The 69,203-nt window shown below is 37.3% G+C and overlaps 8 protein-coding genes across 25 annotated transcripts in view; 4 read left to right on the top strand and 4 right to left on the bottom strand.

Annotated features, from left to right (window-relative positions):
- The window catches only part of clip1b (CAP-GLY domain containing linker protein 1b), a 19,079-nt gene extending 1,178 nt beyond the window's left edge, over positions 1 to 17,901 (bottom strand). The window contains exons 1-22 of one of the 2 annotated variants that reach the window (XM_046861476.1): positions 17,771 to 17,901; positions 15,590 to 15,734; positions 15,008 to 15,501; positions 14,000 to 14,124; positions 13,719 to 13,914; positions 13,405 to 13,602; positions 12,285 to 12,388; positions 12,125 to 12,185; positions 11,284 to 11,388; positions 10,840 to 10,965; positions 10,465 to 10,581; positions 9,930 to 9,987; positions 9,235 to 9,473; positions 8,262 to 8,324; positions 5,236 to 5,342; positions 3,435 to 3,534; positions 3,280 to 3,329; positions 2,306 to 2,366; positions 2,042 to 2,198; positions 1,906 to 1,958; positions 200 to 312; positions 1 to 98 (exon numbers count right to left, since the gene is read on the bottom strand). The exon at positions 1 to 98 is cut by the window's left edge and continues 1,178 nt beyond it. In XM_046861476.1, the coding sequence (XP_046717432.1) occupies positions 1 to 98; positions 200 to 312; positions 1,906 to 1,958; positions 2,042 to 2,198; positions 2,306 to 2,366; positions 3,280 to 3,329; positions 3,435 to 3,534; positions 5,236 to 5,342; positions 8,262 to 8,324; positions 9,235 to 9,473; positions 9,930 to 9,987; positions 10,465 to 10,581; positions 10,840 to 10,965; positions 11,284 to 11,388; positions 12,125 to 12,185; positions 12,285 to 12,388; positions 13,405 to 13,602; positions 13,719 to 13,914; positions 14,000 to 14,124; positions 15,008 to 15,501; positions 15,590 to 15,677 (2,713 nt within the window). In that variant the 5' untranslated portion in view covers positions 15,678 to 15,734; positions 17,771 to 17,901. The remainder of the gene's footprint in view (positions 99 to 199; positions 313 to 1,905; positions 1,959 to 2,041; positions 2,199 to 2,305; positions 2,367 to 3,279; positions 3,330 to 3,434; positions 3,535 to 5,235; positions 5,343 to 8,261; positions 8,325 to 9,234; positions 9,474 to 9,929; positions 9,988 to 10,464; positions 10,582 to 10,839; positions 10,966 to 11,283; positions 11,389 to 12,124; positions 12,186 to 12,284; positions 12,389 to 13,404; positions 13,603 to 13,718; positions 13,915 to 13,999; positions 14,125 to 15,007; positions 15,502 to 15,589; positions 15,735 to 17,770) is intronic. The other variant, XM_046861477.1, reaches the window with a different exon arrangement.
- Positions 17,902 to 17,947: 46 nt separating this feature from the next.
- LOC124393569 (dual specificity protein phosphatase 26) lies at positions 17,948 to 24,093 on the top strand. Of its 4 annotated transcripts, XM_046861482.1 has the most exons (7): positions 17,948 to 18,034; positions 18,146 to 18,297; positions 19,247 to 19,334; positions 19,437 to 19,515; positions 20,785 to 20,963; positions 21,133 to 21,344; positions 21,517 to 24,093. In XM_046861482.1, exons 2-7 carry the CDS (start codon positions 18,174 to 18,176, stop codon positions 21,717 to 21,719), a joined length of 885 nt encoding a protein of 294 aa, XP_046717438.1. In that variant the 5' UTR covers positions 17,948 to 18,034; positions 18,146 to 18,173; the 3' UTR covers positions 21,720 to 24,093. The 4 variants fall into 4 exon arrangements, with proteins under 4 accessions (XP_046717438.1, XP_046717439.1, XP_046717441.1 ...); XM_046861483.1 differs by lacking the exons at positions 17,948 to 18,034; positions 19,247 to 19,334 and having other exon boundaries at positions 18,174 to 18,297; positions 20,802 to 20,963; XM_046861485.1 differs by lacking the exons at positions 17,948 to 18,034; positions 19,247 to 19,334 and having other exon boundaries at positions 18,174 to 18,297.
- Positions 24,094 to 27,416: 3,323 nt separating this feature from the next.
- On the bottom strand, positions 27,417 to 28,678 carry ved (ventrally expressed dharma/bozozok antagonist). Its single transcript, XM_046861438.1, has 3 exons — positions 28,501 to 28,678; positions 27,872 to 28,128; positions 27,417 to 27,758 (listed from the first exon to the last, which is right to left on the bottom strand). Exons 1-3 carry the CDS (start codon positions 28,676 to 28,678, stop codon positions 27,417 to 27,419), a joined length of 777 nt encoding a protein of 258 aa, XP_046717394.1.
- Positions 28,679 to 35,304: 6,626 nt separating this feature from the next.
- Positions 35,305 to 42,213, bottom strand: polm (polymerase (DNA directed), mu). Its single transcript, XM_046861479.1, has 11 exons — positions 41,788 to 42,213; positions 41,504 to 41,693; positions 41,333 to 41,431; positions 40,872 to 41,042; positions 40,728 to 40,799; positions 40,512 to 40,632; positions 40,235 to 40,367; positions 40,012 to 40,114; positions 38,797 to 39,039; positions 38,470 to 38,553; positions 35,305 to 37,349 (listed from the first exon to the last, which is right to left on the bottom strand). The coding sequence occupies exons 1-11, from the start codon at positions 41,964 to 41,966 to the stop codon at positions 37,263 to 37,265; spliced, it is 1,482 nt and encodes a 493-aa protein (XP_046717435.1). The 5' UTR covers positions 41,967 to 42,213; the 3' UTR covers positions 35,305 to 37,262.
- Positions 42,214 to 43,802: 1,589 nt separating this feature from the next.
- gnsb (glucosamine (N-acetyl)-6-sulfatase (Sanfilippo disease IIID), b) lies at positions 43,803 to 51,763 on the top strand. Its single transcript, XM_046861478.1, has 14 exons — positions 43,803 to 43,881; positions 44,252 to 44,619; positions 44,727 to 44,786; positions 46,064 to 46,267; positions 46,376 to 46,441; positions 46,567 to 46,665; positions 47,715 to 47,882; positions 47,995 to 48,077; positions 48,163 to 48,281; positions 48,359 to 48,462; positions 48,564 to 48,665; positions 50,089 to 50,199; positions 50,289 to 50,396; positions 51,035 to 51,763. Exons 2-14 carry the CDS (start codon positions 44,440 to 44,442, stop codon positions 51,224 to 51,226), a joined length of 1,596 nt encoding a protein of 531 aa, XP_046717434.1. The 5' UTR covers positions 43,803 to 43,881; positions 44,252 to 44,439; the 3' UTR covers positions 51,227 to 51,763.
- A 1,514-nt stretch (positions 51,764 to 53,277) lies between these two features.
- On the bottom strand, positions 53,278 to 56,489 carry mrps24 (mitochondrial ribosomal protein S24). The gene is made up of 4 exons (XM_046861487.1): positions 56,344 to 56,489; positions 55,908 to 55,988; positions 55,174 to 55,285; positions 53,278 to 53,669 (listed from the first exon to the last, which is right to left on the bottom strand). Exons 1-4 carry the CDS (start codon positions 56,380 to 56,382, stop codon positions 53,386 to 53,388), a joined length of 516 nt encoding a protein of 171 aa, XP_046717443.1. The 5' UTR covers positions 56,383 to 56,489; the 3' UTR covers positions 53,278 to 53,385.
- A 526-nt stretch (positions 56,490 to 57,015) lies between these two features.
- Positions 57,016 to 65,553, top strand: nudcd3 (NudC domain containing 3). Of its 2 annotated transcripts, none has more exons than XM_046861480.1 (6): positions 57,016 to 57,409; positions 58,031 to 58,407; positions 60,290 to 60,425; positions 61,093 to 61,236; positions 64,560 to 64,748; positions 64,894 to 65,553. In XM_046861480.1, exons 1-6 carry the CDS (start codon positions 57,212 to 57,214, stop codon positions 65,002 to 65,004), a joined length of 1,155 nt encoding a protein of 384 aa, XP_046717436.1. In that variant the 5' UTR covers positions 57,016 to 57,211; the 3' UTR covers positions 65,005 to 65,553. The 2 variants fall into 2 exon arrangements, with proteins under 2 accessions (XP_046717436.1, XP_046717437.1); XM_046861481.1 differs by having other exon boundaries at positions 57,017 to 57,409; positions 60,293 to 60,425.
- A 1,889-nt stretch (positions 65,554 to 67,442) lies between these two features.
- The window catches only part of LOC124393628 (calcium/calmodulin-dependent protein kinase type II subunit beta), a 65,164-nt gene continuing 63,403 nt past the window's right edge, over positions 67,443 to 69,203 (top strand). For 10 of the 13 annotated variants that reach the window (XM_046861575.1, XM_046861576.1, XM_046861573.1 and 7 more), the window contains exon 1: positions 67,444 to 67,788. In XM_046861575.1, the coding sequence (XP_046717531.1) occupies positions 67,727 to 67,788 (62 nt within the window). In that variant the 5' untranslated portion in view covers positions 67,444 to 67,726. Of the gene's footprint in view, positions 67,789 to 69,203 lie in introns of all 13 variants that reach the window. The other 3 variants (XM_046861571.1, XM_046861574.1, XM_046861565.1) reach the window with 2 other exon arrangements.

Here is a 69,203-nt window from a genome sequence, read left to right as displayed (position 1 = left end):
GGGTGGGACAGTCTTCTGTGTCGTGCTGGTCAAAACAGTCACAGATGTCACAGAAGACACGTGGCAGGATTTTCTTCTTCTTCTTGACCTCCCCAGATCTAAAAAAAAAAAAAAAAGACGAATGTAACAGAGACTACTGTAAAAGCCTATAGTTTATATCTCATATCCTGGATGTGAACCAGTAAGGAAGTAGACCCACCCATTGTTCTCGTCATTCCCAGTGAACTCAGCCAAGGCTATTTTCTTCAGCTTCACCTTCAGCTCCTCATTCTTCCTCTGAAGATCTACTATGACTGAGTTCAGGAAATTGATCTGTTAAACAAAAACAAACAGCTGAGTATGCACACACGAAAAAAGGTAAAGTTATGAACAGCTCATACATCGCTTTTAGTGGAAATTCTCCACAAGGGGGAGTTCATTGTTAGTTTTAGTAGGTACAGAGCCTACAGAAAATCATCATACCACTTTCAACATGTTACTTTATTTGTCACACAGCCTGAAAACAAAGCCCATTCCAAACAAAACTTTTCCAGCTTTACTAATTTTCATCATCATCAAACTAATGAAAAGAAAAAAAAACAGAATAAAAAATAAAATACTATAATAACAGGGTCAGAAAAGTCATCAGTCCCACACAGTTAGTGTACTAACTTTGTACATCTAGACTGGGGAATATTTGTCCATTCTTCCTTGCAGAATTGCTCAAGTTCAGTCAAATTCTACATATTTTCTATCGGGTTTAAGTCAAGGCTCTGATTCTGTTTCGTTCACTTTTCTTATCCTTATGTCATTGCATTGTTTTTTAGCGATGTTTTTAGGATAATTGTGATGTTGGAAGGTGAATCAACTGCCCATCTTCTGCTGTCTAGCACGGGGATGCAGCTTTTCCCTCAAGCATTCATTTTCTCTTCCATCCTTACCAATCAGTCCCTGCTAAAAAGAAACATCCCTACGACATACTGACACCACTATGCTTTAAAGTAGGTATTGTGTGTTTTAGGTGGTGTGCTGTGTTGGATGTTCCCCGAATGTATTGCTCGGTGTTCAGTCCAAAAAAGGTCAATTTTGGTCTCATCAGACAATAGCACATTCTGTCAGATGGCATCAGAGAGTTCCAGGTGTACTTTTTGCATAGTGTAAACGACACTGTGTTGGACTTTTCAGGAAGGGCTTCTGTCTTGCCACCACGCCATACAAACATCAGGGTTTTTTTTTTATTGTCACATGCACAGACCAATAGCAGCCATAAAACCACCTTTGGCCTCTTGGTAGCTTCTCTGATCAATGCCCTCCTGGCTCGGTCATTCAGTTTGGACAGATGCAGGCATGGTGTTGGTGGTACAATACACTTTCTACTTCTTAATGGTGTTCTGATCAGAACTCAGAGGGATAGCTAAAGCCTTTGAAAACTTTTTGTAGACTTTCAACATTATCCCAGAGGCCCTTTACATGCACTTTCCCCAACCATGGTGAATTAATTTTCATTACTAACAGTGGAATCTTCATTTATTTTCCAGGGTGTAATGTGACAAAATGTAAAGATTTTCACAGGGTATGATGATTTTCTATATGCTCTTTTATCATTATTAAAAGCTATACATTGGGAATTAAGCTACATCTGATACCATTGCAGTTTACTCATCCATAGCAGCCTGAGGTATGTTGGATCTAAATCTCTTTTTAATACTATGCACATTTTGTCATCAAAATGACACCAACGCTTTACTGTGCTCATTAACCAAAATGCCTACAGCATAAAAATCAGTGACACAGAGCCATCAGAACCCTCAAAACAGAAACTTATTTTCCAAATTTGCTAATAAAAGCAGGACAACATTCACATCTGAACAAAGATGTATGAAAATAATGAATGGATGCTTTACATGAATAAAACTTTTTGTTTACCTGTCCCTCAGCAAACTCTTTTTCTTCTCTTAGCTGGCTTACAATTGCATCACCTATGCACAGACATAATATACAATTATAATCCAAACTACAGTGGTCATAAAGTTACTGATGAAGCTTTTGTATGCTGACTCACCAGAGGAATTCTCCTCCTGGTCATTATTCTGCTTGCCCTCCAGCTTCATTTCGAGACTGTGCACTCTGCTCTGTAGCGTCACCTTGTCCCGCTCCAGAGACTCCACAGCTGTCTGCAGTGTTTTAGCCATTGCATTCTCTCCACGCAACACTGCAATCTGACGTATCAGTGTTCTTAGCTCAAATCTCAACAAAAAATATAACAGCTGTGTACAGGTGCAAATATTGGCTTTGTGGAATTTGAATCAGCACTCAAAGCTCTTACCTCATTCCTTAATGCTTCTAATTCTTTGTCCTTTTCGGATATTAAAGTGTTGGAGTTTTCCCTATAGGTTCACACAATGGAAGCAAATGTACAAATGTAAATACTAGTAATCTTTACTGGGAGACAAACAAAGGCACGCGGAGAGAAACTTTTCGATGACCTGCATGTTCTCCAGAAAATACTGTGAATCCTTATATAGCACAGAGCTTATTTTAGGTGATCGCCCCAAGGAATCCAGTACTGTTTTTAGCTTCTGCTTCACTGGCCCTCATTTCCCAACAGGCCTTTAAATAAGCTGCACTTCACTCTGCACTTGGCATTTTTAACCACTTCTGACGGAGCATGTGCATCACTGTACCTTCCAGAATGACACAGTATGCAGTGTCAATATGGGATGTGATAAATTATATTAAGGAGATAATATTATGCCTTAAGTGCCGTTTCAATGTGGTGCAATGCTATGCGGTACAATATGTAAAAAAAAACGTGATGCAATGTTATGCAAACGGTCTTATTTTTACTGAAAATCCTTCAGTTTGCTTGTGCGAGAACACGTCCGCTTTACTAGGAGTACGCAGTATGGAGAAACGTGGATTTGTGGAGCGAAAAAAAGAGACAAGAGCAGAATTGATAACAGTTCTAATTTACAAGAAATGCACTATATGGTATAGCAATTCATGTATGCTGCTATAATTTGGTGTAGCTTTTTGTAAACATGGAGAAAAATCTGCTGACCTGAGTCAGTAACTTTACATTTCTCCTGGTGGCCGACTAAAAGAAAAGTGTTTGACATTAAGTTTCTAGATAAAATACATTATTTAACTCCTTTTAAAAACCCCAGTACAAGTCCTTATTATGGCTTCCAATGTAACACTGAAGGCACTTATAAAATGCCAGTCTCAGGAAATAACAGTAATTTGAAGGCAGTGTAATTACAGCTGGGTGGAGTGAAACTGCATCAGAGCGACCCTTACCTCTCCCTAATCTCTGACTGGTCGTCTGGTATCAGACGCTCTCCAGTAAGCTGCAAAATGAAAATAAAGCCTGTTTATAAATCTCTTCCGATGACTTCTTGCTGTACAAAAATACACTATTTAAATCTCCTGATCAGTAAAACTTAATAGCTCACCTGCTGGCTGCTGTCCAGCTTCTGAGAAAACTTTCCTTTTTCCTCCTGCAGTGCCACAAGCCTCAATGACTTCTGATCAGCTGCCAGCTTCAGCTCCTCGCTGCCAGGTGAAAAACAGAACTCTCATAAACACAATGGCTGCTTTCGTGCTGTAGATTTGGGACACAAATGAGGGTTTTTGTTAACAGGTGGATCGCAAGCTCGTTATGTGAATTAAATATGTATACTTTTTATTGCCAGGGTACAGTCATCCACATCTCTTCGCTCTCTAAAAAGGCCTGGTATTAAAGCCATTTTTTTAAACTTTAGAATAAAAGAATAGCTTTTATTTTTTATATATACATTAAAGCACAGTAAAATTCGTTCTTCGCATATCCCAGCTTGTCTGGAAGCTGGGGTCAGAGCACAGGGTCAGCCATGGTACGGTGCCCCCTGGAGCAGAGAGGGCTAAGTGCCTTGCTCAAAGGCTCAAAGGTGGCAGCTTGGCAGTGCTGGGGCTTGAACCCCTGACCTTAGGATCAGTAACCCAGAGTCTTAACCACTGGAATTTCCTACAGACAAATTAAAAGAATATCTGTTGTCTAGTCTGAGGGAAAACTCACTGCAAATCCATACTTATCCAAATCCATATGAAGAGTCCTTCAGAATGAGCACCTTTTTCCTGGCGGGAGTTAAAATCATGTAAATCATATACGTGGCCTTCAGTTAGCAGTTGAACACATATGCTAGATTTTGGAGCAAAGTTTTAGACATTACCATAATGTGTCTCTTCACCTCCATAATCAAAACGCCAACTGAAAGAAAGTATTGTGGAAGATTGATGTTTATTGCTCATGTACAGCTCTAGAGCTGACTCATTCTTTGTTGTTCATTGGTACTTATCATCAATCTGGGCTTATTCAATATGTCGGCGTGCACATATCGCAATAATACCTGTAAAATCCATTTGACATTTATTTAAAATAATATAGGTGAACAATTTACTATTCTAAACAGTCATATTCATATTGCCATTGTGTTTTTGTCCACTCTCCTGACTGCTTTTGTTTAAACGCCTGAACCTGACTGTGATGAGAAATCTGATCTGAGGCATGATGAGAAATTATTTTTAAAAATAAACAAGCAAACAAATCAGTTTTTAAGACAACAATCCCTGTATAGTCATTACTGCCCGCAGCATATGCATCAAACATGCTAGGTTTTTTTTTTTTACTGTTTGCTCGGACTGATCCTGAGCGCTATTAATTCAGATTTATCACACTCAAAATTATTACGTTCAAATGCAAAAAGAAAAACATTTTGAAGAATTCTTAATTAATTGACAACAAATGAGAACAAGCATGTTTCTTGTACGTGATACAGAGATAGATTAACTATATCTCCCTGTGTAAAAAAAAAGTTCTCCTCTAGAAAGGTCATGGACAGATTTGCTGAAGCAAAGTCTCTGGAGAAAAACGAGGCAGGCAATTATGTAAAGCATCTTGGGAAAAGCTTATGAAAGGTAACTGTTCCTTTTAAAGATGCATTATATTTCATGTATTAACTTTTGGCTGAAAATGACTTTTGGGTAAATTCCCGATAAACAAGACTTTAAAAAAAAACCTATGGGATTAAGACTATTTGGTTCTGTGTGGTATTTTAACTGAAAGATGCTGTAGCCACATGCTTTCTTATGTCATCGTTTATACAATTTGCTTTCAATGACGCACGAAAACACTGAGTCAAATGTAAGGACCCATAAAGACTGGCATGAGTGGGTCTCGATTGTGCACCATGGGGTAACTAGAAAACGACTACTCACATTTCTTTGCACAGGCTTCCAATGCGCTGGTTCTCAGAACCGAGCTGATCCTTGCACACACTAAGTTCCTCCTGATACTTTGAGTTCTGCTGCTTCAGAGTTTCAAGCTGGACGAAGGGAGATAAAAACAGATTACATGCATCAACCTTGCTCGAACGATGCTCAGAATGCTCTTTGAAAAGTGAGATTTTTTAAATATATATTATATCAAACAAACCTACTTTCTATCAATAACCAGCTTTTGACAACAAACATTCATACAAACAAAACCAATGCGAAAAATATAAAAAAAGGTTTTATAGACTTACATTTTAGTCAGTAAAAAAGAGAGAACTTTTTTTTATATATATTTGTACAACAATCCCCCACAAGTTGAACAGATAGTCACAATCATTATCATTTACCGTACTAGCAATGCATGACCTGTATATTTAGCACCAAGTAACAACATGCCCCCCATTTGCACTGAATAAAAGGTTTACTCTACACTAAGAGTACAGTACCTGGAAGTGAGAAGTATACATGCTTCCTGAGTAGGTCTGCTGAAATGCTGCTACATCCATGTCTGTGTAGCCTTGAAACCCCTTTATGCAGAAAACCAGCAAGATCAATAATGCATTGCCATCGACCCCCTGCTGAGTGACAACTAAAGAGCATGCGAGAGCAGCTCACACAGCATAGCGCGTTCTGTAGCTGCCGCCGTCCCGAGCACTCACATTCACACCCTCTCCGACATGTTTCACATGACAGCTTCAATACGTAAGCACCTCTTTGCTCCTCCCTCTCCCTCACTCTTTGTGTCTTTCTGTCTCTCTCTTCCAGCACTACCCCCTCCATATTCTATTTTTCCCCGATTTCCATCCCACGTCCTCCACCAATCTGGTCCATTCATCCGTTCACTGCCCTGTCGCTGGGTCGCACCTGTTCACTCTGAGTCCATGTTTTTCTCCACACTGCCAATTGTTTGAGTGAAGATACTGATTCACAAAATCTGTCACATTACGCACATCTAGCATCACAATGATTCCTCATCCCTCATCCTAACAGAATGGAAAATAATTTACAATGTGTCATGCAAAAAGTCCAATTTGGGGTTTATCATTTCCTGCTGAATTTAAACATGTTCAAAATCAAGGGCAAAAATACCATGTTTGCTAAATAACACTGCCCTGGACTGTAGCTTTTAGCTACTAATGTTTTGCCAAGTCAAGCGGAACACGTCAGCCAGCAACCAGACTCACATGTGCATCATTACATCATATATGGAACGTGCTGGAACAGACTGACAAGGTAAGAAAGTAAGACAGAAAGTGCTAGATCGCAAAGCTCAGCTTTAGCCATGTATGTGTCAAATTAAAAACCTCTGGTGCACTGCTGTTCAAAAATAGATTGGTCTGAAAGCATGCAAGTACAAGCTGAGTCTTCGCGATAACATTCAAAAGTAAAGATTTTGCCATTAAAATATTTTAAAAGTGTTGCTGGGTTTTTTAGGACGATTATTATTTGCTTATTCCATGCTTATTACAGACACAAGAAGTAACCTTGTGACCACATTAGAATTCAATAGAAACTGCTGACAGCGCCACCTACCAAGAACATAAATCACTCGAGTTCTAAAACTTTTCTTCAAACTCGGATTTTGTTTTGAGAACTGTATCGAATACTGTACTATGTTCGAATTGTATTGAATACTGTACTTCTTTCATGATAATCATTTAAAAACCATACAGCACTTGGTGTGTGCAAGTAAAACTCTGGAATTTACACTTACACATATGCTGTAAATATGTGCTGTACATCAACTGTAAAAACAGACAATTGTAGCAATTGCACTTAATGAAAGAAGAGACCTCCTGTGCTGCATTCAAGGATGGCCTGTGTTGTCATTTCATTTACTCAATGAGCTGATCTGCCTTTAGACAGATCTGTCTCCCCGAAGCACAAAAACAGCTGGCAGCCAGCTGGCTAACAGCTGCCATCTTGTTTTTCATCTTCTTTACTCACTTCCACGGGAAGACTAAGCCATATTGGAGAGTCATTTTGTAAAAGTCACACATTTTTATCGTCTTCAATAAAAAACTATCCCTGGTTTGACCAGTGGCAATACAACAATTTAGCCCCAGTAAATAAAAACATACGTTTTCTACATTTACAGGTAAAACTCCGTAATGCAAAGAATGTTTATGACGTATGGGCAGCTGTAGCGAGGTCTTCTGAGCTCTATTAGTGGTCCACTAGTGTAGCAAGTAGTCTCACAGCGCTACCTAAAGTTAAGAATTATTTTATGTCTATTAAATTAACAGTAAATGATTTATAACCACACAGAAACATCATAAATAAATCTGAAAAATAAGAACATCAAGCTTTATGTGTTTCACAGCCCTACACAGGCAGTAGAGTCCTAATTGCCCTAAATGTCCGTTCAATTACCATTTAAGAAATGACATAAGCTACACATGCTACCACATGCTGTGCATAAAGCTGTAATGCAAACCACACACAAGTTGGGTAACAACTTTATCACAATGTTTGATTATCAGTCTGTTTTATTTTTAAGGTTTTTAATTCGTTTATCTGCACTGCTTTAGCCCGGGTCCTGCAACATGCACATGCCCCCACTTCACACCTAGAGCCAACTTCAAGTCACTGGTTTACGTACCAAATGTTTTTTGTGAGAGAGACCAGATAACCTAAAAGAAAATGACATGAAAACATGCAAAACTCAACAGTAATCAGACGTTAGGAACAAACCAGAGACCCTGGGCCAACTCCACATTTCAATTAAAATAAATGACTGCACAGCTGTACGACCACTGAAATACTCTCATCTATACAAAGGCTAACCAGATGCGTAATAATATAGTTCATAAGCATGCAAGTAAAATGAAAATTAAATTGCGGAATAGAAACTAGCTAGCATGATACACCACTTGATAGCTCCACTCTCTGCAAGCATCTCTGAATATAAGGTCATGAAGATAAAAAATGTAGAAGGTCAATCACAAATTAAGCCCAAATCTCCTTACCTCCTGATGTAAATCTTGATTCCTTTGTTTTAATTGTTCCAAAACCTCTGAAGACTGGATATTCTGTGAATAAGATACATTAGGTTAAAATCACACAGCCAGGGCTTTCTGACAAGAAACAAGACATATCCCTTCATTTTGTATAGTCTTTATGGCGATTTCTCTTACTTATTGTTCACCTTGCATTTGAGTAATTTGTTGAATAATGTAAACTATCGTCTTTGTGAAGTTTGTAATAGATTTGTAAGAGTACCAGAAATGCCACATACAGTGAGGTTAATAATACTATTGGAGTCTCTAGTTTGTGCCACTTCAACACTTTAGTGCCTTGTGAATCTCACATTTCGCAAGAGTGTAAAGCTTGATGAAACACAATGGGAGTTAAATGAGTGCAAATGGTATGTCTATAATATTCGAGTCATTGTGAGAAGAACCCTAAGGACTGCTTCAAGTTTAAACCCAGTGTTCATTTTAATGATTTGTTTTTCTAGGCACAGGCGAAAACAAAAGCTCTTCTTGATGCACGTGTCTTTGCCTTGAGTAGCGGCTGAAAATGATATAAGCCAAGCAATATGATTTGCTCACGAACGCTTTTTCCCACCGATGCCTTCATGCCTGCAGAACAGAGGGATGGAGCTACAGAGCACTGTGGATTCCTTCCAAATGATGTACAACTGCCAAGTAAGAAATTCAATCAACCTAATACTGTAGTCCCAATCCCTGGGGGATGTTAATGTAGTTTACTGGAAGATATTTTCACAAGAATATTTCTTCCACACTTATCTCATAAACAGCCGAATGTGTCGAAAACAAGTAACAAACGTAATGAATCAGTGTGCATCAGTGAAACCCTTTGTGCTTGTGTGCCCTTGTACCACTTGTAAAGACAAACTCAACAAACGTATGCTACATCAACTTCAATCTTCATCCAGCTACTTACTGGCTAATCATGTTTTTAAGGTCAACACCTCACCTGGATTTTATCCTTGAACACTTGCAGCTCAGCCACCTTGTGCTCCAGCTCATCACTCCTTCCCTGCACTTTGCTTAGCTCCTGCTTCGCTTTGCCTAGTTTCTCCCACAGATCCTTCTCACGCTGCTTTTGCTCATCATCCTGCTGCTGCCTGAGGGCCACCTCCTCCTCTAGCTTCTTTTTTTCACTGAGCAGCTGCTCCAGATGTTCCTTCTCTGCCTGCGTGCTACTTTGCATCTCTAGAAGCACAAAAAATAATCACTCATAGCAACATTCACCCTTCATTCAAAAAACATTTGAAAATGCAAATACAAAAATACTTAAAATCATGCTAGTGCTATATTGTGCAGAACTAGAAAGTTCCCATTGGTATGCCAAGAGAATGGCAAGAGTGTGCAAAGCAGTAATCAAAGCAAAAGGTGGCTACTTTGAAGAACCTAGAATATGACATTTTTCAGTTGTTTCACACTTTTTTGTTATGTATATAATTCCATATATAATTCCATGTGTTAATTCATAGTTTTGATGCCTTCAGTGTGAATCTACAATTTTCATAGTCATGAAAATAAAGAAAACTCTTTGAATGAGAAGGTGTGTCCAAACTTTTGGTCTGTACTGTATATGCAGCAATACAATTGAGCAAATCAACTGCTCAACAACATCCAGATGTGCTTTTAAGTCAAGTTTATTTTTACCTTTTATGCAGAGTGCAATTTTTTTATGTTCCTCCGCTTCGGCATCAAGTTTTTTCTTCTGTAATAATGAAACAGAAATGAGTATAAACTAATGGAGCCATTTAAAGATTTGGGTGCTGCCCTGTTCTACATCCCTTCACACAGTAAAATATGTTACAAGTGTTCTTTATCTGTGCATTTCAATACAAGCACTGCTAAACATTTTCCTGGTAGACACTTTATTAAATCTAACATAAAAAAAAATAATGTTGCAATTGCTGTGGAATATGTCAAATTAAAAATGTTGTTGCATCATTTTATAGAAAAATAGCCATATCACTCCATCCATCAGCTTCATATTACAGCATGCATTGTTGTGTTTTATTCTATGGATTATACCTGACAAGAATCAATAACGGGTGAGGCCGAAATATGAAACAAGTAGCAAGATTTTAGTTATAATGAAACTGCTTTCATAGTTATATGGACGTGTAAATTAAGTAACAACATTTTACAATCTGTAGATCTATTTTCTTTTAGCTTAAATACATCATACCAAATCATCCAGCTGATGCTGGAGGGAAGTGTTTTCCTGATTTGAGGAGCTGAGTTTCTGTTGAAGGAGATGCACCTCTTTGTGTCTGGCCTCCAGCTCATTGCTCAGCTCCCTAACCTGTAACAATAAAAATATACCATCTGTTCACATTTTCAAATCACTGTAAGCCTAAATCTGAACTAAATTAACATTAAAAAAAAAAAAAAATCCTGATTCATATACAGTACTACTACTGAGTGATAATATAGTTTACCCACAGTATTCATGAAACATGAAAATCAATATCCTAAATGTACTACTTTTTAAAACAGTAATTATATATATATAATTTTTTTTTTTAAGAATCTGCATAAGTTGTGGAATAAATGCTCCGACCTTTTTGTCCTGTAATGGAGGTGAGCCTGAACCAGCTTCTGCTCGCTGAGCTCGTAAGCGTAGTTGCAACTCTGAAACTTCCTTCTCCAGCTCCATGATCCGTGACCTTTCAGACACTGTGGCCACCTATAACATGAGGCCCAGTGCCATTAGTTACTTCACAGAGTAACACACATCACAACAAAGGAATTACCTTTATTATAATGCTGAACTGTTTTTCAATCAATACTATCTGTAAGGTTTTGAATGGATAGCTAGTATTTAAAAAAATGCCGTTCTTGGTGTAACATCCTGGTAATGAAAACTCCAAACCTACCTCGTTCCTGCATGCAAAACCGGCAAAAGTGTCATAAAATGCAGCAGTGACTAAAGCCTCAAGAGATCACTTATGCAGCTTCACTCATCAAAACGCCTGCCTTATTTGATAATGTGAGACTGAATTACCCTAGTATCCTCTAACTCCCTCTGGAGTTTATCAGCTTTGGTCTTTTCAAAGAGAAGGCTCTGTTCGAGCTCCTTAATGTGGGCATGTTCCAGTTTGGTCTGCGTCTGTTAGTAAGAAAGAGGAGAGGAGAAAGAGAACAGCAGTGCTGCAGTCACATGCAAGCCTAACGCCAAGTACGAAAAGCCTCACGCAAGCCTTGACATCATCCACTGTCTATGAATGAGAACAAAGAGAGTAGTGGCACAAGAGATGTGTGTGGAGGCTGGACAGAACGAAAAAAGACTAGAAAGGCAACAAGGAGTTTGAGGAGAAAAACCAAGGATCAGAAAAACAAAACATGAGGGAACGCATAAGAAAATGAATGAGTGAATGAAACATGAACACATTTCTATAATATAAAATGAGAATCCACAACGGTGTAAAATCTTTTAGTATAAATTAGAGCATATGTAAGCAGAAATAACAAGCTGGGTAATGTCTTCTCATACAAATATTAGTATAAAAAGTTAAGATTTCTTTACGATAAACAACAAAATATAAGAAAAACAAAGTAAAAGCCAGTGTTGAGATAAATTTGCATTACATCTATAATGTTATGCAAATTAAATAATGCTTTCAAAAGGAATTAATAAGAACCTGAACAAGGCTCTAAAGTGGTGTCTGCAAAATGCGATTCAACACTGGTATGTTATTTCATTTCATATAAAATGCAATTGTCAACACATTTCTTAAAAGTTATTACTGAATTCTTGACCATAAAAACTTTTGAATGCATATTGAATATATATCATGTTTAGAAGACTTGCTTGTTCCTTGTGTTGAAATAAAGATTCGGTTTACCTCTAAGTCACCTTTGGTAATGTAAGCTTCCTCTACACGGAATTGAAGATCTTCCACCTTCCTGCATAACAGACCAAAGAACTTTCAAGCATGTAATGGTTGCTCAAAAACATATCCTTTGATCCCCTATTTGTAATTCATTTTGTATAATAAACATTACCTTTTCTCCTCTTCTAACTGATTTAACAATTCCACTTTTTCTCTGTCAGCAGTCTCGACAAGTCTGCGTAACTGGTCAAGTTTAGCCTCCATCTCAAGAACATACTTGTAACACAAAAAAACATAGGGATGTATGCAATATATATATATATATATATATATATATATATATATATATATATATATATATATATATATATATATTGCATATCATATATATTGCATATACATATTATTAGGGCTGTCAATTGATTAAAATATTTATTCGCGATTGATTGTTACTTAATCACACATATTTATCTGTTGTAAATGCACCTTAAATTAATACTTTTCAAGTTTTTAATACTCTAATCAGCATAGGCAAGGACAAATATGCATGCTTTAATTATATTTTTTATTAGATATTTATTATTAGTGAAACAAAACTCAACACACAGCATGAAGACTACATTTTTTTTAAGTCATTCTGGTGTTTTAAATTATGTAAATCATCACGACAACTGAACTTTTGCCATGTTTTCACACAGACGGTTTTAATTACCGGATGTGTGCATCATGGTCAGCTTGATTTGAGACTTGGCGGATCAGTAAAACAAATGTATTATTTTTTTTATATATCTGAGTCAAGAAAGAAAGTAGTTGAAGGTTTTCATTTCACCTTATTTATTCACAAAGTCCTTTGTTTGTAATTACATTAGTTACATTGTAATTACATTAATATCCATCTATATATAGTCAACCCCCGATCATTTGCGGCTCGGAAAATTTGCGGATTCTCATTTGGAACCTAACTAAAAGCAAGTTGCAGATTATTTTAAAATTCGTGGGAATCCACAGCCGGACCGAATATTCAGGAACGTTAGGAATAACATTTTAAACTATGTTTTCACTAACAAGTTTCATAAATTTGTTATAATAAAACACATTATTGTACTAAAGTGACAATGTCTAAATGAATCCACTAAGGTACCATAGGGGCTGCGGGGATGGATTTTCGGAATTTATATATATGTATTTTATTATATATGTAATAAATAAGTTGTTAATAATGTTCACAAAAATAAATATATTGATCATACTACAATGCAGCACCAAGGACACTCAATAAACACTCAACTCACTTGATCCTGGCCTTTCCTTAACAAGGCCAGCTCCTGCTGCACCTCTCCAGCATGACAGGTTGCTTTGGCCACTTCCGTTCTCTCTATGTCCCTCTCAGCCAGGAGTTGCTCAATGTGCTGCTGTTTCTCCTTCAGAGCCTCCAGCAAGGCTGTGGTCCCCGAGATCTTCCGTGCATAGCGGGATGAGGTCTCTGTCAACTAGGCAATCAGAAAAAAGACCATAAAAAGGCAAAATGGTGAAATTGCTTATGCATATCTCACTGTATAATCCATTTTAACCAACATTTCAGTCTTAAATAAGTGTGAGTATTTACAAGGCCTGCACGACTCGGTTTTCCTCCCACTGAAGAGGTGACTGAGCTCAGTGAGCTGACTGAGGAGGCGCTGGGGCTATGCTGCAGAGTGGACCTGCGCCTTGAGTTTTTCAATTTGGTGGTGGAAGGGAAGCCAATGCGGGTCACTTTATGTGCTGGAGCAAACAGACCATACTTTGGCAGACACTGGAAATACCTAAAAGAATTAAAAAAAACATAATTAGTCAAGAAAATATATTGAGAAGGATATACACTTAGAGTTGTTTAGTATACTGTAATACCTGGCACCAGCCACGGCTCCATCATTCTTGCCAAGCGGCTCATCAAGCTCCACGCCACACCAATGCCCTTTAGCAAATTCAGTCTCGCCCAGGAAGCGCACAACGCCTGCCTTCGTTCCCCCAATCTGTAATTAAGAATGCAACGGATTTGGTATGCACCCAAACAATGCAAGAATGATTGGTTGGAATTAGCAAGTAGAGAGCTTGTTATGCACATATTTACATGGCATTTCCCAAACGAAGGCTTAAAGCTTTTCAAAATGGCTAGCATTACTCTTTATCTACAGTGAGACACAAATGGTTCCAAACTTCCCATCCAGCCACAAATGGCAGTGATATCACTTTAAAACTAAGGACCCCATAGCGGTTTTAGCAGAGAAGTTCCTCAGGAGCTGCTTCTAATTTTTAAATCAACCACAAATATTCTAAATACAGACATAAATGGAACCAACTCTAAACAGAGTAACATTAGGACCGGTAGTCTCCAAGTCACTCTCTCATTCTACAAGAACAGGTCCTTTGTCACCCACACAAAAGCATTTTATGTTTCCTAAACTCTAAAAATGTCATGATGAATCACAACCGTGGATGTAGGCACCAGCACAAATACAGCAGTGAAGCTTACTTGCTGACACCAGCAAGTGTTTCAATTTTACAGGAAGGAAAGATGTGAAAGAAGAGAATTCTTGGAGATTTGTCATTCGAGATTCTTTTTCAACCTACAGTCGACCACATAAATCTAAACTTTGAAAACCCTGTTATTCTTGCTGTGGTGATGTAAGGCACCAAAGAATTCAGTTGTCTCTTTTAATCCAGAAAAGTCCAGAAAATTACTGAGAAACAGGATGTGTCTGTAGATGAAATATTTTGTATGAACAGCTGGCTTCATATACTGTAATGTCTGACGTCTGATTTTTCAAGAACCTTTTAGAACTGTTTCAAAAATCTCAAATAATTTATTTCTGATATAAAGTATGATCAGAACCTTATAACAATATATATTCTCACCAGCACACGATCGCCCAGCTTCAGCTCCCGTTTTCCCTTCATGGTCGAGTCTGTCTCAGACAGGTTGGATACAGAACCGCTGGCCGCCGTGGCCAGGTTTGTTGAGGTTTTAGCAGCGGTGGTAGATTGAGCTTCCTCAGAAGCTGCAGTTGGAATGTCAGCAGATGACATCTGGCTGGTGCAAGGCGGCGCACCATTGGCCTCACACTCGGGAAGAGGGGTCCGGGACAGTTTGGAAGGCCGGGTGAAAATGCCTCGCAGGTCATCGCACTGGAAGTAGCGCACTCCAGCGACTGAGCCATCATTCTTTCCTATAGGCTTGTCCAAAACAATTCCTGCCCATTGGCCTGGTGCAAACTGGGTTCCACCAACAAACTGAACATATCCTGGCTTGTTTCCATTCACCCAAACACGTTCACCAACTGTAAACTCTGCCACTGAGTCATTAACTCCTGCAGCCCCAGGACCTGGAGAAGTTGAAGTTTTTGCAGTGGCTGCAAATAAATATAGGACAGTCGTTTAAGACTGAACCTTGATGTTTGATTGCATGCGTTATCAATGCTACAAGTAAAATATTCTTACCTGAAGGTGGGGAGGTCTTGGTTGGTAAAGAGCTAGGTTTACTGATCTTAGTAGGTGGCTTAAGACCACTTGGCTTTCCTGTACTCATGTTTCCTTGCTTTGTGCATGTAAATGAGTTGACTTTTCAAATGAATCGAGGCTTTACCTAAATTAAGAGATGATAGCCATAATTAGGATAATACACAAAAGAGCAATAATTTAAAATTATTTGTATTAAATATACCTTCAGGTGCTACCATTTGAAAACATTTAACCTGCTAACAACCATCCACTTTGCATGGTATGTCTCTTATAACTTACTGATTGATTAGTTTAGGTCATAAAGTGAGTTGTAACAGCCCACTAGTGATGTTGTTATATAAACCAATAATATTTTATATCATTTATTTTTTTTATAAAGATGTAGGGAAAAAATATATTGTAAAAGCATTTCAAACAAAGTATGTTTGATTTTAAACTGAAAATGGCATTAAACTGAAAAACATTTTTTGCAAACTTTTTTTTATTGAGCGTCTCTGATATGAACTGAGTGCTGATAACTGGAGGATGCTGTGCCCATGGTTTCCAAAAAGAATTGCAGATTTCAATTTGACACAGAAGAGTTTTTCACTTTGTCTGACTACATTTCAAATGAGCTGACAATTGAGAGAAAACAATGTTTCTAGGTTATGTTCACATATGGTTTCTTCTTGCATGATAGAGCTTTAACCAGCATTTGTGTATGACACTGCATACTGTGTTCACAGACAATGACTTCTGGATGGATTTCTGGGCCCATACGGTGATTTTCATTACTGAATCATGACAGTTTTAAATGCATTGCTGCCTAAGGGCCCAAAGATCACAAGCATCCAATACTGATTTTCGAGCACAGAGGTTTCACAAGATTCTATGCAACTTTTTCTGAATTTGTTCCAGAGGTTTTTCACAGACTGGTGAACCTCTGTCCATCTTAACTTCTGTGATACTCTGCCTCTCTAAGATACTCATTTTATACCCAATCATGTTACTCACCTCTTGCCAGTTTATCTAATAAATTGCAAAATGTTCCTCCAACTGTTTTCTTTTTAGTAACACTTACATCATTTTGTTGCCCCGTTCCAATTATTTTTCAGACATCTCGTGACAATCAAATTCAAGATTACCTTATATTTCCCTTAAAATGGTACATTTTGTTAGTTTACACATCTGACATGTTTAAATGTTCTATTGTATCCAAAATATGGATTAATGAGATTTAGCAAATCATTGCATTCTGTTTTTAACACAGTATCCCAACTTTTTGTGAGATCATATCAGTGGGAATATACTTCAAATATATTTTACTTATATTAATTCATAGGGGTGAGAATTATTGTGCCACACAAATGTATATTCACCATTTTTTTTAATATAAAAGTATGTTATGTTTGCAATTGTGTCATTTCTGTATGAGCAGAATATTTATGTGATTTAAAAAAAATCAAAACTTTCAACAATAAAGAGATTTTTCACAGCCTTCTTTTCAAGGGTGCCAATATTACTGGAGGACACTGTAAGTATTTGGTTCTTTTTATTTGTTTATGTTTTTTTTAAAGTAAATCCCAATCAATCCCAAATGGAAATTGTAATTTGTTCATATTGCAGTTTGCCAGGTAGCTGGGGTCAGAGTGAAGATATGATACAGCACCCTTGGAGCAAACAGGGCTAAGGTCCTTTCTCAAGGGCCCAAAAGTGGCAGCTTGGCAGTGCTGGGGCTTGAACCCCCAACCTTATGATCAGTATCACTAAGCCCTTAAGTAACAAACAACATGATCATTATCAATGCTGAAAATTTCAGCGAAACTAGTTTTCAGTGTATATACTCAGGCCTTGAAGTTACACGACTAACAGTAAACGACACGTAAATAGAGATTTTCATCTGCACACAAACAGCTGATATTTCTGGTTTCCTGGTAGCTGCTTCTCGCTTTCTCTTGTCCATCAAGTCCATTATAGCTGCCATTATAGCTGTTGATGTTTCAAATAATAAGAACGTAACACTCCTACCCTTTAGGAACTTTGCTATCGCTGTCTTCGTAACCAGCATCACGGTTAAATTGTTGTTAAACACAACTTGGCTCGAACCGACATAAAGATTCGATATTTTAATATTTAGAAAATACAAACTAGCTAATAGAAAAAGAAGCGCGCATGTCTTACCGTCCAAATCAAACACCGCCCCACTGCAAGAAGTGAAGGAATGTTATGAGCTGCATCCCAGGGGTTTGTTGTGTTAGTTCTCTCTCTCTCTCTCTCTCTCTCTCTGTCTCGCTCACACACACACACACACACACGTAACAGAGGCACTACCTCGGACTAGCAGCCAAGCTAGCCATCAGCTCCATCCTTTCACGCCCAAACCTGACTAACCCAGCTAACTAGCATAATATGGCGCAGTAACTTTCCTTTCCTTCCAAAGACCAGGTGTCCATTTAATTGTTCATAAAACAAATAAAGACATAACGACTTTCCCATTAGGGAAAGAAAAAAACATACTGTTTGTCTACTGATTAAAATTAATATGGTCGTTTTCAGAAACCTGTATTCCAGCTAGCAGCCTAGCATGATGATGAGTAACGGGCACCCGGAATTCCCTGGGTTGCTATGGCAACTGGCGAGCAGCCTGCACGAGCCTGATACCGCGACCTACGGGGAACGTGTGATGGCCCTATCTGAGCTTCAATGCAGTAATTACAAACTGATTGCACAATATTGTACATTTCTTAAGAGGGTCAAAATCGTTCATGTGGCAATAGGGTGAAAATTGTGGTGACTGGCTGCCTCTAGTGGCTCAAGTCAGTGATTCGATTTGAACCGCGTTAGGTTTTTTTTGTACTCCGTTTTACACGGTCGGTTTATCATAATAATGATAATATCAAAATAATCGATTACTATCGTATTTCGGGGATTATGTTCGCATCTTACAACGTAATGTTCTGGGTAGTTTTCCTTGATCAGCCCACCCGTCCCCCCGGTGCATTTATCACAAGACAAGTGGATTTTAAATTCATCCCGTTCAAACCTGTCCATATTAGAATGCATTAGAATTGGTAAGAATGTAACACAGTGCACAAGACAACAATGTGAGACAGGACCAGACAGATCATGCTAGACTAGACAGGACAACACAACAGTATTGGGTGCAATAAAACCATTGCAGAGCCGATTTGCACTTGTTTGTGGATGTATTTATGGAAAACAATATAACACGTTAGATAAACGAGCCACACTTCTCTCAATTGTTGTTTCTTCACTCACCGTTTTCCAGCAACGTTCAGTGTCAGATTAATGAAAGAAATCTGGACACAACATTTCAAGGCACAATGTTTCTACTCAGTCGACAAGAATGTGTAGGTGAGAAAGTCAGACAGATGGACTAAAGACTAATAAAGCGCTGCTGCATCGCACAGTCTGGAGCTCAGCAAGGCAGATATCCAACTATCATGAGTTGTAATGGAAAATAAACTAAATCATAATTAAACTCGGGAAAAGCGTTGATTATAGGTCGATTGTAAATGTTGATGCCATGCATGGAGCATGCATTTTTCATGGAGCATCACAGTGGTCCATGCACTCGGCAAATGCTTAATTAATTTATAACTGTAAGATGAAAGGCTTTTGTAATCCATTTCATAGGTTATGAAGCAGAAGTATTGTTTTTCAGACAGCTTCAGTGCGCTGTGTCCCGTGTGGTTGCTTTAAGTCGGATGGGAATGTGCAGGAGGTGGGCGTTCCGTGCTGCTTCTCCTCTACAGGCTGCAATGACACTCATTACGCAGTCCAATATGAGTCACTAAAAGATGCCCGATTAATTTTTTTTCCACAGAGGAGCTACAGAATCGGAAAAGACGAGCGAACAAAGCGATATTTTTTGTCGTGCTTTTGGAAACGGCAGTGAATGGAAGGTAAGAGGGATTTCAGACAGTCTGTCTGTCCACCTCCTGCAATAAACAATAGGCGTTATGGTGCCTGTCCTGTGAGCCCATTATTAAATATGATTATTTCAGTGGCCAGATGTTGGATTCCAGCTGGTTATAACGGAGGGATAATTTAATATACACCTAATTATCCACCGTTTTCTGTTAATTTCTATATTAAATCATCTATTGTTCTCTATGGAAACACTGTAGCATGAGGCTGGTTATTTGCTACTGAAACATAGAATAATGTATTTGGAATAGAATAATAATTTCTCATCAAACCATGCATGCACATAAACCCATAAGAGTCCACGTTTTTTCAATACACGTTTTGCCATGTTTAATACTTGTATTGCAAACCATTGACAGAATGGAAAGAGAATGAATCGAATACAGCATGAAACAATAGAATTAGTTCTAATACGAGCTGTGTTTACATACAGGTGTATGATTAGGTGTAATGTATTCTTTCCATTTCAACGCTACTAAATGATAACGGAATGAAATCTTACAACTCATCTGGGACTACTTAAATGCTCAATGTTGATTTGATTGTTGTGAGAGATGCACTTTGCAGGCTCACTCCTCTCCAAATTATTATTTCCTGGAAGTGCATTAAATAAATAATATAAACTGCTTATGTACACAATCTTCAGGACGACTGGTGAAAATTAGTTTCTGAACAATATACCAGCTAATATATGGTTAATATTGAATTTGTTGAGCTACTGAATTTTTTGACTGGATGAATTTTAAATCTTGGTGCAATGCTAGATGATGCTAGTTTTTAGAAGAAGGAAATGTTGGATTTAAAATATTACGTGTGAAAATGATGTGTCAGCAAAACACAGAATACAGCTTGGATTTAAGACAATAAAGGCATGATAAAAGACTTTTCTACAAGACGACAATGTATAAATAGATAATCCAATAAAGAACTAAACACAGAGCAGGTGAACACAATAGGTCAACTTACCAATTGCTGGACAGAGGTGGAGACAGGCCCATAACAGAATCAGAGACTAATACAAAGATACACAAATCAACATGACATGAAAAGAGTGTTTGTGGCACGCAGAGTTTTGAATCATCTTCCAAGGCATTAATTATTGAGACTGAGATTGACTTTAAATTGCAGCATATATATATATATATATATATATATATATATATATATATATATATATATATATATATTTCTACCTTGCTATTTGTTATTTATTGTTTTCAGAACCTCACTAACAATCAGTGCAGATGGCTTTTATGTCTAGATTCTCCCGATCACGGAGCAATTCAAGGTCTCCTAGCAGAAGGGATTCAGAAAAAGGGTCTCCTATACTGAGCATTGCCGAACTCGAACGTCTCCTGTACACTGGAAAAACAGCTTGTAATCATGCCGATGAGGTTTGGCCACGACTCTACATTGGAGACCAGTGAGTAGGTTATACATATAAATTTTTTAGAAGGTAAAATGTTTGGATATGAACTGGAAGTCACATTGGACACCGTGGCTTTACTTTTGCAGGCATGGATAATGTCATAGAATGCTATGCTGTATAACGGCATTTTACTTACCCACCTGTTTTACCAAAAATCTTCCAGGGACATTGCCTCAAACCGGCAGGAACTTATAAAACTTGGGATTACGCACATCCTAAACTGTGCACAGAGCAAATGGCGAGGTGGTGCAGAGAACTATGAGGGAATGAATATCACCTACCATGGTATCGAGGCCCATGATTCTCCTTCCTTTGACATGAGTGTCAACTTCTACCCTGCTGCAGAATTCATTCACAAAGCCCTCAGCATGGGAGGTAAGGCCAAACATTGACTAACATGACAGCATGTTGGTTATGAAGACATTAGCAATAGTAGTTGGTAAATCTCTTGCAATCTCATCCACATTTCCGGCAACCCCAAGGTTGAGAACCTACAGTATGTGGTAAAGTGTTCTCCTATTTATGTAGTCTATATTTGGCTTTATAGGAACGGTGCTTGTGCACTGTGCAGTAGGGGTGAGTCGCTCAGCTACACTGGTGCTGGCTTACCTTATGATTCGACAAAACATGACCCTGGTCGAAGCCATTAAGACAGTCAAGGACCACCGAGGTGTCACCCCCAATCGAGGCTTCCTCCGGCAGCTCAGTGGTCTTGACAGCATTCTTCGTGCCAGTCGAAAGACAACCTGAAACCACCTGTAAACTCTGGATTCCCACTTCAAACCCATTGCCTTGGCTAATGCGTGTACATGTAGTACCATCTTTCACACTGTTGTTCTGTGATCAGTAGAAATGCCTTACTACATTAAGACCTCTTGAGGTGTGCATACTGCCTTATTCAGTGTTAACCCTGACATGTTGTTCAAATGACCAGATCACTGAGCTTCTTTAACCAGTTCGGTTTCACTTTTTATTAAATTGGGCTTGTATGAGTATTCACTCCCATTGTAGCTCTCCACAGTGTTACAACTTGGATCCAAAGTAAACTAAATAAGAGTTATTGTCATGATTTATACGGAATAGCCTTTATTAGTTGCAAGGGAATCAATATAATCAATAAAAGTTGTAAAGTTTATGACTGCATAAATATTAACCCCATTGCTGGGAACAGAATTGACCTGTATGTAATTAATACATCACAGGATCTCAATTCTTAGAGGACCTCAGTGTTTGCTAGAGGAAATACCAAACCAAACAACATCAAAGACCAAGCAACCTTAAAAAAAACAAGAGAAAATTCTGGATAAGCATCAGTCAGAGTTTAGTTATGTGTAGAATATTTATCGACTCAGAATCTGGGAGGGAACACTCACTCAAGTCTGTGAGCAGGTACGGAGGGAATTAGTCAGAGAAGCAACCAAATGGCCTATAAAATGTTCAGGGAATGTGAATACTTTTACAAGCCACTGTAATTCAATTTCCAAAGCAAACAAAAACAGTGAATGAATTATTGGTACATATCCAGCTTTATCCAACAATCTATGCTATGAGTAGCAGTATTTAAAAAAACAAAAAAACGTCTGATTATCTGTTTAACGGAATAAGGCTAGCAGCCTGAAAGGGTTAATTATAACTGTATTCAAAGAAATTAAACAGTAAGAGAATCCACTATGATAGAGAGAATTCTTGCAACATATCTGTTTATAAGCTGCTTATTCTAAGCTGATTTTCTCAAATGTAATTTTTTTATAATAGGGTTAGTATTTATTATATCATGACCTCAGAAGATTTTACACAATATTTATGCAGCCATCTTTTGTTTGGCAGCTCTAGCTCTTCATGTAGCAGTGATTTGGCCCCTTTTGTATGAGTTAATGCAATATAACAGATTCTACAGGAACATACAGTGTCTGACATGTCAATGAAGCATCTGTTTCTGATAACTGGGTTTTTATGGTCAGCAGAAATGAATTAAATATCAATTAATTTGACAATATCTTTCATTCTGTCCAGCCTTAATGGAGGAACCTATTAGGTATTTAATGTAATATTATGTATTAGACTATTATTATACAGTGATTGTATATGAAAGTGTTTGTCTGTGACTTAGCTTAATGAGAAACATTTTAATGTATGATTTTAGTGTGTCGTTTTTTACGTTTTTTTTTATAATCTGCTTTAAATTGGGACCACAAAAACTTCAATAAGAGGAAAAATACTGCACACCAAATTGTGTCTTACAAACAGTTTCTCTGCTCTCGTTAAGATCTTACGGAGAAACATAGATCAGTTATACTCTTTTTGTGTGTGTGTGTATACATATACAAGCATATTTCTAAATTCACAAGTGATAAATACCTCAATAGTGTCAGTATTTGTAACATGCTGCATTGGTAATCATTTGCCACCAAGCCATAACTGTGTGGTGTGAATAATCTGGGTGTAATACCAAGTTGTTAGCATTAGATATGTGTACTGTATGCTGTATTTTAGTTTAAGGTGTCTTGTGAATGGTTCTGTATTGCCCATTTAGTATTGTGCCACAGTATATACAACTTCCAAATCGAACTTTTAAAGAATGAATTGTTTAAGTGACAGGCTCGACTACATTCTAACTTGTCCTAAAATCCACAAGTTACCTTTCATGAATATCGTCCTGCAGCAGCTAAGTACTGTTATAAATGATTGCAAAAAAACCAGCAGCATCTGTCAAAATAACACTGCCCGCATTGTTGATGAAAACACCCTCTGTGTAAAACCATTCTTCTGATACATTAAAAACGAGTTGGCTGGGATTTTTACTATAACAGGATTTTTAATCTGGATGAGGAATAATCATAATACCAGAAAAAAATTTTTTTTTAATTGTGCAATTAATATTTACTTTCTTTTGTATTGCTTTTCTGCATTAAAACTGAAGAGTGAAGTATTGTAATCTGTCAGTCCACAAGAATTTCTGATTGACCAAAATTGACATTGTATTTTATGTTCTGTAATCTGTATTCAAAGCTTCCATTATAATGGACCCTGGTTATATCACTACTTGAATTCTTTTCGGCAGATTATGGTTTTTTTTAATTCCTCAGACTATGAAATAAAAATTCAGAAATAAAAAGAAGGCCAAATTGAAGTTGTTCTTTGTGTATGATTCCAAAGACATTTTTTTTAATATATTTCTTTCATTATTTAATCTTCTTCATCTTCTTCTTCTTCTTCATTTGGCTTCTCCCATTAGGGGGACCTTAGCAACATCACAGGTCTTACCACAGTCCTATAAACTTTCCCTTTCACTCTTGCAGATACCCTTCTATCACAAATCACTTCTTCCACTCTTCTCCACCCACTCCACCCTGCCTGCACTCTTTTCTTCACTTCTCTAACACCTGAACTCCTCCACCTCCTTCACCTCTTCTCCCTGCAACCGCACCACTCCACTGTCCTCCCTCTTATTCACACACATGTACTCTGTCTTACTCCTACTGACTTTCATTCCCCTTCTCTCCAGCGCATACCTCCATCTCTCCAGGTTCTTCTTAACCTGCTCCCTACTCTCACCACAAATCACAATATCATCTGCAAACATCATAGTCCAGGGAGACTCCTGTCTGACCTCGTCCGTCAGCCTGTCCATCACCACTGCAAACAGGAAATGTCTCGGGGCCGTTTCTTGATGTAGTCCAACCTCCATCTTAAACCAGTCTGTCTTTCATACTGCACACTTCACTGTTGTCAAACTGTCCTCATACATGTCCTGCACCACCCTCACATACTTCTCTGACACACCAGACTTCCTTTTACAATACCACAAATCCTCTCTCGGCACTCTGTCATACGCTTTCTCTAAATCTACAAACACACAATGCAACTTCTTCTCACCTTCTCTGTACTGCTCCATCTTCCTCGGCATAAAACCATACTGTTGCTCACAGATGGTCACCTCTTCTCTCAGCCTGGCTTCCACTTCTCTTTCCCATAACTTCATGGTGTGACTGATCAACTTTATTCCCCTGTAGTTACTGCAGGTCTGCACATCTCCCTTGTGCTTAAAGATCGGTACCAGCAAACTCCTCCATTCCTCAGGCATCCTCTCACCTTCCAAAATCTTGTTAAACAATCTTGTTAAAAACTTCAATTGCCATTTCTCCTAAACATCTCCATGCTTCTACCGGTATGTCATCTAGTCCTACTGACTTTCCACTCTTCATACTCTTAATAGCTGATCTCCCCTCCTCCTTACTAATCATATCCACTTCCTGCTTTACCATCTCCACATCATCCAACCTTTTTTTATATATCATTATTGGGTAATAATGCTAATTAATTTTCCCTATTACTTTAAACTACCAAATGGACTATTCTCTGTATCATTCTTCTAAATATTCTTATTAGGTTTTTTTTTATTTTAATGTAAGGCTGTAGTTTTTGATTTGAGACAACTGATGAAAGAGACAGAGCAATATATATATTCGTTTGAATTTTATTCACTTATGTTAGACATACAATACAGTGCAAACGTTTTAGGCAGTTGTAAAGAAATACTGTAAAGTAAGAATGTTGTAAAAAAATATATATACATTTTAAGTATTTATTATTAGCAATCTACAAAATGAAAAGTGCATGAACAGAAGAACAATCTAAGTAAAATCAAATCAATATTTGGTGTGACTTCCCTTCGGTTTTAAACCAGCGTCAATTCTTATACTTGCACGCTTCGTGTACTTGCACGAGTTTGGGATCAGCGACTTTGTGGGATCCATGTGTATAATGACCAATTATATAAAGCAGCATGTCAAGCATCCTCCCACATGGTACAAAAAGAAAAATATTTTGGCCAAAATATATTTTTTAAAAAATGTTCAGTATATGTTGTATGGTGTGATGTTGTATGGAATTAAATATATATTTTTAAAATCAAAAATACATTTCCAACCTTACAGTAGAATGAGGATGGAGATCAAAGTATCCACAAAATAAAAAATATAATAAAAAATATAATATATATATTTTAGCAAATAGATTTTTTGGTGCAATTTTTGGTATATTTTGAAAAAAACTTCAAAAGATATTTAGAAAAGATATTTTTTTTATTGTAAAAAAGTTGAAAAAGTTTAAGGTTAAGAATCATTCATTAACTGAAACAGAAACAGCTGGGCATGAGGCTTTAATCTGGGTGAGGAACAGCCAAACTCTGCTACTTTGGTGAGGTTATGGGAAACAGCTTCATGTCACAAGCCATGGCCCCCATAGAGCCCTGCAGATTCTCATGTTACAGTACAGATAGATTAAAATTGGCAAAGTCCTGAAGATTCTGCAGTAGTAAAAAAGATTTAATAAATGTACTATTACAATAGTGTTGACATTGGAGAATATTATTAGGATTGGATCATTGGCTCTTTGGCTTTCTGATTACTAGGCAAGAGGAAAGGCTGGGAAGGACAATGGCAAAGACAAGCCTTAGTCCATGTCCTGCTTTTCAGGTGTATATTTTCACTCTAATTTTATATGTGCTATGACTCTTGTAAGAGTGTGTTGTGGTGCTTGTGGTTTGTGTTTGAAGTTTCCTGTAGGTTGCACTCACAGACATTTGAAAATGTGAACTACTAGCCACAGACATATGTGCGCTATATCTGCTTTTTCATCCGTGTACATAGCTAGGTGTTGGAATTGGCCTGTAGTGCCTTAAATTTGAGGCTCAAATTTGGCCTCAAAGGACTTGAAGGTGACACTATTCACTCCCAGGCATTTACAACCTACCATTTGCACCGATGAAGAGTTGGATTCACTTATCAAAGTCACAATTGCTGGAGGTCAGTTCAACAGAATGCTAGACAGTCTTGTGTTCTTCATAATGCTACACCAAATTTCCATCTTAGTTATAACAATGCTATATATAGACTGGTTCATTAACATGCTGAGCAGTTGGTTTATATTTTATCCTTTTGTCTGGTTATTTTGTATGCAGAGAATTGACAAAAAAAACAAATACACCATATTTTGATATGGAATAGTGGATTAATTAATCCACATTAAGGGGGTTCTCAGCGAATACCTGTATGTGTCCTCTGTTTTTTACATAAAGACTTTTCTTAAATATTGTGTTTCTGTGGTGATTTCATATAAGAACCCCCTATAAGTACCTTTTTACTTATAATGAGGATATTAGGATTTGCTTTTGGTGTTGGTGGCTTTTGTCTAATAAATGAACTAATTTCCAAATAAACAGATAAACATTTATTATACAGTTCTCTGGTACATATAAACATGAACAAAATATATTTTTACAGATTTAAGCATTTACAAACGTTTAACAATATGAAAAAGCAAAAAAAAAAAAAATCATTCATTCGTGCATATATTAATGCACTCCACCTGAAATTACAAAAGTAAGAGGGGATGTTTCATTTAGACCAATTGATCTGCAGTCTATGTGGCTTAAATCAAGAGGGCTCATTGTGAACTGAAGTACTGGTGTGAGTATGGCTTGTACGGCTGCATAAGGGCCGGGTTGCTAGGGGGCACAGTGAGAGCCTGAGGACATCTGTACTGGTAGAGGGCATTGGCAGACAGGGTGGGCACAACAGAAGGGGTGTAATGGATGTTGGGGGGGCACATGTAAGGACTCGGGCTCTCTTGTGCTGGGTAATAACTTGGGTACGGTGCTGGTCTGAAGGACTGCAGCTCAGGGTAATGCATGAGGTGTGATGCCACATTGGCCTGGCAGGCATGTGCTAGGGCGTCCTGCACTGTCCTTTTTAGTTTCATTCGTCTGTTTTGGAACCAGTTCCTGATCTGTGGAGGGATTAAGTGTAAAGTGTTTTATACCACTGATACCAACATATTCAACTATATTTGTTATATTTGCTTGAATAGTAAAAATACTACATTAGTGAAGAACTGCTTACCTGTTTATCAGAGAGATTGAGCCTCTTGCACAGCTCAGCTTTGTCTTGTGCTCCAAGATAAGCGTTCCTCTTAAATGATCTCTCTAAACTTTCAATTTGTTCAGCTGTAAAAGCTGTCCTAGCTCGTCGCCCTGTGCCAGGGGAGGTTGAAGGTGCCGGTTCTTTGGAGGCCATGGGTGATAGAGACTGTCCACCTTCACTCTCATACCCAGATGTCTCCTCCTCCTCTGTTCCACTGCTAAAGCCTAACTCTGGTGCTGGAAATGAGAAAATGAGAAAGAGATTTTTAATTATACCATTTTAATGTCTGTATAGGATCAAACTGCTTGACCAAAGAAAAATATAAAAAGGGATAAAGAGTACATAAAAAAACCTTTTTCAAAAAGTCCAGCACACACATATATATAAACACACACATACACACACACACACACACACACACACACACACGTGTGTGTATATATATGTAGTACTTATAACTACAAAAATGTAAGAAGCTTTGAATCTTTTAACATAGTTAAAGCAAATATTGAACATAGATCACTTAGGGTGAAATTGTCCAAACAAAACAATATATATGTAATAAATGATATTGATTTAGCTGTGAATGTGATTAATTGCCCTCTTACCATGCTGGAGGTTTTCAGTAGTCTTTGTGACAGCTTCCATTTTTGGTGCAGTAATAAAGCTTTGTGCTGGCCCCATCAGTTCATATTGTGGGGTTTCCATGTTATCTGCTCTTCTGCTGTAGAATCCAGGGAGAGTTTCTGGAACAGTCCCAGAGGTGCTGGGCCTATCGGAGGCCATGGAGATGCAGCAGCTGGAATGGCTTGCTGCACTAGGACTCAAAAGTGTGCTAGCATTTCTCTGGCTGCTTTGGGATAGCCATTCAACGGAATAGTGTCCCTTCATCATTCCACCTGTAGTCCAGCCAAGAAAAAGGAATTATCCAAGAAATGAAAACGGGTGAAATGCTTCTTTGTGCTAAGATTCCTCGTGGTCCTTGGTCTGTATCTGTAAGCAGTAGAGTTGTCTAGAAGATGGAGTGCTGAGAGTGACTGAATGAGGTAGAGTTTTGTTTGTCTTCTGGATAGGTGATAACCACCTCCAGTGCAGGTCTTGGGGTATTTATAGGGCTAATCCTGGCTCATTTACAATTGACTGTAGGCCAGGATCAAAGGAAACATCCTCCCTACTCTGCTCCCCCACCCCTTGAGTTTTCACAAGTGTGGTAATTAAGACGTCTCAATCGGCTCTGAATGAGCCCATTAATTCCTGGCTCCAGTATGTCTGGTGATACACCATGATCCCCCTCCCAACTTCCAAAACCATCTCTGATCCTGTCTCTTCTGATGGTAGAACGTCTGTCTGTGTTTACCTATACTCACTTTTCATATGTTCTGAGATAACAGTTCAACTCCATTGTTACAAATTGGATATGCATTAGCTCTATAAAATCACTCCAGTATTTAAATTTAAATTCAGATTTAAATTTAAATATTACATTTAATAGATTTAAATTGAGAATATAGTCCTTTTAAAGAAATCTAAACAATGGCAAATATTTAGTAGACTGTAGTTGGATAGGAAAAAAGTATTTACAATAAACATTCAAAACATTAATGTCTTAAAAAGTAGAGCCATTTTGGCCTAATGTGTTCTGACAGTGTGGGCACACGTGATTTAGATTTGTTTAGTTTGCCTGTTTTATAATAAATGCTGTTACCCTGCACTTGCATCCTCTTTTGCTATTGTGGAATCAGCACAATAGCAATCAGCACATGACAAATTGTTTTTTTTTTTTTTTTATATATAATTCATATAATTTATATATTTATATAATATGCACTATATATGAGGGGAAGCATAAAATTAATTTTACAGTAATAGAATTCTATACCAGGAGCGTATCTTCCCTCTCTCTCTTACACACACAAATAAACCAAACCAACTGTATCCAGCATAATAATTATTTATAATAATACCCTGGTCACTTTACTTAACCTTTTTCTTTTTTTATTTACACATTGCAGTACTGTGTCTTGTTTACATTTCTTTTTTCCACTTACACACGATGTATTGTATGTTGTATTTTGTTGATCACAATCATATTGTGCTTATTGTATTCTCTGAATAATTACGTGTGTCAGCTCTCGTCCTGTGCTGGATGTGTTTTATGCGTGTGTGTATTTGTGAGTGAAGTGGGGATTGTATATTCTTTGGTTTGTTTTGATGTAGCAATCTACTTAATCCTTACTGTAAGCAATTGATGGTAGATATTGACATTCTAAATAAATACTATCTATCTATCTATCTATCTATCTATCTATCTATCTATCTATCTATCTATCTATCTATCTATCTATCTTCTCTTTTCAAATGTAGTATTTTACACTATGGCTGCTATATATAGTACAAAGTTCTATAGTAAACTCTCTATCATACCTGGCACACAATACTGTCATTTGCACTGCCATGCACTCTCACACTTTATGTATATTACTGATCTGTATCCCTATTTATTACCCACACTGTCTATACTGTCTCATATTGTCTGTATTGTCTTGTATAGTCTGTTTTTGTCTTGCCTTGTCTGTTTTGTCATGTTTTATTTATGTCTGTACTTTTGAGTCACTAACAGCTGGAACCAAATTCCTTGTGTGTCAACACACTTGGCCAATAAACCTGATTCTGATTCTGATTATAATAGAAAATGTATTTTTATAGAATTCATCTGAATTCTATTAACATGAATAACAATTATACAATAATTAAGAAATAACTAACAATCCAATTAAATTCTATTAAAATTCCATTAAAAAAAATCATTAAAAAAAATCAAAATAAATAAACAAACAAAATGAGCAAACATACGGTTGTGGTCTTTGTGATTTCACTGAGTCATTTAACACCACCATATTTGCAGTAATTACATTGGTTTGTACGGTCTATTTTTTGTATAGTAATATTGTATACTATTACTTTATTAACCTCAAAATATAAGCACGAACATACGCGCGCGCACGTACACACACACACACACACACACACACACACAGTGAGTAGCTGTAAATGTGCCTCATTGGCCTCTGGTTGACGCGCGCTTTGAGTCGGTGTTGGTATCAAAGCGCGCTACTCCTTCACTCCTTTGAAGTGCCAGTAAACGGTTAATGGCCGATTACAGAAACACTACACGTAGTGCCGAGACAGCAGTCTGGCCCAATCCGACCTCTCATCCAGATAAACACAGCCGTATTCCCTAGCCGAAAGTCAATGAACCACGGCCACTGTAACTAACAAAACCGCGTATTACCGCAGTAAAACAAAAACCGTCGCTAATCCTCAACTGTCTCACTCAAATGTTTATCATGGGATTAAAATGATCAATCCAAATCATCAGCACAAAGACACAAAACAGCTCTGATAGCAAGTTGCAAGCTCAAGAAGCACTGTTTGGGAGTGACTGATTGATTTGATCCCCTTAAAAAAATACAAGGCAGAAAAGATGGCGCCATAGGTGGAGTTTTTAGGTGTAAAACGCAGATCCTTATACATCTTGGTGCCTTCTAAATCACAGACTGTTGAGTATGAACTGAAGGAAAAAAACGAATATAGGAAAAAAAAATCTAAATTTGAGTCAAATACAATTATTTATGATAATATGGCTCTTGTGATTGCTGTAACAAAAGTTCCTATAATGTTTTGATCAGGGCAATGCTTATAATGTTCATTTATTTAACCTTGTAGTGATTACATTTATTTTAATGGAGTCATAACTTTGACATGAACTGTCTCTTGAGGCTTTTGCAACTTGTATATCTATTTTGTAAGGTAAATATTACACATTAAAGATGTATGATTAAACATATACCACAGTTTTTTTTATAGAGAACTACTCTATATTGCCAAAATAATATAGTGAACATCCATCACATTATCATAGTTGTGAGCATAACTCTCACTCTTCTGGGAAGACTTTCTAGATTTGGGAGCGTGGCTATGGCAATTTTTCATATTCAACCAGCATTAATAAGGTCAAACACTAATGTCAGTTGAGAAGACCTGGAAAACAGTCATTGTTCTATCTCAAAATAGTTTAATAGGGTTAAAGTCAGAATGAAGCATACTTTGTACTCTAGAGCATTGCCAGGTTTATGATGGTTGGGCCTCTTAGTTTCAGTGAAGTGAAACTGTACATCCTATGCAACAGTTTGACGAAGGTGGTTGTCAGGGTCGTTGTACATAAACCTTTGGCCATATAATGTACGTAAGTGGAAGTTGTGAAGCGCTTGCTTAAGCCATGCATGGTATTCACGTGACACTAAATTATATAGGAAAGTATATTATCAGGTCATTCTGGAATAAACCTTTTTTGTATCCTGTTAAGGATGCTGTGTTTTTTTCCATCTTTTTCATTTGTTACCTTAGTTGAAATAACAGCCCATTATTTTTAACATTATTTCTGAATCGTAATTTAAGTAACTGTTTTGAAACTTACAGACTCAAAAGCAAGTGTAATATTTTGTATCTATCACATTTTCAGGAATAAAGAGCATGATTGCTCTAATAAATGCTAAAATATTGTACATATTTAATTAACATTTGTAAAGTTGGATTACTTCCGTAGAATATTGTACGGCATTATTTACAGTGTACATACACTGTATGCATAATGTTAATATTACCCCTGATATAAAGTACTTATTCTGTTCTTATTCTTGTTTATAATTATAAAGGCTGATCATGTGTGCTAGACTCAGTTATTTGCTTTATTGGGAAATGATTTGCTCTTTCAAGTTAGACAGTGCACAGAAAAAAAGGGCTCCAGATTGCATCATTGCATCATTCAAATGAACACCACCTAACTTTCGCTATTTATGACTTCAAAGAGTAGATAACGTGTTAACTCTCTCTCTCATCATATCTATGCTGCTATCTTGCTCCTGCTCTTTTAGTTAAAGGCCACAACAAAACCCAGATCTCATGCCTGTCTGCATCTGATCGCTCCTGGGCATTGCAGGGGAGTTTCTATTCAGTCCCCAGCTCGGTTCCAGCTTCCTCAGGTCATCAGATGTGATAAAGAGATGGAATGACTTTGATGTGAGTGGTAGCACAGGGAGATACTTGGGAAAATACAGAGAGAGACAGAGATACAGTACAGACTGCAGCTCAGTTTTACGGAGCACAGACGGGAGGAGCAGGAGACGTCATGTCCACCTCCTGTCCCCATGATCTTGCCATCAAAGGGCAGATTACAGTCTGTATGTGTTGTGTGCCACTGGGTTGATATTGTGTCGTCAGTGTAATAAGAGTGCAGGTGTTTGACAAATTTAACACAGAAAACAGATGTGTTTAGGGCTAAATCGCTAGCTATAACTAATTTACACTGTCTACTTATAAGGCTAAAACTCGAAAGTGCATATGTACACGAGGCTTAACATAAAGGTCCTTCCAATGATATACCAATAAAAATGATATTCTTAGACAAAAATATTAATGGAATATATAATTAGGTACAAATATTGAAATATACACAGTATCTACACAGTAGTTTAAGTTAAGTTGTAATTTGGCCACTTAGTATATGCATTTTTTCCCCCAATCACTAATGTAGCCATGCTGTCAGTGAAATGAAAATGTCACTCAAGCAGTGCCCCCTCCCTCCCAGTCAGTCTTTAGAGCCAGTACAGACGACAGTCTCTCAGAGTAAATGGGCCCCAGTCGTGATTGCCTTTGATTGCCTTCACTAACCCCCTTTCATCTCTAATGGGCACTGTTTGCTGCTCTGTTAGGGACGCAAATGTATCGTCCCTTCCCTGCCTAGCTGGACCTCGTCCCCCCGAAAGCAGTGACCAAAGACACCTGAGTTTCTGTCGAGCAACCCGGAGACGTCATCTTTCACACAGGATGGGAAAACCTCCATATAGCTTTATTAGATGTGAGAGGGTAATCAGGATAATGGTAATGGAGTTATGCAGGGTGTGACTGCATCTACATCACAGCTGTTTTTAAAAGCTTTCTTTCAAGTTATTGCTCATATACAACACAGTGTAAATCTTGTAGTTTATTTTGTTATCTGTATTTAAATGTACATAAGTGTACTTTTTTAAGTTTTCTGCATTCGTATCCTATTAAAAAAAGAAAAAATGTAAACATAAGTTTAAAATAAGAAATACTTTTTTTTGGGGGGGGGGAAGTCTGGTTAGTCAAGGTCTAATGAAATGTAAAACTATTTAAAAATACAAACAATATGATGATTTATTTTTATGCTATAAATATATGCTATAAAGTAATTTGTAGTATTTACTACAGTGTCATTTAGTACATTATTTATATTTTAAAGCTTTGTTTTACAGAATTACCCTAGCTGAACCTGAGATATTTGCTCTTTACTGTACAGCAAAAAACAAAATGCTTATACGTTATACGCAGTTATATACATTTACTTATTGGCATGGTTCATATTGATTGAAATGATGTTCTAGAGCCATGTTAAAATCGCATTGTATGCAAATGAGAGTTTGTATTGAAACTAATTGATTGGATAAAGTTTGCTGGGTTCATTAAAAGCAGACTAGCAGACCCTGGTCTCCTTAGACCATTTTTTTTCTAACTTTCAGTTTATCTTATAATCACATCATTTTGACTACAATACCCCCATTAACCCTCCCCTACTGATTCTAATCAGCAAGACTCTTTAAAGAGTTAACCAGTAGAGCTTGTCCCTTAAAAAAAAAGTGGCAACTTGACAACAAAATCTAAAGGGGGGGTCAAAGGTACTCAGGCCATCGGCTTCAAGGTTTGAATCCACTCAGACCACCGGCCCCTGAGCTAGAGACGAATGCTGACTCCAAGTGACTAACGTCTTCTACCTGTCCCTGCTGGATTACAAAGACATCACACCCTACTCGTCTCCTATTCACAAGACTTTTGCTTTCACACTTACAGGCTGGGAAAGAAAAAAGTGTCAAGAAGGGATTAAGGCCCATTGAGCATCATTGATCCCCCCGCCCAAGCTTCACACGGATCCACATTCGAAAACTCCCAGCACAGGTCGTGGAGGAGCCGAGGAACCGCTGACATGTTTGTGAATAGACTTTGAAAGGTGTGTCAGGACAGTCTATACTGGGGAGGGGGAAAGCTACATTTGGGGCTTTCCTTTTCCTGTTAAAGGGCGGTGTAATGAACACTACAAGGTGCTAAGTTGGCTTTTGAAGTTCAAAGGATGTCAGTTAGCTTGCTTGTGAAAGGTGGATGGAAGTTTATGACTGTTTTAAGCATTCAGACTGGTTTCATGCAGAAGTGAGGAGCAACAAAGCCCACAAAAAACCAAATTGACTATAGGTTTTGCTATGAAATTTGCTATATGTCAGAATTGTAAAGATGTCCCAATAAAGAAAATAACAAGAAATAAGCACAAACTGCACCAACAATGCACAAAAAAAATTTATTAGGAAAATACAAAACAGACAGTCCCAAGCCAAAAATTAAACATACAGTACGATGCAAACCATTAGATTTGCTGTTCTAGTAAAGTTTTAATGACCACCCAAATATGTATTTTTTGGTTTCTTTATCAAGATACAAACAGAAAATACGAGAAACATGTACACAAAAAAACACCACCACGATTTTCACATCAGAATTACTTAGTCAGGCAAATGTTAGTATTTAGTATGACTTCCCTTTGCAATAACCACATCTTGAACTCTTTTGGGGAGACTGTCCTGAAGTTTTTTAAAGTAATCTTCTAGTATAATATACCAGGCTTCTTTCAGCACTTCCCAGATTTCTTTCATTTTAAGCTATACTTTATTTCTTTCTCTGTCCACATGATCCCATACTGCCTCTATAAAATTGTAAACATTTGAAACATTTTAAATAAAGTAGTAGCCTTTCACGGAAGACTGCAACTTATTTTTCAATCACTCTCCAACTTTTCTTCTCACATATTGTCAACAACTGGATAAAAAAATAATTTAAACCCAGATTTGTCACTCCATAATATTTTTTTCCACTGATCTTCATTCCAATCTTTGTGAACTTTGGCATATGTTACCCTTTATAACATGTTCCCGTTTAAAAAAAAAGTGGTTTCTTGGCTGCTATTCTTCTACAAAGACCATTCCTGATCAAGTTTATTAGGGCTGTAGAAGGATCAACTTGGAATACATTTGAAGCTGCCAGATGTTGAGCCAAGTCCTTGCTAGACCTCTCTCTTCCTGTCTCTTCAAGAGGAAATCGAGAAACTTATCAAGATTTTTTTTTTACATTTTTTATACAACAGCTTGTGCCACATCTTGAGTACCCAGTTTGTTTGTTGCTGATTTTCCTTTAAAAGTGGGCTCGGGGATGCAAACTTATAATTTCTTTGTCCAAGTCTGTGAACGTTGGCATATGGAATGGAATGACATGATTGAAAGTTGTTCTTGTTATCAAGCTTCTAATGAATTAAGAGAGCATGTGTTGCCCAAGCATGTCCTGCACAATGGTGGTGTAATAGACCTTTTTTTTTTTTTACAGCAGTCGTTTTTTTTCCCCTATTGAAATAGTAGGACAAAAACAGGTGCTGCCAATTATATTAATTTGGATTCCATTCTAAAGAGGATTTAAGAAAATCAAGATCCTGCTATTTTTTAAGTGTAAGGGGAGGTCAAAAAAATGCTGCATACAAATTTTGAAATTTCTGGTTGTATTCTTATATTATACTATTGCTAAAACAACCCCCCAAAAAAAAAAAAAAAAAAACCAACAATCTCTTATAGTACACACTAAACAAAACTATAACACTAATTTTATAACTGTTAGTTAATATTATAATGTTAAATAACCATCATAAAGTGATGTGCATTTGTAAAGAGAGCAAATATTTAATGTAAGATATGGCAGTTAGAAAAAAGGAGGCCAAAGCATGCCAGGTGCACTCATAAGTAAAAAACTTGCATATATGTGGCTACACTGCAAATGCATAGTGCACAATACAGCAAAAACTTACACAACTTAAAGCAACTATCAACAGCAGCTGCAATATAACACTCAAGTCCAAAATATTAAACAAACAAATAAACCAAAGCAAACAGCGTTCACAAGAAATATTCAAATATCTTATTTTGACTTGTGCTTTTACTACATGATCATGCAGTGTCATTTTAATAAAGTGTTTAATTCTTCATGAATAAAAATAGTCATTTTACTATTAAAAGCTTAATTTTTAATTAAATGTTAAAATTACTGTATACATTTGTCAAATATAATTTTTTTTACACAGCATGGACTGAAGGATGCATTATTATTCATTTGATTCATGATGATAGGGCAAGTTGTGCCATTCTGAGAAAATGATCCATCCGCTGAGGTAGTATGTAAACTGGGCTGGATAGCTTCTGCGTAATCACGCGTTCCTCTCTGAAGGTGGAATGTACTCCAGGCCCAAATGAGTGAAAATTTCCTCTTCAGAGCTTGCTTGAAGATAACACTTCTACAAAACACATACGAGTGCTGAGTTTGATGTGAGGAGAACAAGCAGGCATTATCACAATGGTGGTTTTATCCCAGAGCTTTTAACTCTAAGAATCCATATATTATTACAGTACAAATGGCAGGTAAAGCTGAGCATTTTACTCACATTTAATCCCAGAACTACCTACTCACATGGGATTAAAGGAGTGAGCAACTGTTCACAAATTCCTCTAATCTCAAAACTAATACAATAATTAAAGGCATTTATAAAGGCGTGTGCGCACACACACACACACACACCTATCTGTACAAATATATATATATATATTACTGCCTAATGTAAACCTGTTTAAGTAAAGAGTATAAAGAGTTAAAGAATTTAAACTGCACATTAAACATACAAATCTAATCTTTAACAGAGGCTTTAGCATATAATTATTTTCAAATACACGGCTTAAAAAACTTTTAAAAACGCAATTGAATTACATCAATTCTGAAAAGCTTCTTTGTGAAAAAAAAAAAAAAAAAAAAAAAAAAGGCTGGGTGCTGATTTTTCATCAAGATTTGGCACATCATGAAACAAAAAAAACAACAACAAAGAAGACTCAGGACAGTCAAGCAACTACACACACACACCTCCACACACACCTATCTGTACAATTTATATCTGTTCTCTCTCTCTCTCTCTCTCTCTCTCTCTCTCTCTCTCTCTCTCTCTCTCTCTCTCTCTCTCTCTCTCTATATATATATATATATATATATATATATATATATATATATATATATATATATATATATATATATATACTGCCTAATGAAACCTGTAGTTGCCTTCATTTAGAAATTACACATTTCTGTCTTCTTTTGTCTTAAACGTTGTTTAGCCAAATGATGCCATTTGGGATAAATGTAAGCTATTTGGGGCTCTTAAGCTTCCGCTTCTTTTTGTTGGACTATTTTTATCCTATTTGCACCAACAAGTGACTCATAGATGACGCTTTAATGGAAAATGTGCGCCTTGGACTAAAATACCCAAATCCTACATAAACACTTTTCAAAAAAAAAAATTACTAATGTGCTGTCCTTTCAGTATTGATTTTAATTATTTTAATTCATAAAGTTTGTGTTCATGTACTTACCTTTTTGCTGTCATAGAGAGCATGACTGCTTAAGGACATTCCCTTCTCCTGTCCTGCCCAGCGCCTAAGCTCCCGCTCAAAGAGCTGCATAAGGAAAGAGTTTCAGTGCGTTTTGTCAGCTTCCTTAATAAAATTCACCTAATATTTCACCTATAAATCCTGATTCTGCTGTTATTGCATTATGAAACCAGCAGCATTATGTTTCGCTTAAGGAAAACACTTTTAAAAGTTCAACAATAGTCTCCAAATAGACTACAGATATGTGAAAGCAATATTATTGGACAAATAATAAACTATTAGTTAGTAATTGTTAGTATTATACTCTACCTTGGATCCTGTCCAGCCAAGTGTGGCAAAAGCGAACTGACTGTAAGGACTGACTACAAGATCGACTCGAATAGCTCTCCAGGAAGACGCCTCTGCATGTGCATTACTGTCGATTTTACTTTGTTCAAGCTTGAATATAGAGAAGCATCTCTCAAATCGGTCCATGTTACTAGGAGGACGAGCAGGTCCATCTTTACTCTCCAGATAAGAATTCCTAGTTGTTTTTTGGTACAACAGCAAACCCTGGGGACACAAATTTGACAATTTCTTATATAAACTATAAAAAAAAAAAAAGATTAATATCACAAAGTAACTTTACAACACACTACATTATGATATATAATTACGTCCTTTTTTTTTTTAAATTGCAGTGCCAGTGTTCATTTATTTTGGTCTTTACTAGGAAGTGTCCCTTTAACAAAAATAAACAGAAACTCCTGCTTCATGCTGCTCCTTAAACACATATTTTAAAACATAGAGCAGCAAATAAATTGCTAATTTTACATATTGATATGAAAGCATTGTGCTTTTTTAAGTAAAGAGTATAAAGAGTTAACGAATTTAAACTGCACATTAAACATACAAATCTAATCTTTAACAGAGGCTTTAGCATTTACTTATTTTTAATTACACGGCTTAAAAACCGCTTCTTTGTAAAAAAATAAAAAAAATAAAAAATACAAATAAAATTAAGGCTGGGTGCTAATTTTTCATCAAGATTTGGTACATCATGAAACGAAAAATACAACAAAGAAGACTAAGGACTGTTGAGTAGCGAGAATCTTGTATAAGACATGAACGGGGTAAGAATCTCCTCAGTTTCCAGATGTGTGGACTGTTGTTAAAAGAAAAGGGGATTCTTCACAGCGGTAAACTTTTTTGTTTAATCTTTACCAAACCTTTTGAAAATTTGTTGCAGCAATCAAATACAATATATTATTTTTTCTCAAATGTCCTCAATTTACACATTTGATTTTCTTTCTATTGTGAAAAAAATATGGGTTTATGCAAATCACTTCATTCTGTTGCAATGTATTTTGCATAGTGTCCCAACTTTTTGGGAGAAATTAGTGTAATATATAATTTCTAATATATAATAACTTTCTATTTTACAGTTATACTCATTAGATAAGACAAAACTAAATCAACAGCATGAAATCTATGTTGTCAATAAATGATTAAACATTTTAACATTGTAGCATTATCACTGACTACCTGATCCTCCAACCAATTCACAATTTTGGGCATCAGTTTTTCCTCTGCCCCTTCCTCTGGGTGCGTGATAAGGAAGTCTACATCATGGCCCACCTCCTTACCCCTAGAAAAAAAACAATGAAAATTTTGGATATAAAATATATAATATAAATATAAGATACATATATAAATAATTTTGCAGCTGCGCCTGATGCTGTATATTCTTTAAATAATATAGTAATACCTTCTAAATCCTCCAGTGAGTGTAATAATAGCCTCAGGCAGTAGTGCCTTTACTGCTTTCTCTACAATGACACTGATGACCATAGCTTCCTTTCTAGTGACAGGGGTGTTCAGATCTTTATAATACTGCACTCCTAACAACCAGAACAAGAGAATTCACTACACATTTCACACTTTAATTGTGTAAAAGCTTGTGTAAGTGTGTAATTAAAAAAACTAAAGATAATATTGGAAAAAAGGACACTTTAAACTGAACTATTACAAAATTGGTCCTGTACCTGCTTGCTGTGCATGGTTCAACTTTTGTCCTGTGTCTACAAGGTCTAATGGGGATCGTAAACCTTCTCTAACCCACCGATCTGCAGTCTTTACTCCGACACCAAAAACACCTGTTAGTGCCTGAAGGGGAGGAGGTGTAGGGAAGGTTTATAGATATATTTCTTTTTAACATTGTGGAATGTGATTCCATTGAATGAAATCTGGCAATTGCAAACCTTCATGGCTTGAAACTGCTCTGACTGCCTTGTTGACTCCACTTCACGTGATGTGCCATCTTCTAAAATCTCCTACAAGAGTGACAGATGTAAGCAACAAAGCAGGTTAATTAGACATGTACCACAACCAGAAGCATCTCTCACCTTTATAACGCTCAGTGAATGCTCTCCCAAGCAGGGCAAGTCCTTCAGTTCATCGATCGTCCGTACGGCATGAGGAAGAGCCTTCAGGACAGACGCCGACCTTCGGAAGGCTACGCTCCTGCCTTCGTTCTCACTGAACTCTGCATTCTCGGCTAAGATCTCAAGGGCTTCCTGCAGCACAAATCAAAACAATGCGTTTTTTTTTTCTACATACAAGACATACAAGGACAAGAGTCCTGAAGATGCTGGGCATGATGCATCAATACGCCCCTCGGGGGTACGCCAGTCTATTTCAAAGGCACAAACATCCGACACACTTAACAGTGTTAACAGATATTGGGAGCAAACTGGAGAACCTACAGGAAACCCATGCAGATGCAAGAGCAGGTAAAATGCAGAATGCAGAATTTGTAAACTTCCCCCCATATTGAACAAGAAAGTACAGGACGTAAAAGACTTACTGTAAGGAATGAGTTGTGATGCTTCAGTGGAGTTCTCCTCTGGCAGGCATAACTCTTCATTCTAATCACAGGAGTGACCTCAGAAGGCTTCGGGTCAGTCTATGACGGCATTACACGTCTTCAACAAATGTTGTAAAAAAGATACCAGTGCAAGGGCTATTAAACGTTTACCTTCAACTTGTGTCTGTCCTGAACAGGGACTGGATTTCCGCTCGCCAGGCTCTCAGTCAACCAACTGATGTCCAACAAGTTGACCGAGTTGAGATTGGTTGAAGCTTTCCCTTCTTTTTGCTGTTTCTTAATCCAGATGTGCACCTCATCTCCTGTGTTGTTCTCTGACACCACATGTGTGATGGAAGAGCTGTTAAAAGCAAACTATGAATTGATTTATGGACATAAAAGGACAATAAATGACATTTAAGGATGCATCATTGAGAGAAGTTATTGATGTCTACCTGAAAGACTCCTCAATCAGAAATCCTTTACTCCTTCCAAGACGAGTCAGGAAAGATTTTCTGGACGCACCCATCTTCCTTTCCACAATAAATATCACGGTTTCAGGGAATTTACACGCTTTGCTGTCATGAGTTGCAGTTTGCTCTGTAGTTACTTTCCTGCGTTTCAGGGGAACCATTATAAATGTGACACTGTTTGCCAGCTAGCGACCATTGAATAAAAAAAAACGTAAAACCTTTTTAATATTATTAAGAAAGCAGTTGCTTTAGTGTCATGATAGGAAGATCTAATGTAAATATGTATGCGTTGTTATACAATGATGTGGTTCAGAACCCACTTCTCACTCCAGCACTACAAGCCGGTGCCTTATTAAAAAGCTAGAATGGCAGGCGCGTGACGTAACCATCTTCAGCCGCGCATGCGCTCTACACGCGTCCGACCTATGTTGCCAGATAATTTATTTGTCATGTAGACCCTGTTCCCTCTGAACCTCTGACAATCGTCGCATTTCTCCCGCCTGCATTTTAGGCGTTTTCCATTATACAAAATAAAGATGCAGATTGTGAAGTTTGGTCTTCACAAGACCACAAGTGCAATAGTTTTGTAAAACCTTTCTCACTCAATTTCACTTCTGGTTTAAAGATACACTGGATCTAAAGTCTGGGGGACATGGCTGCATTAGGTAGAAACATACACTGGATGGGATGCTTGGCCATTGCAAGCCAGCATGCATACAAGTTCATTCCTAGAAAATTTATTTTAAAAGTACAAACATGGAAATCCATGCAGCAACCCGAGGTCAGGATCGAGCCAGAGGCAGTGGAGCTCTATGTATTTCATCACAGTGTTAGTTTTACATATGCTTTTATAAAACAAAATAGTGTCTGTGAAGGAGTATTAATTACTGGACAATATTTTCCCTCATTTGGTGTTTTGACGATGACCCTGTTTTGACGACAAGCCTAAGGTTTAGACTGTACGTGACAGTCTGTTACAGTTATTTCCATCACACTGAACACGCCGTCGTAATATTATTGAAATCCTGTAATGAAAATTCACTACATTTCAATTACTTGATCTATTAGCACAATCTGAGATGAACCAGCAATTTTTGGTTCTAACCACTAACATATTTGTAGCTGTTCCAAGATCATCGCTTGACTTGATCATCCTATTTTGTCTTTTAATTGGATGAGTGTCCAAAAGTGACAGAACCTTGTTGTTGTTGTTGTTGTTGTTGTTGTTGGATGTATTTGGTTACAATGCTACTAACTCAGCTAGCTAAATGCTTACTAAATAGGGGACCATATCTCATTAAAATGATGACTATGACCACCGATTTCATCCCATGGCCAAAAAATAATGTCACACTGTGCAAATTTGACAGTTCTGAAATGATAAAAATGGTACTGTGTAAACCTGCCTTAACACATACACAACACTGTCAATTGTATGTGGACACCCAAATACCACACTTTTTATTGCTATCATTACAACTTTCTTTTCTTTCTTTTTACAACTGGCTTTTCACTAGATTTTGGAGAGTGACCCTTGCTTCTAGCTACTTTATAGCAACAATCTTGTTTTTATTATTATTTTACTTTAATGAGGAATCCAAAACTAAAATAGTAATGACACCAAATGCTCAACACAATTTTCCAGAATGCAATGAAGCTATATGATGTTAATGTACAAGTACAACGCAATAAGCATGCTGCTGATGTAAGCATTGGCATGAAATTTGGAGCTTTGAAAGCAGACCTGCTTGAGCAGAGCTAGAGAGGCTTCAGGAATAAAGCGCTGCTGCATCACTCAGTATAAATAGCAATGAGGTGAAAGGGAAATCCCATTACAGCTCTATCAGCAGGTAGTCAAATGGCAATCTAATGTAGGATTTTTTTTTAATGAAACCATCAATTGGATGAATAGAGATACAATTAATATGCAATTGGTTTATTTCTCATATTTTACGATAAGGTTTATTTCCTGTGTTTGAATGACATCCGTCCGGCGCATATCTGGCAACCCTGATTCTGACGGAAGTACGGGGAAATCAATCGAGCGATCAGATCACGATGTATTTTTTTTAAAATGTAAATTAAAGTATACATTAAATATAAATCAATGCTGGAAAATAATGATTCAAACGTTTACTGTTTTCTTACACTGAATGTTTTGTAGTACAGTTTATGCTAATCCTGTTTCTGCGCAGCTCCTAACTCATGTTGACAAAACAGGTTTTTCCTACCAGCAAAGCAGGAACATGCAAACCGAGGAGTCAAATCATGGTTTCACTTCCTCACACACTTTTGCCCTAACCCTTGATTAGAAGACACCTCGTCAGCCAGAGGATGTGATGAATAAGAGTGAAATGAGGAGTGTGTTTCTGTTCCACATTCAACAGAAGCGCTTGTGCTTTTATTTCTTCGTTTCACATTTTCTATCCTGTCGATTTCATTTCAGCAGAACCCACAGGTCAGGTTAAAGTCCCTCTACAAGCAGCATGAAAGTCATATGACCACTGAGTAACACTTCCTCAAACTTGCTTCACTTCGTCCCACTGCAACGTGAACGCAACGCTGCAGCAGCTCTGTTAGTGATCCCGCTCTAAAACAGACCTCCTCTGGACTCAGAACCAGTCTGGAAGACTCATGGCAAGTTCACCGCCAAGGAAAACACACCGGAACCATCTAAGATTGACAGAAGACGCTCCTGGTCTACTGCTTTCCTTCGCCCTGTTCACCTGCCTACTGAGGTGTGCACAATGTGTCAAAGCCAGCAACATGATTCTGATAGTTACAGATGATCTGGACGTGGAGCTTGGTGGAATGGTGAGTTTGGGATGTGTTTGTAAGACACTTCCTTTTAAAAGTCATTCCAAAATTTCATGATTAACACAATGTGCCATTTTGTTTCATTTTTGGATGATCCATTACAGACACCCTTAAAGAAGACCAAATCATTAATTGGTGATGCTGGAGTCACGTTCTCTAATGCAGTGAGTACATGTAAAAGAGTGTAGCACCACATTAAGCATTATTCTCTTTTAAAAAGTCATGGATGTGACACTGTTACATCTCTTTTAAATGTCACCTGGAAACATAAAGTGTCACAGTACATGCAGCGTACTAAATGTATAAGATGTACCACTCTGGTGAGAAGAAATGTCCTGTACCTGGTTTTTGTTTATTTTTTATTTTTGGATTGAAAGTTTTTTTTAAAATCCAGTGGTTAATCAACCCGTGATCTTGAAACTCACCCTAATGCTCATGGAAAGGCTGATCATTTTTGTGCACGTTTCTGGACTTCAAAATAATAAAGATAGCGCTCTTACAAACGCCGCAGTGATTACACATGTGTGCGCACTGGTTATCAGTAGAAAAGCCAACTTTAGAACACTGATGCAATGAGATTTTTTTAGAGCAACATATTCAAATCTTTAAAAGTCAAAGCAGTGATTTGCTAAAAAATGTTACTGACAAGTTAGCAAGAAGTCATCGTTGTATGAATTTTCACATATAACGTGTGTGTGTGTGTGTGTGTGTGTGTGTGTGAGTGTGTGCGGGTAATCACAGCTGCCAAGGGCAGGTGAGATGCAAACCAAGCAGAAGTTACAACCGATTCTACAGGTTTTATCAGTTGCGTTTTGATTTCATTAGACTGACGTATGGTTTCTGCTTGGTTGAAAAGAAAGAAAGAAAGAAAGTGAGGTGCGTTACACTTGTCACTTGTACTTTACATCACAGTAAAAATTATTTCTTTACATATCCCAGCAATGTTAGGAAGCTGGGGTCAGAGCGCAGGGTCAGCCATGTTACATCGCATCTGGCACACAGAGGGTTAAGGGCCTTGAAGGGCCTTAAGGGCCACAGAGGGTTAAGGGCCACAAAAGGCAGCCTGGCAATACCAGGGTTTGAACCCCCAACTTTCTCATCAGTAACCCAGAGCCTTAACCACTGAACCTACATCCACACTGGGCCTTCATGGATAAGGATCAGTGAAAACCCCTGGTTTATACGATTTTAATGAATATATGGGATAGTTTGTAATCTTGTCAATATTTGCACGCATGAGTGGAGTAAGTGCATCCCAGTACTTCCTGGTGAATATTTGTATTACATTCAAATCTGTGATATTAGCTGAGGTTGCTTACAGGCGTAATCAGGTAAAGATGAACTATTAAAATTGACTGAAAATACAAGTCTTCATGTCCTCATATTTTCCTTTTTTGTTTTCTCTAACATACGCCATTATCTTTTTTTTAATTGTGTCCAGTACACAGCAACGCCTCTGTGCTGTCCTAGTCGGAGCAGCATTCTCTCTGGGAAATATCCACACAATCACATGGTCCACAACAATTCCTTGTCAGGCAACTGCAGCAGCAAAGCCTGGCAAGCTGGTCCTGAGAAGCAGGCCTTTCCTGTCTACCTCAGCAAGATGTATTATCAGACCTTTTATGCAGGGAAATACCTTAATCAGGTCTGTAATTGTGATCTACATTTGTAAAGAAATTAGTGTTTTCTTGTTTGTGTTTGTTTATACTTGTACTTATAATAAATGTATTCTACTGTGTACCTTTTTTTTCAGTATGGGATAAATGATACAGGAGGTGTTGGTCATGTTCCTCCTGGATGGGATCAGTGGCATGCTCTGGTGGGTCATGTGCTTAATCATCATCCTGTCTCACATTTCTTCAATCACGAATTGTGCACCTGTGAGTGGCCCACATCCTCTCTCATCCGAGCAACGTTTAATTATATATTTTTCCCTTTCTGCAGGTGGGGAACTCTAAATACTACAATTATACACTTTCTATCAATGGGAAAGCAGAGGTTCACAAAGATGACTATGAAAAGGACTACCTCACAGACCTTATTGTAAGTTATTGATGCTTAAAATATCTTGTATACTGGAATATCCAATTTCAGTAGTTCATGTTTAGTAATACATGTCTAAACAAGGCAATTCATTTGTAGTAGTTTTTGTGTAAGTTTTGATATGAAGGTGTCATCCGCTATGTGAATATGAAACCACACTAAACCGCTATTTTCTATACATGCTTCTCTTGCATGGCCAGAGTGTTGCACATCTTTGGTCACTTGCAGAACTGCTGAGCTTTGTTTTCATGTGTAGTCTGTATATTTTTTTTTATTCTGTACATGAGAGAGCCTGCTATATTATTCCACCAATTATCATGTAACCTTATGATGCCACACTTCCTGAACCCTGATATGAACACAAAATGAGGACACAGAGGAATCATGAAAAATCTGAGACAAATTAGCAGCCATAAACTGACCACAACTTATTGCAAAAACACATGTATTCATGCACTTATTCATCTGGTGTTAAATCCAATTCTGATTAATCCGAAGGCTGTCCCAGGAATACTAGCAGGAATATATAAATATTCACATGTACCACACAGATAGTAACCTAATTCAAATATCAAACTGGGGAAGCTGTGGATGTGAGTCAGCCTATTATTAACACATGTTTAAAATAGAATTCTGTGGCTTTTACTATGTATTCTAAGTAGCAAGAGACAAAAAAAAACCCAATCCATGATTACTTTTCGTTCTATGCCCATGTGCCTAATGAAGCTGCGATTTCAGCCACATGAAAAAGCAAAATTTGTAACTGAGAATAGCTCAACTCTGTGAAATTATGTATTGTGCGGTAAACTAAGCAATCCATGTGATTTGTTTAATTATTCCGTAAATTGGATTTTAGTGCGTGTGGTCACAACTTAAGTTGGAAATTAAATCCAAAACAGTGCGCATTAATGCAATAAATAGCTTTAGGTATTGTATGTTTGACTATGGTGCTTATTGTAGAATATAGATAAAATATAGATGTAGAAAGCTTTAGCTTGTCTGTTTTTAAACATCTCACTTAGTAAGATGTAATTGTTCTGTCGTCCTAGTTAAACAGGTCACTGAATTTCCTGGACTCACGAAGTCCCCAGCATCCATTTTTTGTGATGCTGTGTCCCCCAGCCCCGCATTCTCCCTGGACTTCAGCTCCGGCCTACCAGAAGAGCTTCGCTAAAGTCCAGGCCCCACGTGACGGCAGTTTTAACAAAGCTGGAAAAGTATCTAAAGCACTAAATGATGTTGAAGTTCACATTGTTTTATATTGTGTAAATTATTATTATATTGTGTTTATTGTGTAAGCAGTCTGTGTTGTTTTTTTTTCCCCTTCAGGACAAGCACTGGTTACTGCGTCAACCTGTTAACCCTATGCCGAACAGCTCTATCGATTATCTCGACGATGCTTTCCGTAAACGGTATATAAAAATACGTCGATCAACATTGAATGTCATGTGAACTGCTTACTGCATTAACACTTTTTTCTATTGGTTTTATTTAAAGGTGGCAGACGCTTCTGTCTGTAGATGACATGGTGGAGAAGCTGGTAAAGAAACTGGAAGATATAAAGGAACTGAACAACACTTACATTTTCTTCACCTCTGACAATGGCTACCACACAGGTACACTCTTGTCCCCTGCTCTTTAAAATCATATTCGACTTTCATGTTCTACTCTTACACTCCTCTTTAAATTTCAGGTCAGTTCTCCCTCCCCATTGACAAGAGACAGCTGTATGAATTTGACATCCGTGTTCCACTTTTGGTACGCGGGCCTGGCATCAAGGCCAACCAAACTCTGCAGGTCAGTTTTAAAAAGCGTCCAAGTGTGTGTGTGTGTGTGTGTGTGTGTGTGTGTGTGTGTGTGTGTGTGTAAGGTGTAACATTTGTTTTAATGCCTCCTAGGACCCGGTTTTGAATATCGATCTCCCAATGACCATCCTAGACATTGCTGGAGTTAACATCTCTATCTTGGATATGGATGGCCAGTCTTTTCTTCCTCAGCTTGTGAGTGGAGAAATGTTTTCATTTTTACATCTGTATTTTTACATTTTAAATATTTTTGAAAGAATTAACCGGTTCTGTACTATAATACAATTATAATATTGTCTATTACAAAATTGTAATTTTAATTTTTCACATTGGACCAAATATTAGACCATAAATTCTGTGCTTAGTGATTTCAATAACGTTTGTATTTTTTTTTTTACAGAATTATGCACCATAGTTCTGTATCAAATAAATCGATTAGTCTATAAATTCTTTGTACAGTCGTTAGAAGGAAACTTGTAACTTGTAAATATTAGGACTGTAAATATAAAAATCATCTGATTCATAGCAGGTCTTAGAATTAGGTAAATGCAGCCTCAGATGAACAGCAACACATAAACATATTACACTGTGTCACTATTTATCTTACAAAAATAAAACTAAAATGGAGAAGCCATGTGTGAAAAACCAAGTACATATTATTATTTAATATTTAAATCAACACTCTTCAATTCAATACCCTGTAGGATCTTTAGCAGCGATAACCTGATCATGGTGTTTAAGACTTTAGCAGCCTCTCACATCGTAGTGGAGGAATTTTGGTCCATTGTTCTTTGTTCATTGTGTATATGCAGCATTTTTGACACCATTTCATTTGGTTTATTAAATTTTTTTTATAATTTTTCACACACCACAGTCATTCTAGATCTAATCTTTAACTTTAGATGTTTTGGCTCCTTACGATATTCCTCAGTGATGCACTTTTGTTGTAGCAGAGGAGAATAGACATTAATTTTAGCTCTGACCCTGATGTTACATGGAGTAATGAAGATGACCAAGTCTTAAAGTTTACCTACATAACATTTAAATACCTTTTGCTGCATTTGATCATTCGATAAATCTATTAATATAATTTTTATAAAAAAGGTGGTTCACATCGGAATACATGCATTTGACACGTTTCATATAAATTTTTTGTTGTTGTTGCACTCTTCTGGATTGGTTTGTTTGTCACCTCTGTGGTTAGAGCTTGTGTGGGTTTGAGAGCAACTTAACCAGTGTTTCTTTACTCTTTACATTTTTTTTTCTTTCAGGTGAATTAAACCTTACTGACTTGAGTGTTTTTATAAATTGGTGGTAGCGTATTGATTTTTTTTTTCTTATATATTCCATATTGAAATTCAAAATACTAATACCACAGTGTGGTTGATTTATTTGTATAGACAGAATCTGTTGATTTAATGTTCTGTAACACCATGAATGGCTCTAAGGCAAATGTTTATATAAACATTCATGTGCAATTGTTGACATGTAGATTTAATATTTTTTCAATTGTAGATTTAAATATTATGAAGGAAAACTGTTAAATGATTGATTTATCGGTTTGGTTGTCACAATTATCTGTCTGTCTGCTGTAACTGTGGTACTATTCTGTATTCAGGCGCCGTCATTACGCAACGGCACTTCACGTCCCTACTTCTTAGTGGAGTACACTGGTGAGGGCCACTTTACCGAAGATCCTGACTGCCCCAAACTCGGTCCTGGAGTGTCTGTAAGCATTCTTTGTCATTTCACAGCATCTTGATTTGTCATAGCTAAATAGTTTTCCTCACACTTGCGTTTGTCACTTTGGTTCCACAGCAATGCTTTCCAGATTGTGTTTGTGAAGATGCCTTTAACAACACGTACGCCTGTGTTAGGACTTTTAAGGACAGCAATTTGCAGTACTGCGAGTTTGCTGATGATGAGGTAACTACTTGGTTGCTTGATTCAGAGTTAAGCGCTAGTTATGACTGACAGGTTATTACTAGTGAAGGGAGTCTATGTCTCATTCCTTGTGAGGCCTTTGTGCACATCAGTTTTATTGAACTCCCAGCTGAATTGCAAAATGGAATGATACATTTATACATATATATTCATTTAGTTATGTAAATGCCAGCAGTGGATAGTAATGAGTATTTACTTTGTTACTGTATGTATCTTTATTTCAAGTAATATCATACCTTTTAATCCACTACAATTCAGAAAAAGTTATATATACTTAAATATATTTAAGTTCAACAAAATCATGTACGTTTTCTGAAGTACTACATCAAGTACTACATTTACTGTCACTGGAATGAAGTTACAATGGAGTAAATGGAGTACTTTGTCTATGACTATAATATCTATAATATTTGTGAAAGATACTGTATATACAAACAAAAGTCTTTTGATTGGAAAGGGTTGACCTGAGTTTACAGAATAGCTATTACCAGGTAGCAGGGTCCTTTTCTGTTTAGTAAGCTTCCTCGTACAATTAAAACATGTTCCCAGGCAGTGACAAGGATGAGACCGGCATGTGCAAACGATGCTTCACTTTCTGTTATTTTTCTTCTTCTCCATAGTCATTCGTGGAGGTGTACAACATAACTGCTGATCCTCATCAGCTGGAGAACATTGTGAAGAAGGTGGATCCTGCGCTTCTGCAGGTCATGAACCAAAGGCTCATCAAACTTCAGTCATGCCACGGAGACAGCTGTCGAAAATTTCTCAGAGCACACTTACATACTTCTGCTCAATCTAGAATGGTAACCTAAGAATGCCAGGATTTATTATTCATGACACCAAAAATGTTTTTTTTTTTTACAGCCACTGCTGCTATATTTCATTTTAATTAGATTTTATTTTGTATAAGATCAGAGTCTGGTCTTACTTACGTGTGTTAGATTTTTACACTTACATAGATCATATTGGTGAGAAGATGTTGGACGTTGTGAATTCCATTCCTGAGCTGTTAACCCTCTACTGCTAAGCTGTACAAATGTAGTAATTACAAATGTAATTCGCTATACAAGTAAATGTAAAAGTTCAAGATAGAGCATGCACTGCAAATAAAAAATAACGCACTGCACAATGACGGACTGAGGTGATACAGCTGTTCACCCTCTTAAACTTATCAATTATCATTAATCATTTGTTTCAATTATATATAGAGTGAAACTAATGTAAAGATGCTACTTTAAAGGGTAAACTGTGTTATAGGTTAATGTCCATGATTAATAACACTTACATCACTTGTGCCAATTGAATTATTTTAACCATGAAATTATGCAAATAAAAACTCAGGTACCGTTTCTAGGCCTGTTGTTCACACGATTTTGTAATATGATTATATGCATTACAGACGACATGCTTCATGTCAATATATTTTAATATATCTCCAGCCTTAAGCTCTTTATATACAGCGCTAGAAAAGCATATGTACGATGATCACGCCCTTTAAAATGTCAACATATTCATTTGCACTTGCCTGGAGATGTGTATTATTGGGTTCTGTACATTTCTGTACTCAGCTTTGCTGCACTCATTTCTCTTTTATTTCAACCTCTTTGTTTGGTTTTTGCAGGGTTCCTTTGTGTGTGTTTACTGGTGTGTGTCACTATAGAAACTGATTTTATATATATAATTTTTTATGTTGTCTGTTATGTGAGAAAACAGTTGATAAATGGACAGAACTCTGAGGAGGAGCACCAGAGTCAGAGCACTTTTTTTTATAATAGCATTGTTGAATGTCTAGTATTAAAGGATAAATGACATTTTAAAGAATTTATCTTTCTACACATGCAAATGTGCCTTTTGGAAATGAGTTTGCAGGTAATTTGTGGTTTGGTTGATCATGCTTTCTTACCTGACAAGATAATAAAAAAATCCTTACCAAATAAAGTTGAAAATAAAAAAATGTTTAAAATGTAATTTCTTGCATTATTGCTAATAAGTTGCTGTATATAATTAATGATTGAGACATGAATGTGAAAACATAAAATGAAAAATGCGTTATTTTGTAATTATGTATTATGTAATTATTCTAAATGTAATCAGCCAAAATACAGTATGGTTCTGTGAATGTGTGTTAACAGTGAAGAGTATATTAATAGTGAGCTAGACTTATATTTGTTTTTATACATCTAGGGCAAAAAAAACCCCAAAAAAAACCTTTGTGACAGAGTCTACGTTTAAAGAGTATCAAAGCAACACTATATAGCAAATAAATGTTTTTGCTTTTTATTACTTTGCCAAAAAGACAATATTGTAATTATGCATTGATCTAAAAGTGTTTGTTTAATAAGGTTGTAGTTAAAACTGCCACTCTGAAATCTAAGATCAGGACTAGATGAGATCAAGATTGAGATAAAAATAAAAACTAAGAATTGTTCTTAAGATGGAATAAACATTTTTCTTACAAACTTTGAGTCTTGATGCAAATAAAAGCACAAAAAGTCTATCGTTTAAATATTTCATTAAAAAAGGTAACTAAACCTGCAGCCTAATTTACTTTTATGTAAACGCAACATACCTCTGCATCTCTACTCTGAACACTTTCTTGCACTTTTACCTGCAAGTCTTTTCTTTTCAGTTTGATCTTTTTGCTCATTCATTGCTCAACTCTGTGCAAAGTCTTGTTACAGACTCAATCAGATTCAAATCTGAGCTATGAGTTGGATGGATTTCAACACATGAGTGGTTTTGAATCACTCAGTGTTGATGTCCTAATAAAAGAAAAATCTGTAAAGGGAATAAAGTGTTTCCATTGTTCTTATTTTCATTGGGGGCGGTCTATTTAAACTCATCATAACATTGAGGCAAGCAATAACATGACATTTATTTTTTATTTGTTTTATACATTCACATACATTTTTACCTTAAATGAAAGACTAATTAAGTGCAGCTGTTCAAATCTTTCCATAAGTTTATTAGTTTATAGATATTTGTAGACCATTTTATCTTCCAGTGTCTGTATCTCCATCTTCACAGGACACTTGTAGAAGTGCGAGAGCAGCTCCTCAGTGTAGCCGATCAGAAAATAATATTTATTAGGCTGCAGTTTCTGCAGCATCAGAGCACAGATAACTAGCATGTTGCCCCTTCGCTTGATGACCAGTTCGTTTGCGAGGCATCCGTGAAAAGTGCCGAAGATGAAACGCCGGATGAACATGTCTTCCACAGTCCGCTCTGCAGCGCCCCCTTCGCCCTGAAGGTTACCTACAGGAGGGCAGATGATTGTGTTTAAATAATGTAGCACTAAAGCGCATTAGAAAGAGAAATATCAGTTCCTTCATAACTACGTATTAGTCCATTTGTTGAATTTTATTTAGAGCAAAATTGATGCGTTCAAGTTGCCGTTAGGTCTTTTATTTATTACTCAGTAATATGGTGATGGAAATAAACCTTAATACAGCATGTGTAGAAACTCACCCAAACAAAGAAAAACTATTTAGAATTTTTTTATTTATTGCATCCAGAGGTGAACCACACAGCTGTGTTCTCTCCTGTCTAAACAAAATGCACCGTATGGAAATGAACTAAACATCAAAAGCAATTCAAAATTCTATACATATACACCTTGTTACTATAAACTGTTTACATGCTGTTTTTGCATATCTTTTTTGACTGCTGCTATTGCCTTTTTGCACAAACCATTTTGTTTACATTTTTGTTTAATTACAATGGTCACTCCCACACTCAGTACACTGCACTGTGTAATATACAGTAGGTTTACTGGCGGCGTTATTTTGTGTATTTGTCCTACACTGTCTTGTGCTGTCTTTGCACTGTCTGTCTTGCACTGCTTGCGTTAGGTTGCACACGATGCAATGTGGCGAGGACACTTACCAGTCCTTCGCCCTGTGTTTTCTGTTATGTAGCTTTATGTTGTCTATGTAGCATCAGGGTCCTGGAGGAACGTTGGTCCATTTCACTGTGTACTGTGTCAGCTATATATGGTTGATATTGACAAGCTTATCGACTTGACTTCTTGGTATAAACATCATAACTTGACTTGAAATAATCTGATACAGTCGACTTTTGAGTTCACAACTGAAAACCTCTGATGCAATAAACAATGTGGGAGCGTGTCCCAACATTAATATGGTCATGTTTTTTTCATGTTTTCTGTTCTCATCCAATTATTCAAACACTTGCAATTTAAATGACTTGGGGTGAAAAAAATACAAACAAAGTACGCATACTTTGCATACTAGAAAACAAAAGTTTGATCTGCTACGGGTATTTTACGGTACATCTGCTCTGTGATCTCATCTGTTTGTAAAGGAGTACATGTATACCTTATGATAAGGCAAAGTGTTGTGTGTCATGTGGTTGTTCTTGTGCTTATTGTGCCATCAGTAACTTCTTCTTCCTTTTTTCCAAGACAATCCTTTTCATACTCAAACTGTTTTAGTTTCATCTGAAGCACAACCAGCATATTTCCGTGTTTAAATCTTATCTGAATTCATCTCGCTTTGCTAGCAAGCGACTGAGTAACAATATGATTCATTCTGCAAGACAGAACCGCATGACTCGTCATTAATAACGAAAACATTATTTTTCTCGCTGTTAAAAGCGTGTGGCTATCAGTCATCTTCCGTTTCTTTTCTATGATTCTTGCGCTGCAGTTACGGGTTTGTGATATGTAAAAGATTTGCCCTTTCATGAGATAAAAAAATCCGGAACTAAAACCAGGCCTGGCTGAAGAAGTATGACTTACCTGTGTGTTGTGAGAGCCATCCCTTCCTATGAGCTATGTGGTGTGGGTGCAGGGCCTGTTCATAAGTCAGAGGCCTGTCGCCTTTCCCCACTCGAATGCGTGCGGCACGATTCTGCAAATTTAGAGAGGAAAAAAACAAAGCTTGGTGTCAGGTTTTGGATGCTGATTTACAACGAGCAACAGCTACTCATCGCAGTATGCACTTTTTACGCAGTTTACCACACCAAATCAACAAGGGTGTTTAATAGAAATGCAAATCCATATTCCACTCCTATTTCTGAATTCTAATTCTGTTTCCTGCCATCAATTAGAACAAAAGCGGGCAACTGAAAATAACTATATGGGAAAACGTGTTAGGAGACAGATATATATATAATTTAAAAAATAATTCTGTCTTGTTAAGATCGGTGGCATAATGAATTCTGTTCAATTTGAAGATATTATGCAAAACTTGTTTGCCTCTGCCAGGAGGGGGCAGTGTGGTGTTTGGACCCCTGGTGCAGTTCATGCACTGAATGAAAGAGGACTCCCCCCTTTGCAAACCTAAAAACATAAAGAACTTGTCCTGCACGAAGAAGGGTAAAAGACCCTCTGCAAGCATGTCCAAACCTACACAAACTTAACTTTTACTTTACATGTCTTTTTATTTAAACTTCAAGTTATAGTTTTATATCATTGCTGCTCATTTGGGTGCCAATAATACTGAAGTAATAACATCATAGAACCTTACTCACCTTATAGCAAACTGCACTGGTGTTTATGCTCCTTGATCCAGCGCTGAGACTGGCTGCACAACTCAGTTGGCTACAAGAAATCTAAATATTTTCAAACAGAAAAAATATAAAGCTTATTAATATCATTAAACAAATGATGTGTAACATCAAACTCAAATAAATAGCGGATTGGTAACACACAATCTGTATCCCAAATGACTCTCTACTGAGAATAAAGCGCACTATATAGAGTGTGAAAACCCATTACTTCATTGTGACATCTAGTGCACTTGTTTATAGAATGGAGAGATATTTAGGACTCGACCTTCTGTCACCAGGCTATACGTTTTAGATTCACAGAATCTCACATTAATAATAACCAAATCAATTTATTTCAGGAAAGTGTGGAACACAACATTTAGAGGATTACAAAACTGTGAAATGAAAGTATGCTTACAGATAATACTCTTCCGTGTCTGCTCAAGGACGCCGCCATTTTGTTTTCGCTGATTTCATTTCCGTTTTGACTTTTGTGTAGTGTAGCTGCTCAGATGAGCTCATTACTGCCACATAGCGGATTCTTCCGACGTTTAACATTTGCATGAATTTGGTAAACGATTAAATTGTAAAATAAAAAAATATTCATCCTGTTCTTTTCAACAAATACGTATTTAAAAAAAATATATATATATTATGATTTCATATCAAGGAATTAAAAATAAAAATGTATTTTAACAGGCATTTTTTCCACGCCAACAATCTCTCCTCTATAACCAAGGTACTGTAGGAATTGAAATTTATGATGCACTCGATAGACGGCAAAAAACCCAGATCAGTGTGAGAATGACTCTCAATGATGTAATAATTATAGTAGGATATAACAGTACGTGCCACGAGATTTAAAAGGGGTAAACAAAACAAACAAAAAAACCACACACATTATTTTTGTTAATTAAACATAAAAGAGGACAAAACACCGATTATTTCTTTTCTTCCTGAAAAATATTGATCTGAGTGTTTTCACGCGACCACGTGTGTGTGTGTGTGTGCTTTCACAAAAAACAGCGGTGTGTCTAAATAAAACTAACCGCCTGGTCTAGGAGACTTTTAATTTTCGTGTTGTTGAAACCGGAAGTAGTTGTGTAACCCCATGTCCTCCTGATGGTCTCGTATTTTCTATGAGATTGGCGGTGTGTTTTGGTTTGTCTCAGTAAACAAAAACGGTCACAACGTTGAATTGCTTATTTAATATTTAAACAGTATATATACAAATATATATTTATATATTTCTCTGTTGGTTCGTGAACTTTTTTTTGGAGGAGACAATGTCTTCGCCTTTGGAAATGACAGAGTTGTACGATAACGCGTTGCTCGGCATTCTGCAGCATGTTGGGAACATAGAGAATTTTTTGCAGGTTTATTTCGGCTTTTTGTACAGAAAAACAGACTTCTATCGCCTTCTGACCAGCCCGAACGACAAAATGGGCTTCCCACCTGGAGTGGCAGAAAAAATGGTCCTGAAGGTAAATATTCCTGCCTCGAAATCAGCTGGATTTTCTCTGTACTGAGTAACTTTCACCTGTCAGGGAAGATAAGCTCATAGAGTTTATTAATATTTCATACAAAACATTTCATTACAAACCAATAACACGTTTCTGGATATCATGCATTATTTACAGTCTTGGGGAATAAATACTAAGCTTGGTTAGTCTCAATCTCTTTAGATAGATCTTCTATCAATATAAAGCTTTGTAGCTGTTGTCTGTTTCATTTCTATCCTTTTACCACTGCATTTCACCAATTATTTTATTTTAATACTATTTATAAAGTCATACTTTTTGTTTGTGCATGGTTTTATATAAGTTCGTACTTTGTAACTCAAAAACTCCCATAGGTTTACAGTAAAGGAATGTTTATGATGCAAACTCTAATTGGCAAAATTCACACACACACTCTGTCTCTCAATATTTCTTTCGATCAGTCCACATGTATTTGTCTTCCTCCTGTCTTTCTACTTGTATCACTCTGTCACCTGTCTCCTGTCTGTCTTCAAGCTCTAGATGCTTTCAAAATATGAAATTTGTCAACAGTATAATGACTCTGTATATTATTGTTAAAGCTCCCTTTTTTGCCATTTTCTCCAGACCTTTAAGCTGTTTGAGATGATGGCCATACAGGACCGAGAGAGGGCGATGAGACTGGCAGAAGAAGCTCAAGCTATTCCTCCAGTAGTGGAAGAAATCGAAGTTCAGTCACAGGCAGAAATTGCAGGCCATGCAGAACCCATGCAGGAATCTCCGTCAGCGAAAGCGTCGTCCACAGAGCCGGTGCCTGCAGGTGCAGCATCTGCAGATGGAAATGAAGCCAACATGCAGTCAACAGCAGCGTCTGCATCCACGGCCTCTGCATCCACGGCCTCTGCATCCACGGCGTCTGCATCCACGGCCTCTGCATCCACTGCCTCTGCATCAACAGCGTCTGCAATGCCTGCATCAGTGGATGGTTCAAATTCTTCTGTGTCGTAAGTGTTTAATGTGTTTTACAATTTTTCAATGCAGCTGTGTCGCTCCGTTAGAGATTTTAGAACACAGGAAAAACGGTATACCAACTAATGAAATATCAGCTCATTGGAAGCATAATATAGTGTGGAGGAAAACCTGGGAAAAACCTTATTACAACCCCGATGGCAAAAAAGTTGGGGCACTGTGTATTTTATCCACAATAGAACATAGAAAACATATCAAATGCTTAAACTGAGAAAATGTAACATTTGAAGGAAAATATGAAGTCATTTTTAATTTGATGAATGCAACACTTAAAAAGTTGGGACAGGGACAAAAAAAAGAAACAGATGTAAGAACATGGTTGCAACTAATAAGGTTCAATGGCAAAAGGTCAATTATTAAATGATTGGATATAAAAAAAAGTGTATCTTAGAGGGGCAGAGTCTCTCAAGTAAAGACGGGCAGAGTCTCTCAAGTAAAGACGGGCAGAGCTTCACCAATCTGTAAACGTCTAAATTGCACTTTCACAAATTCGCAATTACAGAATATTGTCCCTCATGATAAATTGTGATGGCAGTTGAAATTTTCTAATTTTCTAATTTACAGTCCATAATGTCATCAAAAGATTTAGAAAATGTGGTAAAATCAATAATGGATGCCCATGATCTTTGGGCCCTCAAGTAGCACTGCATTTAAAACTTGATTTAAAATTCGATTAAAGGCTCGATTCTCTAATGGAAATTACTGCACGGACTCAAAAACATCTGTCAAATCAGTTTGCTGTGTCGTTCACAAATACAGACTAAAGCTGTATCCCATTGAAGAAGCCTACTTGTGAACATGCCTTATATGTGAACATAATCCATAACTGCTGGCATCTTCCCTGGTCAAAAGCTCATTAAAAATGTACTGAGGCAAAGTGGAAAACTGTTCTATGGCCAGACAAATCAAAATGTAGTAGGCCTTTTGGAATCCATGGATACAGAATCCTCCAGACTAAAGAGGAGAGGGATCATCTTGCTTGTTATCAGCAACTCAGTTTAAAAGTCTGCATCTCTGATGGTATGGGGGTGGATTAGTGCCTATGGAATGGGCAGTGGGCACATCCGGAAAAGCTACATCAATGCTCAAAGGTCTAAACAGGATTTAGAGTGACATTTGCATCCATTCGGATAACGTTGTTTTCAGGGAAGGCCTGGCATATTTCAGAAAGACAGTGTTAATTTGCACACTGCATCTATTACAACAGCATGACTTTGTAGTGGAGTCCAGCTGCTGAACTGGCCTGCCTAATCTTTCTAGGCATGTACTGACTGTTCATAAAAGAAGAGCAGATCCTACACAGTGCTAGACAAGTGTTGCAGCCATCAAATTAATAATACATATTCTTTTTCTAAAATGGTAAATTTCTACAGTTCATACAAACCATTTTAAATAAAAAAAAAATTTTCAGCATTAAAGTAAAACGTTTAGAAGGAGCGCAAACCTTTTTGCTTTTTTACGTTTTATGTTTAGTCTACACAATATGGACAAAAGTATTGGGACACCTGACTTTTCCAAACATATATGGTTCTTTCTCTGGACTGTTACCACAAAGTGGAAGGCACACAGTTGTGTAGTTGTTTGGTTAAATATATTCTCAATTTATTGAGGTGTCAAATATGTACAAATGTATGCAAATATGTTAATAGGTTAAAAACGGTCATTGTTTTTGCCTGTATTCAGTCCCCTAAACTTTTTAAGGGCCATCGTCTATGCAAAGTACCGATTTCATTGACTTTTTCTGAAATAATACAAATGAATAGGGTGTAATTTTGCATTCGTCTCGACGAATGACGAAATACCGTGTCATGCTACTATCTCTAGTTTAAAACTGTCACTAATTTTGTTTTTGTTTAGCAGGAACCAGACCAGTTTCCAGGCGCACCCAGATAGCTACAACGGTGCAGTCAGAGAAAACTACAGCTGGTCGCAGGACTACTCTGATGTGGAAGTCAAAGTTTTTGTTCCGAAGAACATTGTAAAAGGCAGACAGGTAACTTACCGCACGATTGTTGTTGTTGTTCTTCTTTCGGCTTCTCCCATTAGGGGTCGCCACAGCGGATAATCCGTCTCCATACCCCCCTGTCTTTTACATCTGCCTCTTTCAAACCAACTACCTGTATGTCTTTCCTCACCACATTCATAAACCTCCTCATTGACCTTCCTCTTTTCCCCCTTCCTGGTGGCTCCATCCTCAGCACACGATTGGTGTTATATCAGATTAACTCTTTGGATATTGGTCTTTGTAGTCTATGTACTTTTTTGTTTATTATGAATATACTTCCAGGATAAACTGCCTTTGTTTTAACAGATTTAGCTAACAATGCAATGGCGAATAAGTTGCAAGATTGTAAGTTCGGTTTACTGCTGAAAGCATTCAAAACTTCACATTGGATTAATGTGCATCACCTGGATATTAATTCCGCATTCGTTTCAGACTAACAGTCATAAAAGAATTGCCCCCCGCCTTTTCATATTCATATGTTAATGACCAGCTGTGCAGAAAGCCCACAACTACGTTGATAATGACCCCAAATTAGCTTAAGCCACTTAGCTAATGTCTCAGTCTCTCAAAGGGCTCAATTGAAATCCCCCTTTAAATAAACTCCTCGGAATCGAGCCATTGTCGCTTTTTAGACTCGTTTCCTTTGTGCATGCAGGTGTCTGTCAGCCTTCAGTCCGGTGGCGTGCGTGTGGCGGTAAAGGAGGGAGCGTCTGAGAAAGTCCTGATGGAAGGCGAGTTCACGCACAAAATCAACACTGAGAATTCTCTCTGGAGTCTGGAACCAGGCCACTGTGTACTGGTGAGAGTTATTTTAAGACCATGTTCATGATCCGTTACAGCAGTCAGAGAAGTAACTGACTCTATTCACAGTTGGCGACTGTTTATGTGGGGAAGATTGTGTATTCAGAGATGGGTTAGATAAGTGCTTAAGTAGATATTCTGGGCACCCTGTTCAAATGGTGCAGATCGGTTGCCAGTTTTTTTTTTCTTTTTTTTTTTTTGGAGAGGAGCAGCCGAGACAGGGCTATTTATTTTCAAAGCATCTACACACTGGCCTTAAACTAAAAAATAAAATCTGTAATTTGGATTAGTATTTACAAATACAAATATGATATCATCTCTTGATACACTATATGAACAAAGGTTTGTAGGCACCTTACCATTAGATGTGCTTTTTGAATACATCCTATGTCACATTTAGTCCCCATTTGCTGTTACAATAACCACTATTCTTCTGGAAAGATGTTCCACTAGGTTTTGAAGTGTGGTTGTGAAGATTTGTGCTCATTCAGCCATAAAAGTGTGAGCAAAGTCAAGTACTGATGTAGATTGAGGAGCTATTTGGTGCAGTCAGCAATAAAAATCATCCCGAAGCTGTTCCATAGGGTTGAGGTCAGACCTCTCTAGCAGGCCACTCAAGACCTTCTACTCTAACCAATGTAAACTATCTTCACAGAGTTTGCTGTGTGCACACAGTTGTTTTCCTGGAACAGGTTTCGGTCTCGTAGTTGAAAGGAGATTGTAATGCTACGGCATCCAAGAACATCGTATACTATTGTGAGCCTCCAACCTTGTGGAAAAGCCAGGTGTCCCAATACTTTTGTTCGTATAGTGTACATGCAAATAGAAAGACGATAATATGCACCGAACAGTATGTAACACTATATTGCCAATATATGCCCATGAATAGCCAGTCATTATCACAATAAATACAACAAAGGTGTTTTTTCTTTTGAAGGAAAAATAAGGTCTATATTCCTCTCTGTATAGTGCTCATGTCTGTAGGTCTTCAGTTTCAGTATTAATTGTTCATCATACATGTATCATTCCACACCAATTACATTTTGAATGAATTCTTTTATTAGACACATTTGTATGAATGCTGTTCATAGACCTCAGTTCAGCATTTACCACAGCCATTCCTCAGCACCTGATTGAGAAGCTGAGCCTACAGGGCCTAAACACCTCCCTCTGCAACTGGATCCTAGACTTCCTGACTGGGAGACCTCAGTCAGTCCGGATCAGGAACAGCATCTGCAGCACCAACACACTGAGCATCGAGGCCCCCCAGGGCTGTGTGCTCAGCCCACTGCTGTTTACTTGGCTGACACATGACTGTGTAGCAATGCACAGCTTGAACCACATCTTCATGTTCGCCGATGACACAACCGTGGTGGGTCTCATCAGCAAGAATGACGAGTCAGCATACAGGAGTATGTGCAACAGCTAATGAATGTAACAAAACTAAAGAGATGGTCGTTAAATTTTGAAGAGCGCAGATCGTTCATTCTCTACTGATCATCGAAGGATACTCCATGGAGATTGTCAAGAGCTCCTTGGTGTTCATCTGGCAGAGAACTTCCCCGGTCACCCAACACCAGCTCCATCAGCAAGAAAGTAGCAACTCTATTTCCCCCCACCTGACCACGTTCTACAAAGGGACCATCTAGAGCATCCTGAGCAGCTGCATCACTGCCTTGTTTGGGAATTGCACCGTCTCGAATCACAAGATCCTACAGAGGATAGTGAGGACAGCCGAGAAGATCTTTGGAGTCTCTCTCCCCTCTATCATGGACATTTAGACCACACGCTGCATCCACAAAGACATTTGCATTGTGGATGCCCCCACACACCCCTCACACACTTCTTTACCTCTCTACCATCATGAAAGAGGTTCTGAAGCATTTGGACCTCACATCCAGTCTGTGCAACCGTTTTTTTTTTTTTTTTACTGAAGCCATCAGGCTCCTCAACACACAGAACTGAAACTTGCACACACACATACACACACACACACACACACACACTCAAACACACACAAACAGGTCCGTCTGAAGTTTGCCAGTGAACACCTGAATGATTCAGAAAAGGCTTGGGAGAATGTGGTGTGGTCAGATGAGACCAAAATTGAGCTCTTTGGCATCATTTCGACTCGCTGTGTTTGGAGGCAGAGAAATGCTAAATACGACCCCAGGAACACCACCCCCGCCGGCAAACATGTAGGAGGAAACTTTCTGCTTTGGAGCGGTTTCTCTGTAGAATCTCGGGTGAGAACCTCCTGGCCTCAGCCAGAACACTGAAGATGAGTCATGGATTGGTCTTCCAGCATGACAATAACCAAAAACATACGGCCAAGGCAACAATCTGATGGTCTTGTAGCCCATTCCAGCCTTGTGCAGATCTACAATCATGTCCCTGATGTCCTTTAAGAGCTCTTTGGTCTTTCCCATGGTGGTGGAGAGGTTTGAATGGAAAGGGTTGATTCTATGACAGGTGTCTTTTATACAAATAACGAGTTGATTTCAGTAGTTCTTTCCAGGAACAGGACTAATTTGGGTCTGTGGAAGTCAGAATTCTTGCTAATTTGGTATGGGATCAAATACTTATTTCACTTGAACAAATACAAATGAATTTTTAACCTTTTTTTATGTTTATTGATATATATATTTTTTATTATTCTGTTTCTCTCTGTTAAAATAAACCTACCATAAATATTCTAGACTGTTCAGTTAAGGGGGTAAAGAGGGTAAATTTACAAAATCAGCAGGGGATCAAATAATGAATTCCCCCACTGTATACATACAACTGTTTACATGCTGTTTAGCATCTACTTGATTGCTGTTATGTACAGCTTTTTGTGTTTATATTTACAAGTACACTGTGGGTTTTTTTTTGCACATCGAACTGTATAACACAATAAACAGTAGGATTCCAGGTGGCGCTATTCTGTGTTTTGTGTATCTATCCTGTGTTTTCTGTTTGTACTGTCTTTTGTTTGCACTAAGTTGCACACGATGCCCTTTATATGGCTAGGACAACTTTCTCTACTCCTTAGCCGTGTCTTCTGTATGTAGCTCTATGTTGTTTATTGTACCACCAGGGTTCTGGAGAAACGTTGTTTAATTTCACTGTGTACTGCGTCAGCTATATTTGGTTGAAACGACAATAAAAGCTACTTGAGGCTTTAAGTCTCCGAGATCATTTTACATTAGAATAAATGAAGCACTGCTTATAATGAGCAAGCAGATTCACAATTATTATATAAGTTCAGTTGTTTGACATTTTGTTCAATACTTTCAGGCAAACCGATGATGTGCCATCTTTTATTTCTACTTTATTTAGCTGTCTCTGAATAAACACGGCGAGGTATGGTGGACCGCCGTGCTAAAAGGCGAGCAAGAAATCGATGTAAACCAGATCAATCGCGAGCGCTCCATGACCACCGTGGGCGAAGAGGAGCATGCCGTGTTGGACCGGCTCACCTTTGACTACCAACAGAAACTGCAAGGAAAGCCTCAGAGCCACGAGATGGTAACATGAGAAAAAGACAACAAATCATTAGAGCTGGTGTATTGGCTGCACTTCTGACAGCTTTCCCTGTTTTTTTTCTTGTGTGTGTGTGTGTGTGTGTGTGTGTGTGTGTGTGTGTGTGTGTGTGTGTGTGTGTGTGTTCTAGAAAGTTCATGAAATGCTGAAGAAGGGCTGGGACGCTGAGGGCTCGCCGTTCAGAGGCCATCAGTTTGATCCGTCCATGTTCGACATATCACCAAGCGCTGTTCAGTTTTGAACCTTCTGTGAATGCTGTTAGAGAAAAGCCAAAAAAATCTGCCTCCATCCTGTATATATACTAACGTGTCAAGCACTCACAACTCCGGCATTTACAGCACGAAGGACAAGACAGAACTGCAGAATTTAAATTGATAAAGCTATAAACACTCAGATCAGATTCCCAAATGGCATGAGGATTTACTCAAATCAATATACATTACTATTTTCAGTGCTATTGCGGTAAATACACTGTCTTAAATACATGGAATCTGTTTTTTGTTAAAAAAATAATAATAATAATTAATTAACTGAAGTAAACCTCCAGAATATTCTAGATGGAATGAACTACATAATGGGGAAATATATTACAGGGGGTTGGGTATATGTGTCATTCTGCAGTTCTGCACATCACTATGTGTTCTTGAGCCTTGTCAAATAGTTGTCAAGTTTAGGAGTTTTGAATTTTTTTTTTTTTTTAAAGTTTTAGAGGTTCTGGGTTTTATTTCTGCTTCTCATTAAGCGGTTTGCTTTTGTGTTCCTGAATTTAATAAAATACATTACAAAAAAAAGAGTGTCCTTCCTTTAATTTAGTGTTATTTGAAGGGGGAAAGCTCATGAATGAGTATCAGGTTATTATTTAAAAAGAAAAAAGAAAAGAAATTGTAGGCTAAATATTTTGCCTTTCAAATTGTGTCTTGGTTCCATCTTGTTTAATAGTTCTGGTGCCAAAAATCCCTCATGACTTGAAAGAGCACATTAACTAGGCCACATGAACATCCATTTGAAGAACAAGAGAATTTTCCAGTAGACCATCAGCTGCCATGTACCCCTCAATTCTATTGGCTACATAAATGATCGTTTAAAGGTAGCAAATTCAACTTCTTTCAGGTTCTGCTCATGAAACCTTGAGTTGATCCCTCAGATCTAGAAGTACTTTACTGGAATGTAAATGAGCAGTCCATCCTGAGAATCAGTGGCTTAGGTGTGAGATTTAATATCTTTCTTCTATTCATTTCAGATGACAAGATTAATGGAGAGAAATGTTAATATGCTGAAAAAGTTCACTGCATTTATAGGTCTGACAATACAATATTGTCTAAAAGTATTTTGTTTTATTTAATCTAGTGTATATATGTGTCTGTAGCAGAATTTTCATGGACACTAGGATGCCAGTATGAACATCATGGGAACCAATTATAAACAGGAACAAAAATTTAAATCTTATATATTTAGCAGCAGTTTTATGTCAAAATCAATTTTTTGAATTATTATATTTAAAATTCAATTTATTGTCTCAGTATTTGCTTTATTTCTTGCTTTATAAACTTTCAACTAGTCTCAAAATGTTACAGTATTTCCTGCAGTTTTTATTTAAATATCAAACTTTGGTCAACAAACTTTCATCCCATCAATGTTCTAAATGTTATTTATAATAATAAGTGAGCATTTTTTAATATTAATCAACATTTTGTCAAATGCCAGAATTAATAGGTATTAAAATCAACGTTTTAAAAGAATAGGATTTTTAGATTCTTATGCAAAAGTTTTAGATGCAAAGTCAGTGTTCTGATACTGTATATGTCAAAGGTTTTGTGATAATAATTCAGGATTTTTGTATATATTTACCTACGATTTATTATTACTATCTCAATATCTTAAACAAATATATTAAAAAAAGTTAAAAAAATATGAACATATCCTTTTGAAAGCTTGACTTGTTATCTCAATATCTTGACTGATTGTCTTAAGATTACTCCAAAACATCTTGACTATTTAAAGGTATTCTGTAAACAAGTAATCACAGGGGAAAAACTCATAAATTAGGATCAGGTTATTATAAAAAAAAAAAAGCAAAGAAAGTGTAGGCTAAATTTTTTGCATGTTTCACACACACACACACACACACACACACACACACACACACACACACACACATATATATATATAAAATATCATCTGACGAGAATCGGTCATTATATTGAGATAGCAATTCAAGCTTTTAAAAGAATATGCTCAAATTGGGGATATGTTTACATTTTGAGTATTTTTTTGTATTTGTTCAAGCTATTAAGATAGTAATAATAAATCGTAGATAAATATATACAAAAATCCTGATTAATCACAATTATCACAAACCTCTGACGTATACAGTATATATATATATATATATATATATATATATATATATATATATATATATATATACATAGTGTTTTTGATTTTATTTATTTATTTATTTTTGTTTGTTTAATACAGTACTGCTGTTGTCCTGAATATTGAAACAGAAGTGCATTTGCTTCTCACTTTTTCCCCCCAAACCAACACTAAATAATGTAAAGTCGCGTTAAGTGAAACGCCCGTTGCCCCACTACGTCCAGTTCTCTTCTGCGCCCTCTAGCGGCAATCTCAGCTGTGTGCTGCACAGCGCAGCGGAAAAGCCTCAGTACTGCAGTCGCACAGCGCATTCATTCAGTGAGCGGGTTTTGGAAAGCGCTCGAGCTCACTCATCACCCAGCCTTAACCTTCTCCACTCTCTCCAACACACACACACACACACACACACACACACATATTTTTACTATAGAAATCATTTCTTCCAGAAAGCATTTTCTGCATCGTGGAGGAATAAACCACTCGGATATATACACACAAACACACACACACATATATATATCCACAAAGCCGAAAAGGAGGAGAGAAGCAGAAAAAAGAGAGGCAGAAACAGAGAGAGAGAGAGAGAGATGGCAACGACAACCTGTACACGCTTTACCGACGAATACCAGCTTTATGAAGAACTCGGAAAGTAAGCCAAGTTGTTTTGAGTTTTAAATGCAAGTGTTGTGTGATGTTATGAAATGGTTTGGAGTAATTGCGAAATGAAACAAGATCAGCTTTAATAAATCTCGGTGTGTGTGTGTGTGTGTGTGTGTGTGTGCATGGTATAAGCTGGTACACAAGTCTCGTGGGGTCACTGTGGATCAGGAAACTCCACAGTCCGTTTGCTGGACATTTGCGCGCTGAGAGCCGCAGAGTGACATTTGGGGCTTTGCGGGGAAAAAAAAGAAAAGCAAGGCGGCTGTTTGCTGTCTATAATCTGAGTGTTAGAGAGCAGGAAAGACATGCGTGTCCCCTGACGTTTGGGAATTCTCTTGTCTCACTTCGCATTTGGGTTTGCTTACTGAGTAATGAGCCGGAATCAGCCATCATCATTGAGCCCATCGTTGAGGTACCAGACCACGCTTTCTAGTTGGCTACTTGTCGAGGGTGTAAATTTGAACAGTATCTACAAAAACACAAACTCGAAACTTCTTTTCATTCTTATTTTGCGAGAACAAACCCGCACAAACCTCCTCCTAACAACCTCAGTCTCATTATAGACAAGTAAACGTGACATTTGAATACTGTAAAATGATTGGCTGCTAGATTTTATGACGTCACAACGCCGTCATTCGAACTCGCTTTCATTCGAAGTGTTTGTGGAAAATAGAAATTGTGCATTTATGCACAATGAGTTCTCAGACAAAAACAAAAACAACAACGATGTTTTAGGCTTGATCTGAGCTCCAGTCGAACATATTCAAAACTGCAGTAAATATGTTTCCTTCAACCGAAATGATCAGTGAGTAATCAGACCGCAAGCTCAATTGGATTTAAAAGCCATCATTTAAACATCGAAATCACGTAAAAGACAGTGGAGCTTCGTACAAATGAAACTCTAACCCCTAACTCTTTGTTATGCTTCATGAATAATGAGCCGGAACTGTCAGCCACACTGAAATAACCCTGAGGGCTCATCATCTCATACGTGAGGTACCAGAACACACTCTCTGAGTCTCTGTGTGTCGAGGGTTTCAATTTGAATGATAGAATTTTAGTGACAAAACAAAACACACACCTTCTCCTAACACTCGCAGTCTTATTATAGACCAGTCAACATGACATTTGCATACTGTAAAGTGATTGGCTGTTAGATTTTATGATGTAATAATTCCTTCATTTGAACTCGCTTTCATTCCAACCAACAAAAATGGTGCACTTTTGCACAGTGAATTCTCAGACAAAAAACAAAACAAAACAACAATGATGTTTTAGGCTTGCTCTTAGTTACTGTCTGACATATTTAAAACTACTGACTTTAACAGTAATTATGTTTCATTCAACCAAATTTTCAACCAAATTTTTTATCAACCAAATCTTCAACAATGCTCTCAATCGAAT

Source organism: Silurus meridionalis, chromosome 11, assembly GCF_014805685.1.
Source record: "Silurus meridionalis isolate SWU-2019-XX chromosome 11, ASM1480568v1, whole genome shotgun sequence".
NCBI lineage: Eukaryota > Metazoa > Chordata > Actinopteri > Siluriformes > Siluridae > Silurus > Silurus meridionalis.
The sequence above is the reverse complement of the archived record's forward strand: the minus strand, read 5'-3'. Positions and strand labels throughout refer to the sequence as shown.

Excerpts from the sequence above, each read along its gene's own strand:
- mrps24 (XM_046861487.1), bottom strand. The coding sequence starts at position 56,382 with ATGGCGGCGTCCTTGAGCAGACACGGAAGAGTATTATCT. Across the intron at positions 55,989-56,343 it reads GACACGGAAGAGTATTATCT|ATTTCTTGTAGCCAACTGAG; the intron begins GTAAGCATACTT and ends GAAAATATTTAG. Across the intron at positions 53,670-55,173 it reads ATGGCTCTCACAACACACAG|GTAACCTTCAGGGCGAAGGG; the intron begins GTAAGTCATACT and ends GCCCTCCTGTAG.
- nudcd3 (XM_046861480.1), top strand. The coding sequence starts at position 57,212 with ATGTCTTCGCCTTTGGAAATGACAGAGTTGTACGATAACGCGTTGCTC. Across the intron at positions 57,410-58,030 it reads CAGAAAAAATGGTCCTGAAG|ACCTTTAAGCTGTTTGAGAT; the intron begins GTAAATATTCCT and ends CATTTTCTCCAG. Across the intron at positions 58,408-60,289 it reads GGTTCAAATTCTTCTGTGTC|CAGGAACCAGACCAGTTTCC; the intron begins GTAAGTGTTTAA and ends GTTTTTGTTTAG.
- polm (XM_046861479.1), bottom strand. The coding sequence starts at position 41,966 with ATGGTTCCCCTGAAACGCAGGAAAGTAACTACAGAGCAAACTGCAACT. Across the intron at positions 40,633-40,727 it reads AGCAGTTTCAAGCCATGAAG|GCACTAACAGGTGTTTTTGG; the intron begins GTTTGCAATTGC and ends CCTCCCCTTCAG. Across the intron at positions 37,350-38,469 it reads CTCTCTATGACAGCAAAAAG|AAGTGTTATCTTCAAGCAAG; the intron begins GTAAGTACATGA and ends TGTGTTTTGTAG.
- gnsb (XM_046861478.1), top strand. The coding sequence starts at position 44,440 with ATGGCAAGTTCACCGCCAAGGAAAACACACCGGAACCATCTAAGATTG. Across the intron at positions 44,620-44,726 it reads ACGTGGAGCTTGGTGGAATG|ACACCCTTAAAGAAGACCAA; the intron begins GTGAGTTTGGGA and ends GATCCATTACAG. Across the intron at positions 50,397-51,034 it reads GCGAGTTTGCTGATGATGAG|TCATTCGTGGAGGTGTACAA; the intron begins GTAACTACTTGG and ends TCTTCTCCATAG.
- LOC124393569 (XM_046861482.1), top strand. The coding sequence starts at position 18,174 with ATGATGATGAGTAACGGGCACCCGGAATTCCCTGGGTTGCTATGGCAA. Across the intron at positions 20,964-21,132 it reads CGACTCTACATTGGAGACCA|GGACATTGCCTCAAACCGGC; the intron begins GTGAGTAGGTTA and ends AAAATCTTCCAG. Across the intron at positions 21,345-21,516 it reads CAAAGCCCTCAGCATGGGAG|GAACGGTGCTTGTGCACTGT; the intron begins GTAAGGCCAAAC and ends TTGGCTTTATAG.
- ved (XM_046861438.1), bottom strand. The coding sequence starts at position 28,678 with ATGGCCTCCGATAGGCCCAGCACCTCTGGGACTGTTCCAGAAACTCTC. Across the intron at positions 28,129-28,500 it reads TACTGAAAACCTCCAGCATG|CACCAGAGTTAGGCTTTAGC; the intron begins GTAAGAGGGCAA and ends TCTCATTTCCAG. Across the intron at positions 27,759-27,871 it reads TCAATCTCTCTGATAAACAG|ATCAGGAACTGGTTCCAAAA; the intron begins GTAAGCAGTTCT and ends ATCCCTCCACAG.